Consider the following 72,089-nt stretch of genomic DNA (forward strand, 5'->3'; position numbering starts at 1 on the left):
TTCAGTTCAGATCATTAATCCCAAAATGCAGCCAGGAGTTAAAGTCCAGATTTTTTATTTTGTCCTTCAAAATCCTGAATCTTTTCCTGGGGCCGGGTTAGCTTTAGTAGAGGCCTATCTCTCTTCTTGGCTCCCCAGAGCTCCGAGAGCTTCCTACTTATATGTTGTCCACTGAGTATACACCAATCATTTCATCACTAGGAAACCATTACTTGTTGTAGGATTAAATCAATGCTAAATTAGATTTAATCATTGTCTCCTCAATTCCACTCAGTACCTTGTTTCAAGTTCTGACCCATAATATCTCCTTGTAGGGTCAGATCAATCATACTGAATTAGATAATTATATCCATTCCAGTGATTTAGCATCTTGTAAGAATCCTAACAGGGTAGCACAATGCACAGAGTGCTAACAAGGGAGTCAAGAAAGTTTGAGACCAAATCCTGCCTCCATACTTACTGAGTAAACTTGTGGGAAGTCACTTAAACATTGCCTGCCTTGCTTTCGTCATTTATAAAATAAAGATAATAACAGCACTTACTTTCCCATGGCTGTTATGAAGATCAAGTGAACTATTACTTTGCAAATTTAAATGAGCTATATAAATGCTAATTATTATTATTTGAAGTCAGGTCTTTTGATTCCTGAACCAATGTTCTGAAGATAGGTCTTATTATTGTCCCATTTTGCAGATGAGGAAACTGAAGTAAGCAGAATTTAAAACACTACTTCCCAAAGTTATTATGAAGGTCCAAAGAGATAAAATTTGCAAAATGCTTTGCAACCTTTAAAGTGGTCTATATATACTATCAGGCCAGCTAGATGGTATAGTAGATAAAGTGGCTGTGAGTTCAAATTCAGCCCCAGACATTTATTAGCTTTGTGACTCTGGGAACCTTATTTGCCTCAATTTCCCCATCTGTAAAATGAAATGCAGAAGGAAATGGCAAACTACTTCAATATCTTTCCCAAGAAAACCTCAAATGGGGTCATGAAGAGTTAGACATGACTAAAACAACTGAAGAACTATAATCATTCTGTGAAGACAGTCCTTTGACACCAGAAACCTTTCTTTCACTCCCACAATCCCAAGTTTTCTTGACCCTAATAAGAGAAGATCATTTTAGGCTAAGATTAACTTCTTTTCCTAGCCATAACTAGAAATGAGTCAGAATTTTTGATAGGTATAAAAGTCCTCCAATTCTTCTTTCTTTGCTATCTGATTATTTTCTGTTTCTCTTATAAGGCACTAAAATCTTTATGAGATTTAGATTTAGAAGGAATAGATCATGTCCTCAATACTATCTCTTTGGAGATGAGGAAACCAAGGAGAGAAAAGATATCAAACATATAGTGAATTAGTGGTTTGAACCCAGATCCTTGGAATTCAAATTTAACTCTTTCCACTATACAATGTTGCCTTCTCAAGTGTGCTGAGTGTTACATGCTCCTAAAGAATGATATCATATTTGTTTGGCAGTAGTTATGATTCATTAGTTTACCATTACCAAGGTATGGTCTAAGTATTAATAACTATCTAACCTTTTGTTCCTGATACATTTGTCAGCTTTATTGTTATTTTTTGTTTGTACTTAATAGTATTTTATTTTTTCCAATTACAAGGTAAACATAAATTTTAAAATTAGATTTTGAGTTCCAAATTTTTCATCCTTTCTCTCTTTCTATCTCTCCCCAAGACAGCAAGCAATCAAATATAGCTTATGTATGTATAATCATATTATTCATATTTCCACATTAGTCATGCCATGAAAGAGGAATAAGAACAAAAAGGAAAAATAACAAAAAATAAAAAACAACCACAAAGAGAAAATAATCTGCATGCAGACTCCATAGTTCTTTCACTTAGTTTGGCCAGCATTTCTCATTATGAATCTTTTGGAATGGTCTTGAATCATTGTATTGCTTCTGAAAAGAGCTGAGTCTATCATGGTTGATCATCAAATAATGTATTAACTTTAGTATTTCAGGAATGCAGATGGAGTAAAGCCAACAGCTATTGACATTTTTAGCAGAGAAATAGCCTTGGGTTTGTTTACTTTTTTTGAAATAATACAATTTAATCTTTACCTCAGACTTAGTCCTCTGAGTCTATGATGAACATAGAGGGTTTTATATTTTTAATGTTATGAAATCCAGATATACATCACCAAAATAAACTCAATAAGCTTATTAGGTGATCATTCACTTTACAAAAATATTTAAGTAGTTTATCATCATAGAATGTATCAATTTTAATATTACAAGAATGAGGCTGGGACAAAGCCAACAGTTATTGACATTTTTAATAGAGAAATAGCCTTCGGTTTATTTACTCTTTTGAGATAAGATAATTCAATCTTTACTTCAGATTTAATGCTGTAAGCAACTGATAATCATAGAGGGCTTTTATTTTTAAAGTTATGCAATCTAGAGATACAATAGCTATAATAAACCATATATTTATAAGCTGATCAAATACAAAATAATACTTAAATAGAAATGAATATTTTTTAAAATTTATTTTATTTAACTAGATGGGTATTATGGGAGATACTTACAATCCCCTGGAGATGGTGAGATTGATGAATCATTTAAATTCAAATTGCCACTAAGTTCAGCACTAGTTGAATACCCCACCACTACCCAACTAAGAGAACCAAGCTTACAGAAGAAGTAAACCCACTAGAGAGTGGAAACAGTAGAAGCCAAAGTTACGTGTTAATTTAAAATAGGGTTGGGACATGAGTGGCAGCTGCCCATATATCCTAAGTAAAATATCAAGCGTCAATCTACCTTTCACCACTCCCCCCCACCAAAAGAATTCTTCTGTGAACTCATTTTGAATGCATTTAAATTAAGGCTTTGACTTGTACATTTTAATTTACATGGTTTAAGTATTTATTTCTTGTACACCAGCCTTGAGTTATCATGATCAAATGGGAACTATATGCTTTAGATAACCTATTTCAATATTCATAAAGCATAGGCCCTAGTTCTTCCCATGCTCAGTTTAGAATGGAGAGATAGCTGAAAGGGAGAGGCAATATTGCTTCATTTCATTCATTCTTTCTGTTTACCAGATATCTGCCAAGTGTCAACCCTGTATTCTAAACTTAAAATAAACTAAAATACAAAGGGGAGATCTAGCTTCTGTTCTATAGAAACTTTAAGCCTACAAGGAGGGAGAAGAAAGTACATAAATCACTTATGTTATCTAGTAAGGGGGGAAAAAAAGCCTGTACCAAAGAAGTACAAAAAGCTGTTAGGAAAATTCAGGGGTAGATTTTTTTAGAAATTACTTTAAAGGCTGGGGCATGGAAGACAGCTGTATCTACAAAAGAATGCTTCCCATTCACATATCACAGATAAGCTGGTGCCCTCAATGAGTTTTTGGACCAGATTGGGCATAACAATGTAGGGGCAAATGTCATTTGGGGTCTTTAAATGAACCTTCTCCCTTCAGGGTCTTTGGAAAACTTCGTATTACTTTTCATAAATCAATGAGAGGAATTGTCAGTAAGTCAGTCAACAAACATTTATTAAATACTTATTATATATTGGGGACTATGCTAAATGTTATCCATAAACATTCATTAAGGATTTACTATGTTCCAGGCACTATGCTAGACAGCACTTCTGATGCAAAAACAAAACTGAAGCAATCTCTGCATTTAAGGAGTTTATATACTAATGGGAAACAGGTAAGGGTATGCTAATAAATGTTTAACAACCAGCTCCTGGAGGGGAGGATGTCTAACTAATATACTTTTTTAATAATAACTTACTTTTTTCAAAATACATACAGAGATAGATGTTGAAAACATTCACCCTTGCAAAACCTTATGTTCCATATTTTCTACCTCCCTCCTCTTTTCTCTTCCCCTAGACAGCAAATGATCCAATATAGGTCAAATATGTGTAATTCTTCTAAACGGATTTGCATATTTATCATGCTGCAGAAGAAAAATCAGATCAAAAAGAGAAAAAATGACAAGTAAGCTAACAATGACAACAAAGTATGAATATACTATGTTGTGATCTACCTTCAATCCTCATAGTCCTGTCTCTGGATGCAGATGGCTCTCTCTATCACAAGTCTATTGGAATTGGCCTGAATCACCTTGTTGGTGAAAAGAGCTATGTCTAGCAGAATTGATCATCATATAATTTTGTTGTTGCTATATACTGTTAGGATTCTTACAAGGTGCTAAGTCACTGGAAATGATAGAAACAATAATTATCTAATTTAGCATGGTTCAGTATGATTGATCTGACCCTACAAGGAGATATTATAGGTCAGAACTTGAAGCAAGGTACTGAGTAGAATTGAGGAGACAATGGTTAAATCTAGTTTAGCATTGATTTAATCCTACAACAAATAATGGTTTCCTAGTGATATAATGATTAGTGTGTACTCAGTGTACAGCATATAAGCAAGAAGCTCTCAGGGCCAGATACACAAGCCCACTAGAAGCTCTCGGAAGAGGAAACAGATTCATTCCATTTTCCACTTTTGTTCTGGCTGGAGACATTCAGAGGGAGCTAGAGGCAGAAGTTGGCAGAGGCAAAGGACTAGCCAAAGGAACCAAGGCGAGAAATAGGCCTCTAAGAAAGCTAACTAAACCCAAGGAAGGAGACAAGACTTTGAAGGAGACCATAAAGGATTTGAACTTTAACTCCTGGCTGCATTTGGGGTGATTACACTGAACTGAAACAAAGGTTGCTCCCAGAAGCCCCCCCAAAACCTGCTCCCAGAGAACAATATATTTTAGAGAAGAATATTACAATATACAATGTTCTTTTTTCTACTCAGCGTCAGTTCATGTACATTTCTCCAGGCCTTTCTGAAATCATCTTGCTAATCATTTTTTATAGAACAATAATATTCCATTATATTCATATATATTATTCAGCCATTTCCTAACTAAAGGGCATCCACTCTAACTAATATACTTTTAAGTTTAATCTGCACTACTAAAATTTTTTCCATTACTTTCCTAGATTCCAACAATCAACAGAATCCTAAATTAAGTCCTGACTTTGTAACATTTGTTGATTTCCAAGATGTAAATTCTCAGTCAGAAATTTAACAACTAGCTTTAAAGAATCTGACTTGACACAGGAAATGTGAAGAGAACCTAGGAAGCTGTGGTATACTTGTAGGTCCCTCTGTAGAACAGCCTCTAATATGCCCAGATTCATACAGATTCTCTGCCAATGATTCTGATTATATCCTTCTGGAATTTCATAAGTATCTTAGTACTGCTTATTGACCAACAAATATTTATTGAATACCTACTCTCTAACAGGCACTGTGCTAAATTTGTTGGAGACATAATGAAAGCTTCTCAAGTAATCCATCATCAACTGAAGAATGCCTTGGCTCCATTAACTGTATAGGGCAAGGTCCTAAGAGAATAAGAGGTTATTCTTGAAGAAAAAAGGCTCCTTCAGTTCAACATGTCTCAAAGTCCCAAATTAATGAATTTATGGGAAGTTTAGAGATAATCCATAAATGGAAAGAAATAACCTGATATCTATACAAGCCATATCAGATCTAAATGGCCATCTTCCATTTGTTGTCTTCAGCATCTGAGAGAGTGTGTATTCTCTCCACCCTAAGGATCCAATACAGTTTTTATCACCACCCTTGCCAACAGTTCCATCAAGCCAGATAAGGTGTGTTATGGGAAGGGTGGGAAAAGCTGAGACTACATTAGATAGAAGAGTTATATAATTCCCTTCTCTTCTTGACTTACAAAATGAATTGGGTCTCCTGTGAAGTAGAGGGCCAGGTAAATGTCTTTTTCCTGGTTTCCTTCAAATCTCAACTCAGATTCTACATTCTTCAAGAGCTCTTTCCCAGTCTCCTATCACATATTCACATTTACACCCATTACACCTTTAGATGCTGCAGCTTTCTCTCTGGGGTCATCTCCCATTTACTCTAAGTATAAATCGTGTATGTGTGTATTTATTTGTATCTTAGCCATTTGAAATGTTTCTTTCTTGAGAGCAGGAAATTGTTTCCAAGCCTTACTTTGTGTCCCCAGTTTAACTCAAAGCCTGACACAATGTTTGATAAATGTTGATAGATTGTTCTGGAAAAAATCCTCTGGACCTTCTTTAATGAGTAAACCAACTAGTTTGGATATGGGCTAATTATACAATTCTACACCTACAATGGGACAACTTCTCTTACTGAATTGTTCTACAGATGTGAAGTTCTGGATTGGAAGGAACTATGCCTAGCGCACCATTTGCCTTTTCCAGACAATGCTCCTAGAAGGAACATCTCAGTTATTATTCGGCCATTTTGCAGTCATGTTTGACCCTTTATGACCTCTTTTGGGGCTTTTTTTTTTGGTTTGCCATTTCCTTCCACAGCTCATTTTACAGATGAGGAAACTAAGGTAAAAGGATGAAATGACTTGCCCAGGGTCACACACACACAGCAAATAAGTGCCTGGAGTCAGATTTGAACTCATGAAGAGGAGTCTTCCTGACTCCAGATCCTAACTCTAAGTACTGAACTACTTATCTGCCCTAACACAGAATGTGCACTTAAATGTTTTTTACTAATTGCTTGAAATTAAAACTAATCCAGTTTTTAAAATGGTTCAATTTAAAGCCTTAATAATTCATTAGCTTTCATGTAACATGAGTGGAACAACTCCTAATATATCATTGGTGCCTGTGTGAATTGATCAAAACAATCTCAAAAACATTTTGGAATTGGACCCTGACATTCTACTGCTAGATATATACCTCCAGGAAGTCAAAGGCAGAAAGAAATATTGCATATAGAGTAAAATATCTGAAGATGCATTTTTGTCAGGTGGCAAAGACTTGAAACAAAATAGAAAAGGCACATTATCTGGGGATGTCAAAAAAAGTTGCTCTCAATATAATGGAATATTACTCCACCATGAGAAAATATGATTATGATAAATACAGAGAATGATGAATGGATATAAAATGAAGTAAATGGAATCATGACTGCCTTATACACAATGACTGCAACAATGCAAATGGAAAGTATAGCAATAATGTAACTGAATAACATAGAATTACAACGACCAAGAAAGAAAAGGAAGAGAAGATGGATCTTCCTTCCTTATTTTCAAAGGTGACAGTCTATCAGTGTGATACAAATATAGTCATACTCAGTATAATGATTAGCTTTGTCCAATTGTTTTTTTCTTTCTCTTTGTTATTCCTTGTTACAAAGAGTGACCCTCTTGGGAAGGGCAAAAGAACAAAAATATTTAAAATAAATTTCTTTAAAAATGATAGATGATATTTACAAATAAATGTGTTATCAATAAAAGATGAATCAATTAATTTCCATTTTTATAAATAAGAAAAGAAACCACACAAATCATTACTTTTCATCTCTTCAAATTTAAATTCTCTTTTATTCAATCACTTGAAATTCTCAAACTGTAATCATAGGATCACAGTTTTGCTTCTGGAAGAGACCTCAATATCATGCAGTTCTATCTTTTTTTTTTTCAAGCCAAATCAGTCAATAAACATTTATTATAATCATTCTCTTTGCCAGTCACTGTACTAAGGGCTGGGGATAGGAAAAGGGACAAAAGATAGCTGCTATTCTTAAGATGTTTACAGTCTAATAAAGGAAAGAACATGTAAAAATCTATGTACAACTAAATTATTTTCAAGATAAATTAGAAATGATCAACAGAGTGAAGACACTAGAATTAAGGGGGATCAAGAAATTAAGGGGGATCTTGGAGAAGAATGGATTTTTTCTGAGACTTATAGGAAACCAAGGAAGTAAAGTAGCAGAGGTAGTGAGGGAAAGTATTTTGGGCATGAAGAACAATCAGATAACATGTCCAGAGTCAGAAGATGAATTTGTCTTGTAGATGGAAAGGAGGTATAAGGTATTTAGAAAATCAGAAAGGTAGAAAGGGATCAATTTGAAAAGGCCTTCAAAAAGCCAAACAGAGTATCTTATTTTTGATCCTGCAAGTAGGAGCCACTGACATTTATTGGACAGTGAGATTATTTTGATATTTAGATAGCTAAGTAGAGAGAGATTGGTGGGTGGGAAGGCCAGCCCAGGAAGCTTTTTTTCAATAGTCCTTACACACCAGAGTAGAAAAAAAGTATTAGAGATGTTACAGATATAAAAATCGAAAGAACTTGGTAACATATTGTATATGGGGGCAGAGGAAGAATTGAGTGAGGAATGACACCTTTGTTTTGAGAATGAGCGACTAAGCGGCTGAATCATGCTGATTTTGTTACTGGATTATTAGTAACGTTTATAGTGGCTAAGCAATGTGAAAACTTCATTGTAAATAGATGTCACAAATCTTTCCAAAAATGAATACATGAGAAGAGAGCTTTTTCAGATCAAGTCATGACTTAGTTGCCTGAAGGAGTTGGCAATACTGGAGGTAGTAAATCCATTAGTTAACAATTTTAGGCTTAATGTGTGGTGGCAAAGATCTCGTACAGCTTCTAAGTAACCATTCCATATTGTCCAATAAGAGATTGGTTGGGCCTATTTTGTGTGGGGATGGATGATCCAGAAAAATACTTGTCCCATTTGATATGCCAACCCATCACTAGATGGGCATCATACTCAATGCCTTCTCATCATTCATTCAGTCATTAATTCAACAAACATTTATTAAAATCCTATTCTGTGCTATGCACTAAGAATAAAAAGAAAAAAAATCATCCTGCCCTCGAGAAGCAAAGCAATATATACACATATCTAGAAAATTAAGTTCTAAGTACAAAAGTAATTGGGGGAAAGCATTAGCGATAAAGAGAGTGGGAACAGTCTTACCATAAGAGTCTTAGCATTTAGCTAAAATTTGGAGAAAACTAAGGATTCTATGAGCTGGAAATGAGGAGAAAGGTATCTATGGGAGAGGATGCCAGGAATTGAGCAACACTGGAAAAACACTGCAGGAGGAAAAGATAGCTGGTCACTAGTTTGCTTCATGCAAGATATACATGCTCTCTTCCACTCAGCTTACATAGCTAACATAATTCTGAGCTGAGCAGATATACCTAAAAATTTTAGTCAGATTTTTAAAAGCATTGATTAACAGGCTTAAATGTTCTGTCTGGATAAATCTTTCAAAGATTTTTATGAAACCATAACTCACTAACCTCTCATTTAAAGTCTATGCTATTCATCTCTACCATCTAATCAATATCACATTAGCTGTTGCCTACCATACCTCCAAGTTACCTCCCTTCCTTCCTTAATGAAGTTGGTACCTGGATCACCATATTTCTCTTCATCTCAACTTCTGCTTTCATACCAGGGAGACTTCAACATACATATTAACTCTCCCACAAACACTCTGCCCACTCAGTTTCTCAACTTGCTCATTTTTCATGATTTATTTCTCCACCTCACTTCAGCCACACCCAAAGATGGCTGTACTCTTAATTCTGCCATCACAAATGCACTACCTCTATTTTTAAGAATTCTGAAATCCCTTGATCTGACCATAATCAACTGGTTTTTCATCTCTCCTTTTGCTTTTCCTTATGAAACCCTAATCTTCATCCACATTGTGTCTTCCACCTCAGTTCTATTTTGGATGATCTTCCCCACCCCCATATAGAGACCCCTTAGTCATATAATTCAGCTCTACACTTTCTTTTCTTAAATCTCTTAGCCTCTCACCATTTTGTGGATTGTGTCCTGGCAAGTATTCATCCTACCATCTACTGCCTTCACTCCTACTCATGTAATAGTACCTTGAATAAAAATGGAAAAAATCATGTCAATGTTCTCATGGGGTCTGTTACAAATTTATATTATATAACCTCAAGTAGGTATTCATCACTGCTAGGCAATCCTAGCATTTACCTCCCTCATCAACTCATTATCCTACTTTCCATCTCAGCTCTTCCAATTTCCTCAATTTCCCACCGTTCCCATTCTTAGTCCTCATATTTTATAAGGGGGAAAATGACCTCTACTTCCTTCTTCTTCATCTCATATCACTCATATACTTTCTGCTAATATTTCCTCCATCACACTAATTTTTTTTTTGCTAAGGCAATTGGGGTTAAGTTACTTGTCCAGGGTCACACACAGCTAGGAAGTGTTAAGTGTCTGAGAATAGATTTGAACTCAAGTCCTAATGACTTCAGGGCTAGTGCTCTATCCACTGCATCACCTAGCTGCCTCCCATTGCACTTATTTCAAATGAAGGAATTTACAATCTAATTAAATTATTTCACATTATCATCATAATCCTGGATAAATTTTTTACCCTGAGGCTGCATGGCTGTATAGAGGCACCTAAGGGTTCTTGAAAATTACACTAGAAAAGCAGGAGCCCTAAGCATAAAAAGCTTTAAGGTTAGTCCTAGCAACAATCTGTGCCTGCTGTCCAAGGACCAGTTTAGCTAAGGATGCCTGCCATATGATAAGTTCTCTTTGATAACTTCCTTCTTCCTATGTGCCTCCTTCTACTTCGATATAGATAATGATAGAATGATGATAATGTGATGCTAGAGTGATGATTAATTATAAAAATTAATTAGATTCTTGGTAGGAAATTTGGACAGTGATCAAGGAATTGACATACTCATTGGAGGAATTAGGCAGCTAGATAGAACAATGGATGGAACTGACTGTAGAGAAAGGAAAGAAAACACACTCAAATCCTGCCTCAGATACTTCCTAGTTTGGACAAGTCACTTTACCCTTGTCTGCCTCAGTTTCCTCATCTGTAAAATAAATAATAATAATAATAATAATAATAATAATAATAATAGCACTTACCACTAATAGTTGAAATATCAATTAGATAACATTTGTAAAGTGTTTTGGAACCTTATAGAGCTCTCTAAAGGCTATTATTATTAGGATTATTTGAACTCAATTCCTTTTATTCCATTTCTTGATCTTAGACCAAGAATAATTCCCTTTCCTTTGGAAACTAGACATTCTTAGCCATGGGTGTCTGAATTTTTCTAGTACCTAGGGTCCTTTAATTCTTCTGTTCTCCTTGCCATGTATTCATGGTATGATTCCTTTCCAATGTATCATAGTTACAGATATATGAGAGGCCACAAAATCACAGATTTAGAACCCAGAATGAATCACAGATCTTCCAATTATGTAATTTTACAAAAGAGGAAATAAAAGCCCAGAAAGTTTTACCACTAGTAGGTGACACATGTAAAAAGTAATCAATTTGAGGTATGAACTTAAGTCCTTGGAATTCAAATCTATCTCTCATTCTGGGCATGCTAAATGTTTTGAAAATACTAATTTTTATTTGGTAGTACCTATGACTCCTTAGAGCATTGGCCTGGAATCAGGAAGACTTGAGTTCAAATCCACTCTCAAATATGCACAAACATGTGATCCTGAGTAATCTTTGCCAAGAAAATCCCATATAGGGTCATAAAGAGTCAGATATGATTGAATGACAGCACTAAGAACATGAATCCTTAATTTTCCCCAAAATTAGCTATAACTGAGTATCAATAACTGTCTAACATACTCTTGTCTCTACTTTCAATTGACAGCCTCAGTTTTCTTTATTTTTAAAAATATTTTATTTTACCAAATACATGCAAAGGTAGTTTTCAACATTCATCTCTGTGAAATTTTGTGTTTCAAGTTTTTCTCCTTTCCTCCTCCTCTTCCCTCTCCCCAAGACAGCAAACAATCTGATATAGGTTAAAAATGTGCATTTCCTCTAAACATATTTCCACATTTGTCATGCTATTCAAGAAAAAAAAAAATCAGATCAAAAGAAAAAAAAAAAGGTTAGAAAGAAAAGAAAAATAACAAACAACAACAAAAAGCGAAAATACTCTGCTTTGATCCACATTCAGTCTCCACAATTCTCTTTCTGGATGCAGATGGCACTTTCTATCCCAAATCTATTGGAATTGCCTTGAATCATCTTATTGTTTAAAAGAAGCTCAATTTTATGAGAATGGGACAAAGCTAGCATTTTTTAAAAGAGAAGCAACTCTGGGCTTGTTTATTTTTTAAAAAGTATGTGATATAATCTTCACCTCAGACTTGATCCTCTTAGTAACAGTAATTGCAGAGAGTTTTATATTTTTAAACTTATGTAATCCAGGCCACTTAAATAAATTCAATAAATTATAAAGTTATCATTCATTTTACCAAAAAATATGTTTAAATACAATTGTTTAGTTGAGCATAAGAAATAGAATTTTTGCTACTTGGAAGACTGAGTCTAAGGAATCCCTTGAGTTCAGAACTACAGTAAACCTAGAGTCAATCTGTTAAGTTCAGAATCAAAATGGTGAACCTCTGTGATAAAGGGGTCAAAGCTTAAGGAGATATGAACCAACACAACCTGTAAATAAAGACAGCTAAAGTTTCTGGACTGATCAAAAATGAGGTTAGATCATGAATTGTGGCTGCACATCCAACCTAGGTGAGAAATCAAGACACAATTTCAAATTAAAAAAAAAAAAAAGATTCCCTAGTGACCTTATCTCCAACAATTTAACATAAGTCTGTGACTTATAAAATTTCCATTTGTGTGCAATTTCAATAGCACAATTATTATATAAAAACATCATATGTATATATTTTTGTTTCTTGCACACTAGCCTTGAATTATCAATTTTGAAAAGAAACTGGGCATCTTGGGTAACTAATTACAACATTCATGAAGTTCAGGTCTTATCCATGCCTATCCTCATTTTAGAATGGGTAGATAATTTGGAGAGATAATCTAAATTACTTCTTTTTACTTTCCTTCATTCAACAGACATCTGCTATGTGCCTATCTGTGTTCCAAAGGCAACCCAAGGTAAGACACAAAGATTAAACAGTGATTGCTTATTAGTTGTGTAGCCTTAGGCAATTCCCTTATCCCCACATTCTCAGCCTTAATTTCCTCATCTGTAAAATGACAGGGATTAGATTAGATGACCTGTGATGTTCCTTGTAACTCATGATCCCATGAATTCGACAGACTTTTTGATATATAATTCAATTCAACAAGCATTTATTAGGTTCTTACTATGTGTAAACTGTGATAAATTATATATACATATATATATATGTGTGTGTGTGTGTGTGTGTGTGTACATATATACATATATATACAGTTATTAGAATGTTTAGTATCAAAGTGGACATAAGAGAGCACTACAAAAATGTTAGCAAACTTGCCGGCCAAGATGGCGGCGTGGAGGCAGACAGCTGCTTGAGCTCCTCGTTTTCTCTCAGAACTTACTTCTTGACAAGCCTCTGACTTAATGCTTGACCCAGAAAGAAATCCACAAATTATCACCAAGAGAAGACATCCTTGAAAGTCGCCAGAAAAGGTCTGTGTTTGTTCGGGGGAGGGTCAATCAGACTGGGCGCAGACTGAGGGCAGACAGCCAGAGCAAGACAGGCAGCTCACACAGCTCAGACCGGAGGGGGAGGGGTGTGATCTCTGTCGTTTTTGTGAAAGGGCTTTTGCCCCAGTGTGGATGCTCCGTCTTGGCAGCAAGCCAGGAGCGGTGGAGAGGGTGTAAACACTGGAGGTGAAGATTAAAACCCCAGAAAGCCAGCGTCTCTCAGAGCCCGGCCACCCCCAACCCCCACCTGGACTGACTCGGTGCGTTCTCGGAGCCTCAGAGCGCAGACTCAGTACAGTCATTGCTGTTCTGTTAGTGGCTCTCTGCTGCCCTACCCCCAGTCTGTAGAGGAAGCCCATTAATACCATCCAGCCCTATCCCCCGCAAAACAGACCAATTGTTTCTCTTGTCAGTTTGTTTTCTTTGATTCCTACTCTGACAAAATGAACAAAAAATTCAAAAGGGCTCTAACCATTGACAGCTTCTGTGTGGAGAGGGAGCAGACTTCAAATGCTGAAGAGACTAGGAACAGAATGTCCCCAGATGTATCCCCTGGGAGGGATATAAGCTGCTCCTCAATACAAAAGAACCTCATAGAGGAAATCAAAAAGGCTCTCACAAGAGAGCTGGAAGAGAAATGGGAAAAGGAAAGGGAAGCTTGGCAAGAGAGCCTGGAGAAGTCATCCCATGCATTCAAAGACAGAATGGATAAAGAAATCAAATCATTGAGAAACAAGATTAGTGAGCTGGAAAAGGTAAACAACTCCAAGGAAAACAGGATTAGAGAGTTGGAAAAAGAAATCAGCTCTCTAAAAAATACAATGGAAAAAAATTCCATAGAAGATAAAAACTCAATTGGACAATTACAAAGAGATATAAAAAAAGTGAGTGAAGAAAATACATCATTGAAAATTAGACTGGAACAAGTAGAAATGAATGACTCAAGGAGAAACCAAGAGGGAGTCAAGCAAAACCAGAGAAATGAAACAATTGAAAAGACTGTCAAGTACCTTACCAGAAAGACAACAGACCTGGAAAACAGATCCAGGAGAGACAATTTGAGAATAATTGGACTCCCTGAAAAATGGGAGGAAAAAAAGAGCTTGGACACCATTTTCGAGGAAATTATCAAAGAGAACTGCCCAGACGTTTTGGAAACAGAGGGTAAAATAGACATTGAGAAAATTCATCGATCACCTACTGAAAGGGACCCTAAAATCAAAACGCCAAGAAATATAGTGGCCAAGTTCAAGAACCATCAGACAAAGGAAAAGATATTGGAAGCTGCTAGAAAAAAACAATTCAGATATGGAGGATCCACAATAAGGATAACACAGGATCTAGCAGCGTCCACATTAAAAGAACGCAGGGCCTGGAACATGATATTCCGAAAGGCTAAGGAACTTGGTATGCAGCCAAGAGTGACTTACCCAGCAAGAATGAGCATCATTTTCCAGGGAAGAAGATGGACATTTAACGAAATAAATGAATTCCATCTATTTTTGATGAAAAAACCAGACCTACATAAAAGGTTTGATCTTCAAATACAGAACTCAAGAGACTTCTAAAAAAGGTAAAAAGAAATCTTGAGAACTATACTTCTGTCAAAAAAATATGTAAAGAACATATGTACAATTTGTCTTAGAAACTAGAGGTGGAAAGGAGATTATATCATAAAAAAGTATAAAGTGGTGGTACTACATCTCATGAAGAGGCAAAGGTAACCTATTATATCTGAGAGAAAGAAAGGAGGGAGATGAACATAGCGTGTATCAATAGACATATTCGATTTATGGTGAAACTTCTTCCACTTCATTGAAAAGTGAAAGGGAAGGAGTAAGCTAAGGGGAAGGGAATACAGTAATTTCGAGGAAAAGGGATAAAATAAGGGGAGGATCTTTAAGGTGGGGGAGGGATCCTAAAAAGGGAGGGCTGTGAAAAGCAAGTGGTGTTTACCAGTTTAATACTGGATAGGAGGGTAAAAGGGAAGGAAAGGGGAAAAGCATAAGCAGGGGTTAATAGGATGGCAAGCAATATAGAATTAGTCCTTCTAACCATAAATGTGAATGGGGCAAACTGCCTCATAAAGAGGAAGCAGTTAGCAGACTGGATTAAAAGTCAGAATCCTACTATATGTTGTTTACAGGAAACACACCTGAAACAGGATGAGACATTCAAACTAAAAGTAAAAGGGTGGAGCAGAATCTATTATGCTTCAGGCAAAACCAAAAAAGCAGGAGTAGCCATCCTCATCTCAGATCAAGCAAAAACAAAAATTGATCTAATTAAAAGAGATAAGGAAGGGCATTATATCCTGCTAAAGGGAAGCATCAATAGTGAAGCCGTATCAATATTAAACATGTATGCACCAAGTGGTGCAGCATCTAAATTCTTAAAAGAGAAATTAAGAGAGCTGCAAGAGGAAATAGATAGCAAAACTATAATAGCGGGAGATCTCAACCTTGCACTATCAGAATTAGATAAATCAAACCACAAAATAAATAAGAAAGAAGTCAAAGAGGTAAATAGAATACTAGAAAAGTTTGATATGATAGATCTTTGGCGAAAGCTAAATGAAGACAGAAAGGAGTATACTTTCTTCTCAGCAGTTCATGGAACCTACACAAAAATTGATCATATACTAGGACATAAAAACCTCAAAATCAAATGCAGTAAGGCAGAAATAGTAAATGCATCCTTTTCAGACCATAATGCAATCAAAATAACATTTAATAAAAAGCCAGGGGAAAATAGACCAAAAAATAATTGGAAACTAAATAATCTTATACTAAAGAATGATTGGGTAAAACAGCAAATCATAGACATAATTAATAACTTCACCCAAGAAAATGACAATAATGAGACATCATACCAAAATGTGTGGGATACAGCCAAAGCAGTAATTAGGGGAAGTTTTATATCTCTACAGGCCTACTTGCATAAAATAGAGAAAGAGAGGGCCAACGAATTGGGTTTACAACTAAAATTGCTAGAAAAGGAACAAATTAAAAACCCCCAGACAAACACAAAACTTGAAATTCAAAAAATAAAAGGTGAGATTAATAAAATTGAAAGTAAAAAAACTATTGAATTAATTAATAAAACTAAGAGTTGGTTTTATGAAAAAACCAACAAAATAGACAAACCCTTAGTAAACCTGATTAAAAAAAGGAAAGAGAAAAAGCAAATTGATAGTCTTGAAAATGAAAAGGGTGAACTCACCACTAATGAAGAGGAAATTAGAACAATAGTTAGGAGCTACTTTGCTCAACTTTATGCCGATAAATTTGATAACTTAAATGAAATGGAAGAATACCTTCAAAAATATAGCTTGCCCAGATTAACAGAGGAAGAAGTAAGTAGTCTAAATAGTCCCATCTCAGAAAAAGAAATAGACCAAGCTATTAACCAACTTCCTAAGAAAAAGTCCCCAGGACCAGATGGATTTACAGGTGAATTCTACCAAACATTTAAAGAACAACTAACTCCAATGCTATGTAAACTATTTGAAAAAATAGGGATTGAAGGAGTCCTACCAAATTCCTTCTATGACACAGACATGGTACTGATACTTAAACCAGGTAGATCGAAAACTGAGAAAGAAAACTATAGACCAATTTCCTTAATGAATATTGATGCTAAAATCTTAAATAAGATATTAGCAAATAGACTTCAGAAAATCATCCCCAGAATAATACACTATGACCAAGTGGGATTTATACCAGGAATGCAGGGCTGGTTTAATATTAGGAAAACTATTAGTATAATTGACCATATTAATAATCAAATTAATAAAAACCATATGATCATCTCAATAGATGCAGAAAAGGCATTTGATAAAATCCAACATCCATTCCTACTAAAAACGCTTGAGAGTATAGGAATAAATGGACTATTCCTTAAAATAATAAGGAGCATATATTTAAAACCTTCAGTAAACATCATATGTAATGGTGATAAACTAGAACCTTTCCCTGTTAGATCAGGAGTGAAACAAGGTTGCCCACTATCACCATTACTATTCAATATAGTACTAGAAACTCTAGCCTTGGCAATAAGAGCCGAGAAAGAGATCCAAGGAATTAGAGTAGGAAATGAAGAAATCAAATTGTCACTTTTCGCAGATGACATGATGGTATACTTAGAGAACCCCAAAGACTCTGCTAAAAAGCTATTAGAAATAATCCAGAATTTTAGCAAAGTCGCAGGATACAAAATAAATCCACATAAATCCTCAGGATTTTTATACATTACCAACACAATCCAACAGCAAGAGATACAAAGAGAAATTCCATTCAAAATAACAGTCGATAGTATCAAATATTTGGGAATATATCTACCAAAGGAGAGTCAGGAATTATATGAGCAAAATTACAAAACACTTGCCACAAAAATAAAGTCAGATTTAAATAATTGGAAAGACATTCAATGTTCTTGGATAGGCCGAGCGAATATAATAAAGATGACAATACTCCCCAAACTAATCTATTTATTTAGTGCTATACCAATCAGACTCCCAAGAAACTATTTTAATGACCTAGAAAAAATAACAACAAAATTCATATGGAAGAATAAAAGGTCGAGAATTGCAAGGGAACTAATGAAAAAAAAGTCAGAGGAAGGTGGTCTAAGTGTACCTGATTTAAAGCTATATTATAAAGCAACAGTCACCAAAACCATTTGGTATTGGCTAAGAAATAGACTAGTTGATCAGTGGCATAGGTTAGGTTCACAGGACAAGATAGTGAATAAAAATAGCAATCTAATCTTTGACAAACCCAAAGATCCCAAATTTTGGGATAAGAATTCATTATTTGACAAAAACTGCTGGGAAAACTGGAAATTAGTATGGCAGAAACTAGGCATGGACCCACATTTAACACCACATACTAAGATTAGATCAAAATGGGTCCAAGATTTAGGCATAAAGAACGAAATCATAAATAAATTGGAGGAACATGGGATGGTTTACCTCTCAGACTTGTGGAGGAGGAAGGAGTTTGTGTCCAAGGGAGAACTAGAGACCATTATTGATCACAAAATAGAACATTTTGATTACACCAAATTAAAAAGTTTCTGCACAAACAAAACTAATGCAAATAAGATTAGAAGGGAAGTAACAAATTGGGAAAAAATTTTTACAGTTAAAGGTTCTGATAAAGGCCTCATCTCCAAAATATACAGAGAATTGACTTTAATCTATAAGAAATCAAGCCATTTTCCAATTGATAAATGGTCAAAGGATATGAACAGACAATTTTCAGATGATGAAATTAAAACTATTTCCACTCATATGAAAGAGTGTTCCAAATCACTATTGATCAGAGAAATGCAAATTAAGACAACTCTGAGGTATCATTACACACCTGTCAGATTGGCTAAGATGACAGGAACAAATAACGATGAATGTTGGAGGGGCTGTGGGAAAACTGGGACACTGATGCATTGTTGGTGGAGTTGTGAAAGAATCCAACCATTCTGGAGAGCAATCTGGAATTATGCCCAAAAAGTTATCAAAATGTGCATACCCTTTGACCCAGCCATACTACTACTGGGCTTATACCCCAAGGAACTACTAGAGAAGGGAAAGGGTCCTGTATGTGCCAAAATGTTTGTGGCAGCCCTTTTCATAGTGGCTAGAAGCTGGAAGATGAATGGATGTCCATCAATTGGAGAATGGTTGGGTAAACTATGGTATATGAATGTTATGGAATATTATTGTTCTATAAGAAATGACCAACAGGAGAAATATAGAGAGGCTTGGAGAGACTTACATCAACTGATGCTGAGTGAAACGAGCAGAACCAGAAGATCATTATACACTTCAACAATGATACTGTACGAGGATGTATGCTGATGGAAGTGGATTTCTTCAACATAGAGAAGAGCTAATCCAATTCCAATTGATTAATGATGGAAAGAACCAGCTACATCCAGAAAAGGAACAATGGGAAATGAATGTAAACTGTTATTTTTACCTTCTGAATCCAATTCTTCCTGTGCAACAAAAAATTCGGTTCTACACACATATATTGTATCTAAATTATACTGTAATATATTTAACATATATAAGACTGCTTGCCATCTGGGGGAGGGGTTTGGGGGAGGAAGGGAAAAAATCTGAATAGAAGTAAGTGCAAGGGATAATGTTGTAAAAAATTACCCATGCATATGTACTGTCAAAAAATGTTATAATTATAAAATAAAATAAAAATAAATTTAAAAAAAAAAAAAAAAAAGAAAAAAAAAAAAAAATGTTAGCAAACTTGACTTGAGAATGAAAAAGGAAGTGAAGGAAAACCTTGTAGATTACTCTGAAGTTTCATGATTTTAAATCACAAATGCTATAATAAAAATGACAATTCTATTTAAATTGATCTATTTGTTCAATGCCACACCACTCTAACTGCCAAAAAATTATTTTGTAGAGTTAGAAAAAATAATGGCAAAATTCATTTGAAAGAACGAAAATCAAGAATATCCAAAGAATTAGTGGGGGGGGGGGGGAAATACAAAGGATGGTAGCCTACCAGTATCAGACCTAAAACTATATTATAAAGCAGTAGTCATTAAAACTATTTGGTACTAGATAAGAAATAGATTGGTGGATCAGTGGAATAGGTTAGATATGACACAATAATCAATGACTATAGTAATCTAGTATTTGATAAATCCTCACAACTCCAACCATTCTGGAAGAGCAATTTGGAACTATTCCCAAAGTTTTATAAAACTGTGCATACCCTTTGATTTAGCAGTACTACTACAGAGTATGTATCCCAAGGAAATCATAAATGAAGGGAAAGGACCCACATATGCAAAAAATCTTTGTAGCATCTCTTTTTGTTGTGGCAAAGAATTGGAAAGTGAATAGATTGATGCCCATCAATTGGGGAATGGCTGAATGAAAGTAATGGAATATTACTGTTCTATAAAAAATGTTGAACAAGCTGATTTTAGAAAGATCTGGAAAGATTTACATGAACTGATGCTGAGCAAAACAAGAAGAACCAGAAATACAGTGTACGTAGTAACAGCAAAATTCACTATAAAAGACTTGGCTCTTCTCAGTAATTATCCATATCCACAGAACTATGGGTAATAAATGTAAATCAATACATGCTATATTCACTTTTTTTTTTCTCTCTTGTGGTTTTTCCCTTTTGTTCTAATTTTTCTCTCCCAATAGGATTCATAAAGAAATGTTGATTTTTAAAAATTAAGAAAAATAAAGAAAACAATTTTTAAAAAATCACAAATGCTTTGTTCTTAGTCATGGTGAGCCACATATAATGCCACAAAAATGAAATTGACTCTATCTTCCCAGGAAATGACTGGTAACCAATGTGGGCGTAATTTCTGAGTCAGCTATCTTTGTACAAAATAATTGACAAAGATCAAAAGGAATATCAAATAAGAAGAAAGGGTAGAGACGAAAAGATTTTGTGTGAAATCAGAACAGTTCAAACCTGATCTATTCAAGGTTAATGAGGCCAAAAAATGTGGAATGGATAAAGGAAAAGATGAAGAATTTTTAATTATAATTTTTCATTAATTTTTGAAATAACCCTTACAAAACCCTATGTTCTGATTTTTCCTTCCCTTCCCTTCCCTCCTCCAGTTGGCAAGTGATCCAATATAGATGTTAAATGTGCAATTCCTCAATACATATTTCTACAAATATCATGATGCATAAGAAAAATCAGATCAAAAAGAAAAAAAAATGAGAAAGAAAACAAAATTCAAGCAAACAACAAAAAGAGTGAAAATGCTATGTTGTGGTCCACTATGTTGTGGTTCCCACTATACTCTCTCTTCAACACAAGATCATTAGAACTGACTCACTTCCTTGTTGACAAGAGCCATGTCCATCAGAACTGATCATCATATAATCTTGCTGTTGCCATATATAATGATGTGCATTTCACTTAGCATCAGTTCATGTAAGTCTCTCCAAGCCTCTCTGATATCATCCTGCTTATCATTTACAATAATAATATTCTATAACATTCATATTCTATAACTTGTTCAGTCATTCTCCAATTGATGGGAATCCACTCAGTTTCCAATTTCCTAACACTATAAAAAGGGTTACCACAAACATTTTTTGCACATGTGGGACCCTTTCTCTCCATTATGATCTCTTTGGGATACAAGCCCAATAGAAACACTTCTGGATCAAAGGGTATGCACAGTTTGATAGCCCTTCAGGCATAGTTCCAAATTGCTCTCTCTTCTCTAAAATGTAATCATTCTCTGGGAGCAGGTTTCTTGGGGAGCTTCTAGAGGCAGCCTTAGTTTCAGTTCAGTTCAATAATCACTCCAAATGCAGCCAGGAGTTAAAGTTCAGATCCTTTAATTTCTCCTTTAAAGTCTTGTCTCTTTTCCTGGGGCACGGTTAGTTTTAGTAGAGGCCTATCTTTCTCCTTGGTTCCCGAGAGCTCTTGTAGCTAATCCTTTGTCTCTGCCAGCTTCAGCCTCTTGTCCTCTCAATGTCTCTAGCCAGCACAAAGGTGGAAGTTGGAATGAATCTTGACTCCTACTCCCAGTGAGTGGGCTTGTGGGTTTCTGACTTGTGAAGCTCCCGGAAGTCAATCCTAGTTGTGAATCTCCTGGAAGTCCCCAGTCTATATATGCTCTCCAAAGGTGTGAACTCCAATGTGTGAACTCCTTTAAAGGTGTGAACTAAGCACCTTGTTTCAAATTCTGGCCCATAACATCTCCCTCTTTCTTTTGATTTACTGAATGGGCTCAATTTTAAAACAGGTATACATAAATCCATCAATATGGGAGGTATTACACATAATTACATTAATTATATAAGCACATAGCAATATAACATAGGCTAGAAGTGATGTAACAAATAACATGAATCAACATGAGGAATTATACATAACCATAAGTCCTAGAAATAGTCCAAAAGGAATCTATTGTCCATCATTTCATGTGCCAGGAATCCAATAAATCCTGCAAGCTTTGAAGTCCTGCAATAGTCTCATCTTGTGTTAGGGTTTTCAAGTCCTGCAACAGTCTCATTATCAGCCATGATCTTTCAGTGTCAGAGGTTTTTTAGAGCTCTCCAGAATGGTTGAATCAGTTCACAACTTCAACAACAATGTACTAGTGTGCCAGTTTGCCCACATCCCCTCCAATGTTCATCACAATTTTTTCCATTTTTGCCAAAATGAGAGGTGTTTAGTGGTACCTCAGAGTTCTCTTAATTTGCATTTTTGATCAATAATCATTTAGAGCACTTTTTTATATGACTAGAAATGATTTTACTTTCTTCATCTGAAAATTGCATGTTCATATCCTTTGATTTATCAATTGGAGAATGGCTTGAGTTGTTATAAATTTGAGTTAATTTTCTCTATATTTTAGAAATGAGCACTTTATCAGAATCCTTGAATGTAAATTTTTTCCCAGTTTATTGCTTCCCTTATAATTTTGTCTGCATTGGTTTTGTTTCTGCAAAAACTTTTTCACTTAATTATTCATTTTGCATTCAATAATGTACTCAAGTTCTTCTTTGACCACAAATTTCTTCCTTCTTCACAGATCTGAGAGATAAACTATCCTTTGTTCTTCTAATTTGCTTATGATATCAACACTTTATGTCAAAATCATGAATCCATTTCAATCTTATCTTGTTATAAGACACAGATTCTTATCACTACTTCCTCCTACACCTTAAAAATGATAAAATAACCACCAAATCAAGGTCAAACAAGCCCATGCATCACCTCAGCCAACAAAAAGTTGATGTTGCTGCAGAGAAAGACTCAGAAACTGAAGGTAAAACTTTGATTTGGAATATAAACAATTCATTAAATGTTTATGGAATGGAATGGTGGAAATGGTGGAATGTTGTGGGCAATATCACCTCATTAGACAATAAAGTAACAGAGGTAAAACTATCCTGCAGATGGTTGAAAAGAAGATAGATGCTGTGGAAAGAGACTTGGGTTTGAAAGTGTAGACCTAGGTACCAATGTGAGCTTTGACATTTTATACCTGGCTAGCTTTGGGAAAATCACTTAACTTCCCAGGACCACATTTTCTTCACCATTGTAATGAAGAAATTGGTTTAGATGATCTATGATATCCTATTCAGCACTAAAACTCTGATCTCAGAAAATTTAACTTGAAAATCATTTAAATCAGATTATCTTAAGAGCATTTTGAGTTTGAAGGAACTGGACAAATAGCAAGTAATTGACTCAAAGAGGGAATAACATGTACACTCAATTGGATATAGAAATATATCTTATCCTGCAGGAAAGTAGGAAGGGAAGGAGTAAAGAAAACTGGGGAACATTTATAGAAAGGAGGACAGATTTGGGGAGGTCAGAAGCAAAATACTTTGGGGAATGGACAGGGTGAAAGGAAAGAGGATGGGAAAGAGGATGTTGCACTAATGGGGATTATAGAATGGAGGAAAAAATTTCCATAAATTTCTCTAATAAAGACTTCATTTCTCAAATATTTAGAAAACTGAGTTATTCCCATCAAATGATAAATGACCAAAGGATATGAATAGACAGTTTTCAGATGAAGTAATCAAAGCTATGTCATATGAAAAAATGCTCTCAGTCATTATTGATTAGAGAAATGCAAATTAAAATAATCATGAGCTACTACCCTACACTGGTCAGATTGGCTACACAGCAGAAAAGTAAAATGACAAATGTTGGAGTGGATGGGAAAACTGAGAGACTAATGTTTTGTTGATGAAGTTGTATATTGATTCAACTATTCTGTAATTTTTAACTATGCCCAAATCGGTATAAAATCAAGCATACCCTTTTACCAAGCAATACCACTACTAACGCTGTATTCCAAAGAGAGAAAAAAAAAGGAACTATATGTACAAAAATTATTTATACAGATCTTTTAAAGGTAGAAAAAAGTTAGAAATTGAGGAAATGCCCCACAATTGGGGAATGGCTTAACAAGTTATGGTATATGATTGTGACAGAATACTATTTTCTTATAAGAAATAACAAGCAGGATGACTTCAGAAAAACTTGGAAAGACTTACATGAATTTATGCAAAGTGAAATGAACAGAGAATCAGGACAACATTCTGTTTAGTATCAACAATATTATACAATGATCAAGTATTTTTGGCAATACAATGATCCAAGTCTGAAGGGTTTATAATGAAAAGTGCTATCCATCTCTAAAGAAAGAACTGATGGAGTCTGAATGCCAATCAAAGATTAATTTTTTCTTTACTTTCTTTCTGGAGAGAGTATTTTTGTCCATTTTCTTTCACAAAATGACTAACACAAAAATATGTTTTGCATGAAAACACATGAATAACCTGTATCAAATTACTTGCTTTTTCAATGGAAGGCGGGAAGAAGAGAGGGAAGAAAAGAATTTAGAATTCTAAAAATTTTTAAATGAATGTTAAAAATTTGTTTTTACATGTAATTGGGGAAAATAAAATATTAAATTAAAAAGAATAGCAAGTAGACAATACAACAGTAGATGATTAATATTTTTAGTGATTTCTTTATTTTAGCATCTATGACATTGGTATCACCACATTTAGACTTTGTTTTTAAACAATTTCAGTTAATAAAAATCTATTTTCCCTTTATTGAAAAAATGTAAAAACTATGCATAGCCAAGCAAAACAGATTTACATACTGATCATGTGTGAAAAATACATCTTAATCTGTACCCTGAATTCATCACCTCTCTGTCAGGAGGTAAATACCATATTTTATCTTGGGTCCTCTGTAATAGTGATGGTCATTGTGATGATTAGAGCTAAGTCTTTCAAAGTTGTTAGTCTTTATAACTGTATAAATGGTACTGGAGCTCTGCTCATTTCACTGTACATTGGTTCATGCAATCCTTCCCAAGGTCCTTTGAAATTATCCCCTATTCATTTCTTTTAGCACAACCCATATATACTATTATTTTCATAGACCATAATTTATTCATCTATTCCCCAAGTGATAAGCCATTTCCTTAATTTCCAGTTCTTTGTCACTACAAAAGAATTTCTAAAAACATTTTTACACCTAAGGCCCCTTTTTCTTTGAGCTCTTATATATATATATATAGTTTTGCAAACTTTAAAATGCTGTATAAATGCTAGCTATTATTATTAATTTTGTAATAATCATCATCATCATGCTTAGTAATAGTATTTACTGAATCACATTTGGACATTAGTACATAGTTCATAGTGAATTAAATCCTCAGTTTGGAAAAGGAACTTTTGAAAATTGAAGTTGAAAAGAAGAGCTGGGATAGACCAAATATACATAAAAGAAATCTGTTTTAAAAGTGACACAATTTTATGGATAGACTTGCATGAAATAATGAAGAAGTAAATGAGAAGAATCAAGAGAATGTTGTATACAATAACAGCATTTCTAGGGCAGGAGAAGGGAAGGGAAGAAAAAGGTGGAGGAAGTTAAATTATAACTTTGTTAGCAAAGGAATAGCAAATTATAATTTGCTATTTTGCAACTTTATGTGCAATCATCTTTTTATTATGCTATGTTTTATATTATGTTATGTTATGTTGTTCTATTCCAAAAATTAAAAATAAAGTTAATTAATATTTTAAGAGAAAGTTTTTTATTCAATAGTATTTTATTTTTCCAATTACATATAAATATAATTTTCAACATTCATTTTTTGTAAGATTTTGAATTCCAAATTTTTTCCCTTTTGACCTTTTCTCCCCCCTCTCCAAAACAGCAAGCAATCTGATATAACCACATTTGTTATATTGTGAAGAAAAATCAGAAAAAAAGAGGGTAAAAATAAGAAAAAAGAAATTTTTAAAAAAGGTGAAAATACTATGCTCCAAACCTTATTCAGTCTCCATAGTTCTCCCCTTAGGTCAGGTGGCATTTTCCATCCCAAGTCTATTGAAATTGTCTTGGATCACCACATTGTTGAAAAGAATGAAGTCTATCATAGTTGATCATCATATAATCTTGCTGTTTAAAGTGAAACCGCTTTTTAAAAGTTGTAGGACTTATTTTCAAAATACCCCAAAGAGGGGAAGGTACTAAATAACTAGAAAAATAATTGTTTATATCATTACTCTCCTGCCCTATCCTGTCCCCCAAAGAATGGAGAGGACTTTAATAGATAATAATTCAAATGATTACATTCCTGTTTCTATAAATCTTAACACATACACTGTATATACTATACATGTCAATAATATGAAAAGGAAACATTTTCAAAAAGGATTTTCTGTACCATGCAACATCTTCATAGTCAAACAAATAATTGAAATGTATGAAAAATATAAGATTTCGTTATGGTTCTTTTCAGCTTTATATACCTACCCTCTTCCAACAGGCATATCTCTTAATGATATGTTAAGCATCAGAAGCATATGTTAAGATCAGAAAAGAAACTTTGGTAGCTACAGCCACAGAGATAATTTTGTTCAAGAATTCTTAGGTTATCAACATTGAGTGGAGGCGTAAAACAGAGAGCTATATCATTGCCAAGGGTGTTGGCCACTGCCATCAAAAAATATACTAGATGAACTGATGCAGAATGAAAGAACAATGAAAAACCATGAGAACAATCTACACTATGTCCATGATAATATAAAGGAAAGCAATGTGGAAAGATTTCAGAACTCTAATCAATTTAGTAACTAATCATTACTTTAGAGGACTGATGATGAAACATATTACCCACCCCTGGCAGGTAGGGAATGGACTAAAAATACAGGTGAGACATTTTCTGATGTGACCAATGTGTCCATTTGTTTTGCTCAACTATACTTATTAGTTACAAGGGAAAATATTTTTTAGGAGAGGGGGAAGTGGTAAAATTATGTTATGATGGAAACACACCAAAAAAGGGAAAAAAAGGAATCAATAAAACATTTACAAACACACGTGAAAACAAAAAGATGTTCGGAAAGGGACATAAACAGAACAATTCTATTACAATTCTTCATTCATCTCCAGATTGTATAATTGACTCATTTCTTCAGGACTTTCTTTACCATACCAGAGAAGCCTATTCAACCTGAAATTTCATTCTATTCCTGAATAACTTTAAAAAAGCAAAAAAAAAAAACAAAAAACCTAGGGTCTTCTTAATTAGATTTATTGATCAAGTAAATAATCTACAAAAGAAATCTCAAATATATGAAAAATACTTATTCCCAAAACTGTTACATACAAAATGATGCTGAAGTCATTGGATTAGTATAGTATTTGGTACTTAGTTTAAGAGTTGCTATGGCCTGGTTGAGAAAGGATGATCTCACTGTTGGGAAGACCTAGGGTTAAGTCCTGTTTCTGACATATAATAACTATGTGATCCTGGGAAAGTCACTTACTTCCCAATACTTCAGGTAAATTTTAAAGACTATAAATTAAGAAACAGAGCCAAAATGGCAGAGCAGTAGAAAAAAGTAGAGTCAAGTTCTACCTACAGCTCCTATAAACAGATCAAGAAAGCAAGACTGATTGTTAAGTCCAAGAAAAAGTTATAGTCATTTTTCTAGGCTCAGTCTACATAAGGAGACAAAAAGCTCTACAGAAACTAGGAATGGGGTCTAGGTAGGGATGGCCATGTGGAGCATTCCAGTTCAGGGAGGGGCTGCATACCAGAATAAGAAGAGATCTCAGATCCATCATATAGAGCCCTGAACTTGAGCAGATAAAAGGAATACTTGCCAATTGGCAGCTTTTTTTTTTTTTTTTTTTTTTTTCCCCACTGCATAATTCTAGGTCATAGATTCAGGGCAGACTGAGAAGGGAAACTGTGCCTAAGGTGACAAGTATCACAAGATAAGAGTGACAAGTATCACAGACATTAGACTTTGTACCAAAGAAAGAGCAAGTTCAAAGGCAAGGTGAAATAACCTGGTTCCAAATCCAGGAGCAAAGCTGTCTCAGGTGAATCTCATCTATAAGCAAAACCTCAAGGAAAAACACAACTTGGTTACAAATTCAACTAGAATTCCTAGGACAAATGAAGCAAGAGGTTTTTGTTTAACATCTAAAATATTTTTGTAGATTAAATGATCCATCATTTCCACCATCCATATCTCTGTAGCCTGAATCTCTGCCACTCATGCTAGATTCTCATGCAAAACTGCTGTAGCACTTTTAAAGCCTATACAGCCTTCTCAACAATAGTTTATGATGGATAAATTCATCACACTGTGGATTTAAGTTATAGTCTCCTGGGAAATATAGTACAAAAAATGAGGGAGATTTGAACATGTTGGAAAATGGAGTCCCTGAACATGATTCAATATTCAGTTTGAACTTAAATTCTTATACAAGCAAATCCTTTGTTATTGTTCATTAAGAAATGACATTAAATTGGGTCACTGGTTGATTGTTTTATAACAAAATCAGTGACTCTGTAGATTCAGGCATAACAAAGATCAAACTCAGGACTTGGGGGAAGAGGGAGCCAAGACGCAGAGATGACACACATTTCTCTCTGACCTTCTCTACAACCCTCAGGCTAATTAGCAAATCCAGCCTCTGAATTAGCTCAGCACCTGCAGAACACACAAATATTTGGAGTGCAACAAATTATAAGCATAAGATAATTTCAAAGATCACCATAAAAGGTCTGTTTCAGTTGGAAGTGGAGGGAGGCAGCTAAGTACAAGGCTGAGCTTGTGCTCAGACGCATCAGCACAGACAGAACAGAGTCCCAGGGCAGTGTGGACTCTTCAGGTGGTATAGATTCTGTGGGGCAGTGTGAACTTTGCATGGTGGAGAATCTACAGGGAAAAATCTACAGAAATCTAGAGCAGTGTTGGCCACTCTGCCCTGGTTGCAAGCCAGTAAATCAGCAGAGAAATTATAAAACATCTAACATAAACACAAAGGATCAATGGTGAATCCCAAAATACTAAAATCTCATAAGACCTGGCCATGCCTACCCAGCATCAGGAGTGAATCAGCACTGACCCAGCGAAGCCCACCACTCCTACCTCTCCTACCCAAAAAACAGACCTTAACTTAAAAAAAAAAAAAAGAATAAAAAAGTAAAGAGAACTTTGATGATAGACAGCTTCTGTGGTGACAAGAATAGATTTCAAACCCTGAGGGAACTAAAGGCACATTGCTCCAAATGAAGCCCCAAAAGGTAATATAACCTGGTCCCCATCACATAAGGCTCTCCTAGAAGAAATTAAAAAGGATCTTAAAAGAGAGCTAGAATAAAAATGGGGAAAGGAAATCAAAACTTTGCAAAAGAGTTTGGAAAAGGCATATAACTCATTAAAAGATAAATTTGATAAAGTGGAAAAAGAAAGCAACTTCCAGAAAAATAGAACTTGTGAAACAAAAAAAGAAAATAACTCCTTAAAAAACAGAATTTGAGAAATGGGAAAAAATTCCATAGAACAAAATAATTCATTTAAAAATTCAATTGGACAAATACAAAAAGAAGTAAAAAAAATAAATGAAGAAGATAATTCACTAAAATTCAGAACTAAGCAAATGGAAATGAATGACTCAAGGAGACAACAGGAATTAGTCAAGCAAAACCAAAAAAGTGAAAAATAGAAAAAATGTAAAATACCTTATTGGGAAAACAACCAACCTGGAAGATAGATCTAGGAGAAACAATCTACTATTGAGCTCCCTGGAAAAAAAAAGAGCCTAGACACCATCTTTCAGGAAATCATCAAAGAAAACTTCCCAGATATTATAGAATCAGAAGGGAGAATGATCATTGAAAGAATTAACCAAACACTTCCTGAAAGAGACCTCAAAATTAAGACCCCAAGAAATATTGTGGCTAAATTTCAGAACTATCGTTCCAAAGAAAAAATATTACAAGCAGCCGGAAAGAAACAATTCAAATACTGAAGAGCCACAATAACTATTACTCAGGGCCTAGCAGCTTCCATGTTAAAAGATCGAAGGACTTGAAAAGTGATATTCCCAAAGGTGAAGGAACTTGGAATGCAGCCAAGAGTAAATTACCCTTCTAAACTGAGCATTTTCTTTCAGAAAAGGATATGGTCATTCAATGAAATTGATGAATTCCATTTATTTTTTGATGAAAAGACCAGAGCTAAAAAAAAAAAATTGACCTCCAAATATAAAACTCAAGAGAAGCATAAAAATGTAAAAAGAAAAAAAAAATCTCTTGAGAACTGTATTTCTGTTATGGGTATACATGAGTACATGTATAATCTGATTTTACTGTTATAAACAGAAACTAGAGATGGAAAGGGATTTATAACAGAAAAAACAGAGAAAGTAGAGGTAAAATGAGGAAAATTACATCTCAGGAAGAGGCCAAAGTGGTAATTAGGAGAAATTTTATATCTCTGGATGCTTACTTGCATAAAATAGAGAAATAGAAAATCAATAAATTGGGTTTACAACTAAAAAAGCTAGAAAAAGAACAAATTTTTAAAAAGCAATCAAATACCAAACTTGAAATTCTAAAAATAAAAGGAGAGATCGATAAAATTGAAACTAAAAAATTATTGAATTAATAAATAAAACTAAGAGTTGGTTTTATGAAAAAACTAACAAAATAGATAAACCTTTAGTTAATTTGATTAGAAAAAGGAAAGAGGAAAATCAAATTGTTAGTCTCAAAAATGAAAAGGGAGTACTATATACCAAGGAAAAGGAAACTAAAGAGCCCATTTAAGAACCCAGGGGTCTCTGCAAAACATTTTGTGAAATGATCTATTTATAAACAGCAAGCAAATGCATGCCTGAAGCAGATAAAAATACCTGGTGTTCCTCAACCACTGTCACCACTGTCACCACTGTAATCTGAAAATCACAGTGACAAATAGAAGGGCTATTAGAGACCATCCATTCCACCTCAGTTTACAGAAAATGAGGATCAAAATATCAAGTGACTTGATTATGGTCACATAACTCATATGCCAAATCTCCTTCTCTCAGCATCTCTTCCTGGTTTAGATTTTGGCAATAGATATTTTTGAGGGTTTTTTCCTCCTTTAAGGAGAAATTATCACATCAAGATTAAGTTGCAATGTGGAACTTAAAAGAATCAGTCCAAGTTGTCTATTCCTCTGCCTCCCAGAAGAATAGTAATCGAAACATTACTATCTGTTTAAAAATTCTTCCTGTTTTATCTCTGTAACTCATCACACAGGAAATTTTACAATCTTCCTCCCTATTTGCCAATGTCCAATAACCCTGCTATCTAACTGAATCCCCTTTCCTAAGCCAAATGCCTCAATTTGTACAATGTTCCTCCCAGAATGATTTGATAATTCTGCAAATGAATTGTTGCTGTGGTTCAGTTGTTTCAGTTATATATGACTCTTTAAGACACTACTTGGAGTTTTCTTGGCAAAGATTTTGCAGTGATTGGCCATTACCTTCTCCAGGTCATTTTACAGGTGAGAAAACTGAAGAAGACAGAGTTAATGACTTGCCTAGGCTTACATATCTAATAAGTATTTGAGGTCAGATTTAAACTCAGGGAGATCAGTCTGGCACTCTATCCACTGCACCACCTAGCTGCCTATAAGTGAATTAGTTATCTTTTAAAAAATAATTGTTTCTCTTAAAAGCTCACAACAATGTAACTGGAAAACAACTGCAATCACAAGACCATTGAAAACTGAATGTCCCAAAGTATAAACAATATTCTTGACCCTAAAGCAGAGTTATGAGAAGACACATCCTCCTGACTCCTTGGCATATATAGGACTTTCATAAGTGTGGAAACTTGTAATACTTTTTTTTTGATGTGTTGATCATTTCTGCAACTTTAAAAACATGCTTTGCTATAAGGGATGGCTCCCCTGAAAGGGATAGAGGAATGGAGTGAATCTAGTCAACATAAAAACAAAAGATACTAATAAAAATATATTAATTTAAAAATAGTTCTTTGGGGTTGCTGACATGATCCAAACATCAAGACACATGAAATTTAGCTAATAGTGTGAACCTCATTTTGCAAGCTGGGAAACTGAGGCTAGGAGGATCAGTTTCATGCCATTCTCAGGACTCTCTGCCTTTTATGGAACTCTAACCACACTAGAGGAGTTGTACAGAGTATAGAATTAGACACTGGGCTGCAGCCCAATGTAACCATTCAATATCAGAGTGAGTCAGTGGTGGAGCCAAGAATGGAAAGCACTGATCTTGACTCAGGCCAGTACCCTGCCCACAGGGCAACTCCTTTTTCCTACAGAGAATAGGAATCTAGGGACACTGGGACAAAGCCCAAGGTGGCTGGAATGACTTTTGAAGAAGACAGAAGAATATCTTCGGGAAGAAAATGAGAAGTATTTTACCTATTTTCCCAAATTTTCTTTAACTCTATGATTGTTTGCTATAGATGCCTCTCCTGCTTCTGGCCTGTCTCTTTCTGCTTATTCCTGGTGAGGAGAGAAAAAATAGTTTGGGCTATAGCTGTAAGATTCTCAAAGTTTGGGAAGATAGTAGCATGGCTGTATTGTTCCTTAGCCTTCCTGCTTCCCTTTGGGAGTTTTCTCTTCATTCAAAAGTCAGTATTTTGAACAAGGGTGAGATCAGGCTGGCTGTGTGATCAACTTATTAGTTTTCTTCCTAGTTGTAGAGGACCCTGTCCTAAACCCAAAGCACATTCTGCCTTACATTTATCCCTTTCTTAGTTTGAGGTCCATAAGCTCGGTTTTTAAATCTTTTGATAACTCTGTTTCATTGTATTTACATCCCTCTGTAATTCTATGTATTTCATTTTATGCATTTAAAGACATTTTTCTGAGAAGAGATCCACAGGTTTTGCCAAATTGCTAAAGAGATCCAGGGCACAAAAAAAAAGTTAAGAAGCTCTGTTCTAGAGACTGCAGATATAGGAATTTTTAACAGAGACTTAACTAAGCTGCTTACAATTGATTCCCTCAACAATGAAATTGCTGAATGGAGTGCCAAGTAAAGCCAAAAAATCTAGTGGGGATGTGGGCTGACAGCTGGAATTGGAGTCAGAAGACCTGAACTTGAATTCTAGTTGACTTCTTGCATGAGTAAATTCACTGAACTGCTTTGTGACTCAGTTTCCTTATCTGTAAAATGAAGGATTAGGACTAAATGAATCCTAAGATCTTTTCCATCTGTATCTGTGATGCAGTGGGATCCTAGTGGGAAAAGTATGTGTGGTGTGTGTGTGTGTGTGTGTGTGTATGTTGAAAGGGGCTGGCATGAGTAAATCTGAGTTCAAATTCTAGCCTTTGGCCTTTGGTCAAATCAAGTCAAGTCATTAATCACTTATTAAGCTTATTATGTGCCAGGCACAGAGCTAACTTCTGAGGATACAAAGGAAAGCATTTCCTGTTCTCAAGAAGCTCAGAATCTAATGGTGGAAGACAATATGCAAACAAAGTGGATAGAGGGCTGAGACTGGAATTGAGAAAAACTGAGTTTAAACCTGGCTTCAGATCCTTCCTGGCTGTGTGGCTCTAGGGAGGCCACTTAAACTCTGCCTCAGTTTCCTCATCTGTAAAATAAGCATCATAATAGCACCTACTCCTAAGATTTTGTAAGGATCAAATGAAATAGTATTTGTAAAGCACTTTTGAATCTTAAAGCACCATATAAATATTAGCTAATATTATTGCTACTTTGTACAAAGAATATGTGTGTGAGTATATATATACTTACATATATATGGAGATATATATATATATATATATATATACACACATACATATGCATATATGTATTGTATGCATATATATTGCATGTAGATACCCACATATAAAAATACATGTACATATGTGTATATATAAAGATATAGATATATACATATATTTTTATGATGATTTCAGAGGGAAAGCAATAGAATTAAGGAAGCTGGGAAAAATCTTGCAGAAAGTGAAATTTTAGGTAGGACTTGAGGGAAGTCAGAGAAAGAACATTCTAGACATAGATAACAACTCATGAAAATGGCTACTGCAGGGGTCCAGGTGAGAAGTGATGCTCCTTGGTCAAAGTGGCTAATTAGCAAAGTGACTAATATTTGTTTGGCAAAGCAATCCTCATCTATGATCACATTTGCTCCTTACAAGAGCCCTGCTGTGATGATTTTGCTTTTACTAATAAAGAAACTGAGGCTGAATAAGGTTGTAACTTCCTCAGAGTCTCATAACTATAAGAGGCAGGATAAATGATTCAATTTTTTTGAACTCCAAGCCCAGAACTCACAAACAAAGTCACCTACTACTATCTAACTCACAGGCTCATAGGAGGTTGAAATGAGACAATTTGTGAGTTTATCAGTGTTTTGTAAACCACAGAGTGATAGGTCCAAGGGTCAGCTATTGTTATAATGATTTCTGAGGTTTCTTCTAGGTCTAATCTCTGAATTCTTAGGCAAAGCTGGAGTGACTCAATTGAGGTGATCTGAAAAGTTATAGGAATGCCTTTCTAACTGCTTCCCCCAGGTCTGATATTTTTAAGTATATAACTGAAATTCTTCATTTATTTTGGAAGGGGCAACTGGGTGGGCCAGTGAATAGAGTATAGGACTTGGAATCAGGGATACCTGAGTTTAAACCCAGCCTCAGCTACTTCCTAGCAAGTCACAACTTTATTTGCCACAATTTCTTCATCTAAAATGAACTGGAGAAGAAAATGGCAAACTACTCCATTATCTTTGGCAAGAAAACCCTAAATGGGGTCCCAAAGACTTGGACATGACTGAAAAATGACTAATGACTTCCTCAATCCTCATCAGCTCTTTTGTATCCTTACCTATAAAGTCAAGGGGTTGGACTAGGCTACAGAGTTTCTATGATACCTCCCAGCTCTGCTTCTCTATTATCTGTGTTTCTTCTTCTCTTCTTCCTTCCTTATTTTGAAACATGCAGCTGAGAGAAGAGGTAATTACTGCATTATCAATCAATACTTTCTTATTAGAAATAGTTAACTAACTTGCAGAGAATTGTGAAATGCTTAGGTACATTTTTAGCTGCCAACTATGTTGATTTTTTTTAATATCAGAGGATCATGGGATTTAAAACTGAAATGCATCTTAGGAGGTAACATGCAACCCTTAGAAATTCATATGGAAGCACAGAGATTCTTGGATTCATTTTATCCTATCTCATTGATTGAGTTGAAATTTAACATGAAGCTGGGCTCCTCACCATCTTTTGGACATTCAACATTTGTATCTTCTGTTCTCCTCTCCCAAAATATTCTGGTGGGATAAAGAAGAAACATTGGGGGAGGGGGACCCACAAATCTAACATATAATAAGTGTGTATCAATGAGATGCTCTAAAGGTTCAGAGAAGAGCATTAAGATGTCCATAGCTGCTTGGCTGAGGACTGAAGGCACAGCTTCCATTTGACTTTTAAAAGGCTTTCATAACCAGTCCCTTTCCTACTTTCCCAGTTTTCCTATAGCTTCCTCCATCTTCTCTGTTCTGTGACCTACAGGAACATTTGCAGACAGATATTTTTCTTTTTATTAATTCTATTTATTTGAGACAAAGAAGGATTTATGGAAGGAGTCTGGAGATGTGGGGAAATTTGAAGTTAGTTTAAAAGATAATCCTTAAAAGTAAAGGAAGAATATTAATAATCCAAAAAAAATTAAAGAGCAAAATATATAAACTGGAAGGTATATCAGAGATTCTCTAGTTCTACCATCATTTTACAAGTGAGCAAACTGAGGCATAAAGAAGCCTGTATGGTAGAATGTAAAGAACAAGGCCTAGAGTCAAGAAGACTTGTCTTCCTGCATTCAAATGTGACCTTAGTAGTTATGAGAACCTGGACAAGTCACTTAACCCTGATTGCTTCAGTTTCTTTTTCTATAAAATGACATGGAAAAGGAAATGGCAAAGCATTACAATATCTTTGCCAAGAAAACCCCAAATGGGGTCAACATAACTGAACAACAACAAAAAACTTTAGAACAGCTGAATTATACTTCTCTGACAATTGACAAATCATGTGGTCTTGGTCAAGTCATTTCCCTCTTCTGAAGCTGTTTCCTCCTTGGCAATAGTAAGAGCAGGTGAATAACAGATGGGATTCACTCTCAAATATTGTAATTGCTTATCCAGAGAGTTGTCCCTGCCATGATGTTCCAACACTTAGGCTGGAAGGGCCAGCAATCACAGATGGATTGCAATGGGAGTTAGACCTCAAAGAATGGGGGAAATCCATGTGAATGGAGAGGTAGAAGGTGGGGAAAAGCATGAAAAGGAAAATTGGGGGGGGGCATTAAATAATAAGGAGAAAAAGCTAAAAGAGACCAGGGAAGATGTTTGTGAATTGGAGATGCCCTTCAAAACCTCATTATCCAGAATCAAAGCCTGATTATGCATCAAGACATTTGCTGGAACTCTTTACCAGGCTTTTCACTACTAGGAGGTAACTGAAGCTAAATGGATTACTTTTTTTTTTTTTTGTCTTCAGGCAAGAGTTGTTGGAGGTGGGAGCGGTGGTGGGAGTATAGCAAAACTTGTTTCCTAGAAAACTCCACCCAAACTTCCGCTATTGTGCTTTGCCTTTTCCTTTGAGCCATTGTGAATGATTTTATGATTATCAGTAGATGGAACTCGTATTGTAAAATGTATGAAAAAGGGGGAGGTGTTTCCTGGATGCCCTTGGGGCCCTGGGCAGCCAGGCTGGGGCCAGACTCCTCAGAGGAAAGACTTTAGCCTCCAAATGGCACGTTCACTCTGAGAAGTGCCAAGTCCCTCTGTAGGGCAAAAGAGGAGAGGGGTGTGGAAGAAATGCCCATGCTGAAACAAGAAATGGACTTTTCTATTTCTATGACTCACCTGGGATGGAAACTCTATTTCTAATGGTTCCCCGTGGGAACCCTTGGTTTGCCATATTTATGTATACTCAGAGAAGAATCTGGTGTCATTTGGTAGAAAGAACACTTGAGTGGGAGTCAGGAGATCCAGGTTCAAATTCAGACTCTGGCACATTTGTCACTGACTGGAAAGTCATTTTATCTCCCTAATCATCACCTGGAATCAGAACGACCTGAATTCAAAACTAGCCTCAGCTGCTTGTAATTGTATTACTTCAGTCAAGTCAAACTTTTCCTAGGCTTAGTTTCTTCACCTGGAAAAGGGGGTAGTAATACCATCTACCTCTTATGGTTATTGCAAGGATCAGATGAGACAATGTATCCTTCAAAAACCTTAAATTGTTACATAAATGTCAATTGCTGCTGTTACTACTATTACTAGCAATAACATAACTTTTATATATATTTTTAACAATAACTGACATTTATAGTGTCATTATCAATGGACTATAGAATGTTAGTAGCATCCAGGTATTGTAGAAAGACACATCTTCCTCAGTTCAAATTCAGTCTCAGATACTCACTAGTTGGGTGAACTTGAGCAAGTCTTTAACTCTGTTGCCTCATTTTCCTCATCTGTAAAATGAGCTGGAGAAGGAAATGGCCAACTCCAGTATTTTTGCCAAGAAAACTCCCAATGGGATCATGAAGAGTCGGACATAACTGAAAATGACTGAATAATTAGCAAAATAGAATATTAAAGCTGAAAGGATTTTTTAGACTATCTAGTCATACTCATCTTTTTTAAATAAGGAAAAGGATTCTTTAAAAATGAAGTTAACTGCTTCATGGTGACATAAATTGTAAATCACAGAGCCAGAGGGCAAATCCAGTTGTCTCTAACTCCAGAATAGGTACTTTTCCCCACTCTGTTATGTTGTAAGTCCTGTTGGAGTTTGCTCTTTCCACTGTGATAGTGACCCTAGGTTTTCCAAAGTGATACCTAGAGAGAACAAGCTCTATCAGGTCTCGTCAAGCTGCAAAGTCTTCAGTTACACTCCTAGCAACAAACCATGTGACTGTCATCCAAAAATCAGCTTAAATAGGGTGAAATTTGTTCATCACCAGGTTAACAGCTGGGCAATGGTCTTTTTTCTTTTCTTTTCTTTTCTTTTTTTTTTGAAGCAACTCAAAAAACCATGTCCTATAGCATGGGAAGACTTATGATTTATGTTGGTAGAGAGAGCTGCCATACTGGATCTTCCTAAATAAAGATAGGCAATGAATGAAAAAGCACTTGATAAGCACCAACTGTGTCAAGCCCTGTTCAAAGTGCTAGAAAGACAAATTGAAAAAACTAGATACTCCCTATTATCTAGTTAGGGGAGATTTTACATATGTATGTGTATTCATATATGTATGTGTACATATGAAGTTTCACCTGAAGGGTGGATGGAAAGGCCAGGAAATCTTAAGGATATCTCTGGAAGGAACTTGGAAAAGAGGTCTTTAGAGTACATCATCAAATCAGATGCCTAGGAGTTTAGGGAGTATGATAGTAGGGCAGATGGGAAGGCCTGGAGGAAGGAAACAAACACTTATTAAGTACCTATAAAGTGCCAGGTACTGTGCTGAAACTCTGAGAAGTAATGCTTTTAATATCCCTATTTTCAATTAGAAAAAGACAGAGGGTAAGTGGTTTTTTCAGGGTCACACAGCTGGTATTACCGGAGACTGAATTTGAATTCAGGTCTTGCTGACTTTAAGATTACCTAGATGCCTGTGGAGGATGCACATCAGGTCAAATTAGCAGGGCCTATTGGTCTTTCATCTTCCCAAAAGGACTCTAATTGCTAACTCCTAGGTTACCCAATTTATGATTCAGGATTACAGTTCTTGGCTCACATGGTCTTTGTATACAGGCTTTAATCTTAAAGGCTTTATCCTGGAGCTTAGTCCCCATCACCATCTCTTAGAACAAGCCCACAATTTTCTCAATTTCTATAGTAGCAAGTTTGGGCTAGAATGACTCTAAATTCACTTCAATAACTATTGCTTCTGCTCATGCCAGCTTCAGTTTTTGTGCAACTTGGAAGCATCTTCTTATCTGGAAACTACCAGGTGGGAGGTCACTCAGTGAAGGTAAAAGTACTAAGGCATCTATTTGTCTATCTGATAACAACAGTGGAGAGGTCTGTTATCTTCCTGAGGCATAAATATGAGACTTATCAAAATAGATGATAATTATCCACTTCTGGTGATTGACACAACCAGAAATGTCCTAAAAGGCATTATCAAATAATTATTAAGCCTAGACAAGAAAGTGGACACCATGAGGTTACATATCCTATCTATCCTTCAGGTATCTTTGCTGTTGATTAAGGGATGGATACAGTGGCATGCTGGCAAATTTTTAACAACTGGCTCTTCAGGGGAGCAGAAAAATACTCATAGGACCCCTCAAGCTTAATCTGAATTATTAATATTTTCTCTATCACTTTCTTAAGACTAGGCCAGCAACAAAACAATCACTTAAACTCTGATTTGTATATTTGCCCATTTCTAAGGTATAAATACACAAAAGAGTAAGCAGATGGCTTTCTTGAGCATATTCAGTCTGTTTCCAGAAGACTTTTTTCCTGTCACTAGACTTCAGAAGAGTCTGGAAGAGAAAATGAGATTGATGACTTTATAAAACTGCCTCACTTAAAGCCAACTCATTAGCAAGTCAAAATATCACTCCATGATGTCCTTGGTCTTCTTAGAAAATGAAGGATGAACAACAACAACAACAAAAACATACCCTGGATATAGAAGAGAAATAAGAAAGTTGGCAAATGAACATCTGGTTTTTGGGAAGGTGGTGGCAGAGAATGGGATTTGGATTTCTGGACCAGAATTTCAGGGATAGTAGATTCCTGACCAGGGACAAAGTAAAATTAACAATGGTTAATAAGGATGTTTTTGCCAGATGTCTTATAAGTCTAGTCAAAAGGATTTTAAACTATGGGGATAGATAGAAATAGAGATAGAGATAGAGATAGAGATACACACCTGCATATATATATATATATATATATGTGTGTGTGTGTGTGTGTGTGTGTGTGTATGTGTATATATATATATGTACATATAATCAATATCTAAATAGCTTAAGTTAGTATAGAAAGTCGCTACAAAGAAGGACAAATAGCATGTGAGAAACCCATAAGATAGACAAAAAAATAAAAAAGAAGCCTGTACCAAAATCTATATTTCAGATGTATGTCTACAAAAGTCTAGTGGTTTAGGCAGCAAATCAGAAGCATTTGAGCTCCTAACTCAAGGAAGAAAATTTTACTTCTAAGTATCACTGAGCTTTGCTATATAACAAATGACTGGACCGTGGCTCTAAATGTGTGTACCTTTGTTTCAAAAGAAACAGGTTAGGCTAAATAAATTTTTAAAACAATTTTTTTGGTAGGGACAGCTAGGTTCCATAGTAGATAAGTAGATAAGAATACCAGCCCTGAAATCAGGAGGCCTGAGTTCAAATTTGACCTCAGACACTTAATACGTATTACCTGTGTGTCCCTGGGCAACCCACTTAACCCCAATTGCCTCACCAAAAAATAAATAAACAAGGTAGGTATAATATTCTGGTTAGCTTTCTAGAGGTCTCAGGACCAGCCTTGGTTTTAGCAGAACAATCACCACGAAAATAGTCAGGAATAGAGTCCAAAGTCTTTATTATCTCCTTCACAGTCTGTCTCCTTCGCCTAGGGCCGGACTAGCTTTCTGGGAGATCTTCTGATGGGCCTTGGTCTCAATGGAGAAGTGAAGGACAAGCCAGCTACCATGAAAGTATCTTCAAGTGTCTTCCAGTCCTCTTCTAGGTCTGACTCTGACCACTTAAAATACTCTATTACGATTAAATCCATTCATCATACTGAATATTAGCCAATCATTATATCACTAGGGAACCATTATTTCTTGTAAGATTAAATCAGTCATACTGAACTAGAGAACTATTACATCACTGTGCTAAGTATTAAGTATATATAAACTAGATAACCATTGTCTCATCAATTCCTCTGAGTTAACACCTTGTTTCAAGTATACTTCTCCAGAATTCTGGCTCTCTATAGGTAAGGAGGAGAGAAGGGGAAGAAGAGGAAAGATACAATGTAAGGAGAGACAATTATGTCTTAAAAATCTGAATTAAGAAAAGGAAGCACAGTGCAAAGTATCTGAGTTAAGTTGAATGGAAGGAGAAAAAAAGTGATTTTTGTCCTTGCAGTAGACTAAAGATCACTTGGACAAAATAAGTAAAAAGATGAGTTTGGGGAAAAGATCAAAAGTATGGTGCAGGATAGATCAGTGATGGGAGAACTGCTTTGAGCCCAGCTTTCACAGCCAACATTTAGAGAGAAGGAATCAGCCATCCTTATAATTGCCAACCAACTGCCATTCATAGAGCAAACAAGTTGAAATAGCAGGACGCCCTGAGGACGAGGTGGAAGGTACATGAGCCAGGGAGATTAAGTAACCACCACTACCTTCTTGACCATCATCTTCCCTCAAATCCTGATGGAAATAGCCCAGGAGCCTACACCCAGGAGTCTCATTCCCTGAACCACCAGACATGCTTCCATCCCAGCCACACAGCCATCAACAAAGAGAGAAATCATTTTGGAGAGGAGACCCACTTTCATCACTACCAACAACAGCTGCTGACCAAGTGCCACCAACAGGCAGATAAGTAAAAGCCCTGAGCATGGCAGCACTCCCAGACCACTGCTCTTGCTTCCAGATCAGTTCTTCCATCTATCATCCAGAGAAGCAGCTCTTGTGGAAAGGGAACGAGATGCCAAGGGCTAACCAACTGCCACTCAAAGGGCAGGCAAGCTATCCCAACTAAGCAACAAGGTAAAAAATAGAAAGAAGCATGTGCCAGGCTGGTCAACCACCATCATCTCTCCTCAAACCCAGAGACAGCCTAGAACCTGAAACCAAGAATCTTTGGAGTAGCAATGCTTCTATCCTAGTGTCCCATCCAGTATCATCCTGGGAAGCAACACCTGCTGAGATATAGCTTGGCAACTGTTCCTGGAGGAGCCATAATTGTATCTACTGAAGACTCAGAAAAGAAAGTTGTAACCCAAATCCTGGGCAATGTCAAATAGTTCAGCATGAGAAACATATGATAGTTATCAGTGGAAATGGAGTTAAGAAGAAGCATTGCCATCTGCTTTGGGACCCTAAGAACTACGGGACCTTTCTCTCCGATTTGTAGCTGAAACCTTCTATATGTGTTTTTTCTTGCATTAGCTCCTTGAGGAAAGGGACTGTCTTTCTCTTCAATTGGGATCCATGGCATTTGTCATAGCACTTTGCACATAATAAGTGTTTAACTAATGCTTCATTCATTCATTATTCAAACTCTTGCCAGCATTGTTTCTCTACCAAAAGCAGAGCAGAAAATAATTTCTTGAATTGCCTTAGTGATGACTTTATCCTTAAAAAAATGAAAAAACAAACAAAAAAGAACTTTCTGGATTTGGATTCTCGGTATTAAGGAGGAACTAGTTTCTAGGATGGAAATGATGGGAACTCTGAGCAAAAAAAAAAAAAAAAAAAAATGAACACATTCCTGGAATTTGAGAGAAGAGGAAATCCAGGTCCAATATGACATGCACCCTGGATTTGGGGAAAGTAGATTTCAAAAGATTAATAGGAAAGACAGGCAGGATTCTGTCGATTAAAATGCAACAAGAAGTTATTGATTCAATGTCAAAATGGTAAGAGGCAAAATACCCAGGGATCTGTGATTGTCTCCGTGCTGCTAACTAGTAGATGAGAAGTCCAGACACAGGCATAGATAATAACCTAATCAAATTTACAGATGACATAAACCTACTTATATGTGTGTGATTACATGTGTATATCACACTTTCTTTTCAGTCCCTTAAAAATGGTAAGGGTTCTGCTCCTGAAGTTTATAAATAATGAAAATGGTTGCATATTCTAGAGCAGCATATACTGGACATTGGAAAGGCTTGGTTATTTAATGACGAGTGAGTATCAACAGCAGCTCATCTAATCCTGTTCAGCAAAGCAAAAAATCTGTGTCATGGGGAGTCCCACATTCACACTGGCAGTTTGCATTGCCCAGATGGGCAGAAATGCTGAGTAAATGCCAAGCAGTCTATGGTTTTAATCGAGTCAGCAAACTTCTATCCGTCATCTCTACCTCCTCTCTAGGCAGCAATTCTTTGTCAAGAGGCATGTGTGTGCATTTGTGGATCTATCCCATCAGACTTCAGTGCTCAAACTCTCATCTACTAGTGAATTTTACCACCTTTTTTGAATTTTCTTTATTTTAGTGAACCTCTGTTTGTATGAACCTGGTTTAGAGTTTATTTTTCACAGAAGTAATCAACAGCAATAAACATGGCTAATATTTATTTAAGGCATGCAAAACACTTTCACAAATACTATTTCCTCATAACAAACATAGGAGGTTAAAAACTATTTTTATCCCCATTTTTCAGATCAGAAAATTGAGGCAGACAGATGTTAAGTGATTTGAATTCAGGTCTTCCTGAATTCTTCTAGTTCTCTATCCATTGAGCCACTTAGCTGCCCACAGCATTAATTAAGCACCTACTATATGACAGAATACTATAGATTCAAAGAAGAGAACCAAACACTCCTTACTTCAACAGAGGAAATAATTCCTATATATATATATAAACAGATTCAAAAACTTGGGGTCTGTATATAACGGTTTTTCTTACCATAGACTCAATAAGCAAATGGCATACATATATAGCAGGGAAACAATTTTTGTAGCTGAATCCTTTCCAGTTGTGTCCAACTCTTCATGACTCCATTCGAAGTTTTCTTGGCAAAGATATTAGAGTGGTTTGCCATTTCATTTTCCAGCTTATCTTACAGATGAGGAAACTGAGGCAAATAGGATTAAGTGACTCGATCAAGGTAATATTAAACTACAAGCCCACCACTCTTGTTAACTCCAGAAGTTCCACCTCACCCTGACAAAAGAGAAACCCAAACTTAGTCTGCAAGCTATTTCTGTTTACCCTTTATACTATCCCTCCTTCATTGTTCTTTTGTAAATTGTAATTTTGGGCTTCCTCATGCCCAGAATGCACTTCTCTTTTTGGATGATCATCTCAGATCTTCAGAGGGTGTCATGCTTCCTGACTTCTAGTCATATAATAATACCAGTAAAATTCTGGTACTTAGAAATTAAGTTGACAACGAGGTGACACAGTGGATAAAAAGATGTGCTGAATTCAAGTCCAGTCTCAGATACTTGGGGGATAGGATTGTTATTTGTCTTTCTTAAAACATTTAAGTCCATAGAAATGATGGAAAAAATTTTACAGAGATATATGGAAAACTTAAATATGATCACACTTTTGATAGTGTAGGCAAACTAACCAGATAGGTAGCTGTACTATCAAGGTTGTCTTCATATCATCATGATACCTTCTAAACAGTAGTCTAGGTTATAAATAAGCAAAGTATAAGTTTTGGATTGACAAGCTGCAGAGCTGTATGGAAGATGTAAGTAGTACTCTTCTATTTCCTCTTCACCTTCTTCAAAAAAATTCACACCAACTTCCTCAGTTCCCGCATCAATAAAATGGGATAATAATAGGACCTATTTCCCAGAATTGTCGTGAGGTTAAAATGATGTAATATTTGTAAAGCCTTGGATATATTAAAGTACTTCATAAATACTGGCTATTATTCATTATTCAGAGAGAAGCTGGGGGGTCATTTTTCCAAAGACCAACCCAGTCTGCTTATTTCTATATGTCCTAGTTGGGATCCAATTCATTTTCTATTTGCAATGTTAGTCTAAGACATTCATATACTGATGATAAAAGCTTTCAAGATTGCTCATCTAACCATGTATCATGGTTTGGATAAAAGACATTCTTCATACACTTGATTGGTTTTTCCTTTGAAGATAGTTAAGCCACGTGCTTATGTGTGATTATGGATTGAATTTAGGGGGCTCTGCAGCATTGCAGACTTGATGCAGTCAGCACAATACTATCCACAAATAGGAACATCTGAGGGTCTTCACCATCTCTAATAAATCTTTCCAATTTAGACCCTGGTCTGGATTTCCTCCATGACAGACATGAATACCTTTGGTGAGCATATTTCCCTGTTTCATGTGTCTCTTCATAGAACTAACCAGATGATTATATAAAAGGGCTATTTCTGCTGCTTATCTTTCAAGGAATATCATGGATTTTTTTGTTCTAATATTTTTTTTATTTCCCCAGTTATATGTAAAATGATTTTTTACATTTGTTTTTAAAACTTTGAGTTCCTGACCCTAATTTATAAGAAATCAAACCATTCTCCAATTGATAAATGGTCAAAGGATATGAACAGACAATTCTCAGATGATGAAATTGAAATTATATCCACTCATATGAAAGAGTGTTCCAAATCATTACTGATCAGAGAAATGCAAATTAAGACAACTCTGAGATACCACTACACACCTGTCAGATTGGCTAAGATGACAGGAACAAATAATGATGAATGTTGGAGGGGATGTGGGAAAACTGGGACACTGATACATTATTGGTGGAGTTGTGAAAGAATCCAGCCATTCTGGAGAGCAATCTGGAATTATGCCCCAAAATTATCAAACTGTGCATACCCTTTGATCCAGCATTGCTGCTAGGGCTTATATCCCAAAGAAATACTGAGGAGGGGAAAGGGACCTGTATGTGCCAAAATGTTTGTGGCAGCTCTTTTTGTTGTAGCTAGAAACTGGAAGTTGAATGGATGCCCATCAATTGGAGAATGGTTGGGTAAATTATGGTATATGAAGGTTATGGAATATTATTGCATAAGAAATGACCAGCAGGAGGAATACAGAGAGGCTTGGAAAGACTTATATCAACTGATGCTGAGTGAAATGAATAGAACCAGAAGATCACTGTACACTTCAATGTTGTATGAAGATATATTCTGATGGAAATGGATATCTTCAACATAAAGAAGATCCAACTCACTTCCAGTTGATCAATGATGGACAGAAACAACTACAACCAGAGAAGGAACACTGGGAAGTGAATGTAAATTGTTAGCACTACTGTCTATCTACCCAGCTTACTTACACCTTCAGAATCTAATACTTAATGTGCAACAAGAAAATGGTATTTGCACACATATTTTGTATCTGGTTATATTGTAAAATATGTAAAATGTATGGGATTGCCTGTCATCTAGGGGAGGGAGTAGAGGGAGGGAGGGGATAATTTGGAAAAATGAATACAAGGGATAATGTTATTAAAAAATTACTCATGCATATATACTGTCAAAAAAAATTATAATTAAATAAAAAAATAATTATAGCATCTCTGAAAAAAAAAACTTTGAGTTCCAGATTCTCTTCCTTCCCACCCCCTAATTGAGAAAGCATATGTGAAATTATGCAAAATATTTCCATAAAAGTTATGTTGCAAAAGAAAACATAGATCTCCCTCCCTAACAAAAAGTCCCCAAGGGGAAAGAAAGGTTTTTTAAAGTATGCTTCAGGCTGTATTTAGACACAATCAGTTTTTTCTCTGGATATGGATAGCATTTTTCATCATAAGTCCTTCAGAGTAGTCTTGGATCATTGGATTGGTGAAAATAGAAAAGTCATTCACAACTGATCATCTCACAACATTTTTATTACTTTGTACACAGAGCATTTCATTTTGCTTGAGCTCATGGAGGACTTTTAAGTTTTTCTGAGAGCATCCTGCTCATCATTTCTTAATAGAACAATAATATTCTGTCATAATCCCATGCCACAATTAATTCAGCCATTTCCCAATTGATGGATATCCCATCAATTTCCAGTTCTTTGACCTGAGAAAAGAGCTGCTAAAAATATTTTTGTACATATAAGGCTTTTTCCTTCTCTTTTATCTCTTTGGGATTAATGCCTAGTTGTACATCTTATTAAGTCAAAGGATATGCATAATTTTATAGCCCTTTGGGAATACTTCATACCTTTTGATCATTTATTAATTGGGGAATGGCTCTTATTTTTTATAAATTTGACTCCATTTTTTTGAATGAATAGCATATGTTAAAGGAGAGTCTTTAAGGTATTTTGCCATCAATTTTTTATAATTATTCTCTATATCTTTTAATCATTTGTCAAGATAAAAATCTGATAATGATAACTAATATTTACATAGTACTTTAAGATTTGCAAAATATTTTGCATATATTATTTCCTTGATAACGAAACTGAGGTAGAGGTTATAAGTGACTTACCCAGGGATATACAACTCATGTTTGAAACAAAATTTGAACTCAGATCTTCCTGGCTCCAATAGTAGCATTGTAGCAATTATATCATGATGTCTTCTTCTATTTGTTAAAGAATATTGCTTACAAAAGCCTACTGTTCCTTTCTAATATCTCCATCATAGATATCCTCCATAGTGTAGTACAGATAACTCATACAAATTTTACATAGTTGAGAAAATAGATGTGATGGTCATTATTGTCATATTTCAACCTATGTTTAGGTGTGTCAAGAAGGGGCTTTAAGATTTGAAGTGCATTTGGGGATTATCAGGAATTTTTTTTTCTCAGTGGTTCGTAGAACTTTAGACTTAGAGTCAAGAAGACTTGAGTGCAAATCTTACTTCAAAAATTTACTAACGATGTGACCTTGGGAAAATTATTTAATGTGTCTCAAATTTTGTATAATGGATATAATGATGACATGTAACCCATGGGATTGTTATGAAGATCAAATAACATTCTAGCTCTTTACAAATGCTAGCCACTATTATTATCCAAATCCCTATCATGTGAATATGATCATACTAAAAATCTGTTTTAAAAAACCCTCCAATTTCACTTTCTCAGTAATCAAGAGTGACTTTCTTAGCACATCTCTGATTTAGGGGTGTCTTAACTGTCTTTCTATATTGTCTCCCACTCAGGAAGCTTGCTTGAGATCTTATAAAATCTTTTATAGCTTTTCTGTGGCTAATGAAAATGAATAGCTCTTTATGTGTGTTCTGATTCCCTATAATGAAATGTCTATGGCAAATCACCTAATATAGATGAACTTGTTCTTTCTTCTATAAAATAGTTAGAGTTGTGGGGGGGTAGGTAGACAGAGACTTTATTAATGCTTATTATGTATTTATAATCATATAATAATTTATACATATCAGTACATAGTACTAGGAGATAAATCAAGCAGGCAGTCCCTGTCCTTAAGAGATTTACATTGTAATGGGAGAAATAAGTAGAACTAAGATTTCTGGAAATATGAGGCAGAAGTTCTGCTATAGGAGCCAAAGATGGGAGTCCAAGGGTTTAGTGGGGAGAAGATAGAGATAATAGTCCAAGCTGAGATTGAGAATAGCTGTAGCACGTACATCACAGGATTGTTGTGAGCAAAAATGTTCTGTAAACTTTAAAGGTTTTCCAAAATGTGACCTAATATGATGATGGAATGATGATGATGATGATGATGATGATGATGATGATGATGATGATGATGATGATGATGACAAAGTCTGAAACCAACCTTCAGAAATCATCTGATAAATACTAAAAAGCTGGATGTATCATCTCTTCCAGGAGGATTTATATTTTAACAAATGGCAAAAGGACCAGGGTAGAGTTCCACAGTTTCAGATGTTTGTGAGTCAGGTGAGTGAGTCAGAGAGGAGGGGGTTTCTGAGGCTTTGGAAAGCACCTCATAAAGACAACTACCTACTTTCAACCATTTGTTGAACAAGGGGAATGTAAAGTATCTGGAATTGAGGGGGGTAATGTGGGGAGGGAGAAGACACTATGAGTTGGAAGGATCAGGAATGATATCATATAGAAAGTGATACCTGAGTCTTTGTCAAATGTCCTATCCCAAATGTTTGAAGGAGCCCTAGTTCCAAATCTAATTCCCTTATTGTTCCGTCTATTATTAATTCAGTTATTTTCAGTAATGTCCTACTCTTTATGGCCCCATTTGGGGTTTTCATGGCAAAGATACTGGAGTAATTTGTCATTTCTTTTTCTGGCTCATTTTACAGATGAAGAAACTGAGGTAAACAAGGTGAAGTGGCTTGGCAACAGTCATGCAGTGAGTGAGTGTCTATGGCCACATTTAAACTTGTGTCCTCCTGACTGCAGGCAAAGTGCTCTATCTACTGTGTCATCCAGCTGCCCGCTACACTCCCCAGGTACCTAGAATTCTACCAATAACACTACTAGTCTCCTTTAGTGTATTGTCTCCAATTTAAATGTATGTGTTTATTTTGAGAGGGGTTATACTTTATTACCTATTAACAGCTGATTAAGGTTCTATTAATCAAGCTGAGGGAGTTATAGATGAGCAGGGTTAAAGTAGGAATGGGCCTTAAAAACCATATAATCCAATCTTTGCATTTAACAGATGAAGAAATTGAAGTCTAGAGAAATAAAGTGACCCCCCCCAAGGTTATACAGTTAGCAAGTGGCAGAACCAGGGTTTGAATCCAGATCTTCTGGCTTAAAATTCAGTCCACTCCATCCTGTACCATGCTGAATATCAAGGGGAATAGATTGGAAGAGATTATGAAATTCAGCTTACTTCAACCATGTCATCTATCAATCAACAAGCATTTATTAGGGACCTACTGTATGCCAAGCATTTAAAGAACTATAAAAAGAAAGTTGATTTCCTCATGGAGTTCCAGTAAATACAGGGATAGAACACAAAGTAAATACAAATATGCAATACTATATTATATACAAATGCAAAAATAAATATATATATATACACAAACATGTACAATATATATATATATATGTATTATAAAATCAAAATACTTTGATGGAGGTGGGCATTAAACATTGAGAAAAGGCCTCTTCAATAGTGCCAAGAATTCCAAAGGATAGTGGTCATCAAGGAGAACCCTCCTGGCCTGGGGAACAGAAGGTCTGGCTGCAGAGAAGATGAATTGTGAAGAGTATTAAGGATCAGACATGTTTGCAATTTGTCCTAAAGGCAATAGGGACCACTGAAACTTCTTGAGGAGGGAAATGACATAATCAGGTCTCCACTTTTGGAATATCAACTTGGCACCTGAACAGAGGATGGATTAGAAAAGGAAGAGACTTGATGGAAACCAAAGAGAAGACTATTTTAAAAAAAAGAAGTGATAAGGACACAAGCAAAGGTAGACAGATAAATATGTGGGGGAACTGATTAGATGTGGTGGGAGGGAGTGAATGAGAGAAAAGGGTCAAGGATGACTTCTAGGTTGTCGATCTCAGTAGACTGTATTGTCCTCAACAGGATTAAGGAAGGTAAGAAGTAAGGTAAAATTTAGCAGGAAAGATTATGAGTTCTGTGGAGGATATGTTCCTGAGATAACTATGGGGTAGATAAGGTGATACACTTTAATAGAGCACTAGGTCTGGAGAGAGGAAATCTGGGTTCAAGTCACTGTAAAATAGAGGCAATAATAACATTGTGGTAAGGGGCAATAGATTGTTGTAAAGATCAAATGAATTAATATTTAGCTGATGTCTGCCACATAGTAAGTACTATGTAAACACTTATTTCCCTTCTATCTATGGAACCTTCTTGACATGGAGCCATTAGGAAATGTAGAACTGGAGCTCAAAAGAAAGATGTGGGCTGGATATGAAGATCTGGTAGGCAAATCACTGGGCAAGGCACTGGCAATAGGAAAACAAAAATAAAGCATTACCTGTCCTCAAGAAGCTCATGTTCTATTTGGTAGGGAAGGGGGAGTGTTACCTACCGCATTGGAAGATGTCAAAAGCACTGCGCATATATGTCAATTCCTGTTACATAAATACCAAGGCAGGCTTCACAAAGGAATTGACAACCTAAGCTGGGTCCTGGAGGAAAACAAGGATCCTGAAATATGGGGAAGAGAAAGAAATCCATTCTGGGTTTAGAGGATGCTCTGGAAACATGTGGCTGATGGAATGTGGGGTTTAGAGCTAAGAGGTCACTTTGCCTGGAACAGAGTTTATGAAATGTTAATCAAAAATATGTAATAAGACTGGAAAGGTAAGTTCCCAGACTTTCCCATTTCACATGTCCTTCAGTCACTCCTTTCAGCTGGAAAAGCTGCATTTTCCAACAGCCCTCTGAAAAGGCTCCCGGGGTATCAGCAATTACTTACACTGAGTACTGTGGAGTAGGTGTTGGAGGTGATATTATCTTCTGTTGTTTGTCCTTCATTCTTGAAGAGGACCATAACATCAGGGAAGTGATGCCATGACCTGAAGGTGAATTGCATTGAAGTGAGGGAGGGCTATGCAAGGTCACCTGCCTCACTTTTCTCTCCAGAGCCATCCGGGTCCAGTGACCAGATATAGATCAGGATGACTGGAGATGGGATGAGACTTTGGTCTTTTTAAGGTAAGGTCTTCAAAGGTCTCAGTTTGACTGAGGTTGCACCCATTCAATAATTAAAGCTAAGTAAAAGTTGAAGAATCTTCCCTTTCACCTAGTTCTCTTTCACCTATTCTCTACTCAGACCATCATCCCCATCTTCTTGGACTCTTGGCCCTGGCAATGATAGGTGATCTTATTGTCCCCCACTCTTATTAGATATTATGGAGGTCTTAAACGCTAGGTTGAGAGGTTTGCATTTCATCCTAGAAGCAATACGGAAGCTCTAGCTTTGATCAAATTGATGACAGATTCAAAACTGTGCTTTAAGAAAATGATTTTGGCATTGTGGAGAAAGAAAAGATTGGAATCAGGGAAACCAATCAGGAGGCTAATACAATACTAAGAGAGAGGTATGGTAAGGGTCTGAGCTAGTGTAATGATCATGTAATGGGAGAAGAGGAGAGGGAAGAAATGTAGAGATAAAATTGATAAGACTTGACATTATGGTGATTAAAGGAGGAGGAATAGGCAAGGATGTAAACTTGAATGTCAGGTTGAATGACCAAAACGTTTAAGGAAGTTTAGAGGTAGAATTAGTTGTGCTGAAAGATGATGGTTCATTTTGGACATAGTCTGAGATTTCTCTTGGCATCCATCAGATATCTAGCCATGATGAGGTAAGCATTAAGAGAGAGATCAGAGCTGAATGTATTATATTTGTGTGTATATATCAATGATATATGTTTACATATTTACATGTGTTATGCTGTTGTTCAGGCCCAGTTTTGCGGGGGGGCCCTATATTGGGATTTCTTGGCAAAATTCTACAGCATTTTGCCATTTCCTTCTCCAGCTCATTTTACAGATGAAGAAACTGGGAAAACAGGGGTCATTGTAGTTCTCTAAGGTAAGAAAAGAGCTTCATTCTGTAAAGAGATTTAAAGAGAAAAGTTCCTGTGTAAACTCATTGAAAATCAGGAAGGTTAGGTGCCTGGGCAAATGTGCTATGGCAGCCTGGTCCCTATTTTTAGGCTCTGAGGTCCATTCTGAATGAGAGTGGCCCAGTATGAATGAAAGTGAAACTGCAGCTTGAGCAGCTGATATGCTGAGAAGCAGGTAGACACAGGACTCCCAGCCAGGCCCAGACTAATGGACAAGAGCTTGGATGTTCTGCTGCCTCTTAGCACCGTCCTGAGCTATTTTCATGTCTGTAATCACAACTGTGGTCTCTAGGGTCCAGAACTTCCTGTGGGTAAGGGACTGGCTGGGAAAGGGGCCCTTGGCTTTGGCCTCAGGAAATGCCTGACCACAGGGTCATTGGCGTTACAGATTACAGATCCTGCCTCTCTCTCTGTGGCTCTGTTCCTCCTCTCAGTGCCCATCTGCAGGCTGCACAACTCCTGGAAGTCGGAGGCTGGAATATGCTTCCTCCCCATCCCCCCAATGCTCCCCAAAAAGCGTCTCGAATACTCAGAGAACAACAGCGGTACAGAAAGGTATATGGAAAGCAGGCAGGGAGATGAAGTTAATAAAGTGGATCACCTAGCACAGGATCCTGCAGACTCTTCCTTCAAAATCCCTCTTGCAATAGTTGGGAAAGGAGCCATTCCCTTTCTTCCACCATAGCCCAGGCCCTCATGGCTTCTCCCTTGGAAAAGATCCTGAATGATTTCTTCCTATTCACTCCATGCTACGTAACAAATTAATCTTCCTAAAACATTTTTCCTCTTCATTCCCAATTTCAAAAACTGCCAGAGGTTCTCTGCTGTCAAAACTTTTGATAAAATCCAAACTCTTGCTTCACATTCCAGGGTTTTCACAAACAAAATGAGTCCAACTCTCCAATGCAGTTATTTCAGTTAGTTCCAACTCTTCATGACCACATTTGGGGTTTTCTTGGCAAAGCTACTAATCTAGTTGCTATTTCCTTCTCCAGCTCTTTTTACAGAAGAGGAAACTGAGATAAACAGAGTTAAGTGATTTGCTCAGGGTCACTGATCTAAGTATCTGAAGTTGGATTTGAAATCAGGACCAAGGTCTCCTCTCCTTATTATCTACTCTAGCCTTTGAATCACACTCCCTCTTACTTTCTTTCCTACTGACCCCCTTTTGTTCCTGTCACACTTTTTCCATGGCCCTTTCCTTTTCTCTTTCCTTATTTAAGTAAATCCTTTGGAAAAGACCTTCAATGTTACCTAATCAATCCTCTCATTTTACAGATGAGGAAATGGAGGTCCAAAGAAGCTGGCCCAGAGATAGCAAGTGGCAGAGCTGGGGCCCTAATGCAGGTCCTCTGGCTCCAGACTCAGTATTCTTTCCTTTACACGATGTCCACTCCCCTCCATGGGCTCCCTACACTTAGGTTATTCAAGGCACCTGGAATTTATTCTCTTCTGAATTTCTGTCTGTCTTGACTGGGAGACATCATCTTTTTGAGTCTGTTACTGCCTTTACCACATACCTTTTTATTCCCTTAGAATCTGATATGACAATCCCAAGCTACACAACATGAAAATGGGATGATATAGATTTTAAGGTCAGGGTAAACCCAGGCTGAACTATGCCTGATGATTTCTAAACTGTCAGCTAAGATGAATCTTGAGCTAGACTCCTTCCAATTCTGTTCCAAAACTATGTTATAATGGTGGAAGTATTTTGGAGAATTCTGACTTTTAATTTTATGTTAGCTAATTTATAGGAAAATCTTTTCTTATACTTTCCAAAGGTATGGTTTGTGAGGTCAGACTAGTTATTACAATGGAAAATAAAGGAATTAAGACTGAATTAGAAGAATGGAATATTATATTCACATTGCATATTTCAGTCATGGTTACCAAATGCCAGTAAGTTCCTTGAGGGCAGGAACAGTCTTCTTTTGGGGAGTTCCTTCCAAGACCAAGGCTATGCACATAGTAGGTGAAGAATCAACCTGTCATTAGAAATGAGCTTATGCAATTCTGGGAACCAAAGAAAACCATCATGGGGAAAAATATTGCTGAAATTTTCATCTAGGAAACACAAGGATTCGTATGATTTGGGGTGTGTAAAAGAGGAGAAAAAGCAGATGAGGGTGAAGAAGAAAGGGCTTGCCGTGGCTTCCTTTTATTCTCTGCAATTCTGTCTAAGTTGGATCTTAGGAATTTTGGAAATGTATAAAATTCCATTTTAGAAGTAACTGTGCCCTAGGGATTAAGTTTGAGCTTGTAGTCTTCTAAAAGAGGGACAGGCAGGAAGGCAGGGTGGATGACAGCGGAGGAGGGAGCCCTAAAGGTCGAGGCAGCCTTGCTCACCAAAAATCTTTTTAAGAAGAAGGAAAATTAGAACTGAAAGATTACTGGGACAAATGTTCTATTTTAAGCTCAGCCAAGACCCAACTATCTGAGAAAACTGTGGGGTGGACCAAGGGTTAGTCTGACATTTGAGTTGAAAATAATAGTGAGGATTAGGAATAGGTTTGAGTATTAGAATCAGGTGACTGAATTAGAATTAGAATTCTCATAAAAGATGCAATCATGTTACATCAATTTCCATATGAGTCATGGTGTGAAAGAAGAATCAGAACAAAAGGGAAAAGCTACAAGGAAGAAAAAACAAAAAACTAATTTTTAAAAAGTGAAAAGGTATCTCCATTCAGACTCTATAGTTCTTTCTCTGGATGTGAATGACATTTTCCATCACAAGTCTATTGGAACTGTCTTGAATCTCTGTATTGCTAAGAAGAGCTAAGTCTGTCATATAATTTTGCTATAACTATGTACATTATTCTTCTGGTTCTACTCACTTTACTCAGCATCAGTTCATGGTTTTTCTGAAATCTGCCTGCTCTTCATTTCTTATGGAACAATAGTATTCCATATATGTGTGTGTGTGTGCATGTATGTATATTATATGTCTGCATATAATACAACTTGTTCAGCAATTCCAATTGATAGGATCCTATCAATTTGCAATCCTTTGCCCCCACAAAAAGAGCCACTATAAATATTTTGCATATGTGGTCTTTTCCCTTTTTAATGATCTTGGAATACAGACCTAGCAGTAGTAGCAAAGGGCATGTACAGTTTTATGTATGAAAAGGAACAGTTCCAAATTGTTCTCCAGAATGGTTGGGTCAGTCCACAACTCCATCAACAATACATTAGTGTCCCAGTTTTTTCATATCCTCAGCAACATTTATCATTTTGTTTTTCTGTCATATTAATCAATCTGTAGGTGTGAAGTGCTACCTTAGAGTTGTTTTAATTTGCATTTCTCTAATCAATAGTGGGTAAGGGTGTTTGTTTCATAGGACTATAAATAGCTTTAATTTCTTCATCTGAAAACTGTCTATTTATATCATTTGATCATTTATCAACTGGGGGATAACTTGTATTCTTATAAATTTGAATCAGTTCTCTATATATTTTAGAAATGAGGCCTTTATCAGAATGCTGGTTGTAAATTAAGTGCTATTTCAAAACAGTGAAAGGACAAAGGCCACTGAAAGAGGATTACAAAGTCATCAATTTGCCTTTTTCCTAATAGACTCCCAGGTTGTTAACAACTTTACCCACTCCCCCTAGATTCTCCTCAGTAGCTCACCCTTTACCTTCTCTGTCCCTGAGAAATGACTCTTAGGACAGATTTGCAATAGGAAAATAATTTACATGTGTGGATACAATAACTGTCAGTATTGTGGGGAGAATAGAGACACTGTGAGACCTGGAAATAGAGAAGAACAGGAAACTCAGTATACTAGACATGTGAGAATGTTCCTGCCACACTGGGGCTATTGAGAATAGCTGAAGTCAACAATACCTGATTTCATCAGCATCCTCTCCCAAGGTATTTAGGGAAGTTAAAAATTGGGAAAGAGCCTGATATATCTTATATTGAATCTATTTATATAAGGTAATGCACAGAGCATATGATGAGGGCAAATGGAATGAGAGTAGAGGGGAAAGATTTCTATAGATGCCAGGAGATATATTGTTTGATGCTGAGTATGTATGTCTCCCTTTGTATCATCGTTGTGAAATGTGGAGCTATCAATTTAGGGATATAGCTTCTATTGCTTCAGAGCCCCCACCCAAAGTGCACCAGTGTTGGAGTAAGCAATGATGAAAGCTGTGGTCCAGTCTAGCCTAATCTTGCCCATCTGAATTATACCAGCCAAGCTCCCTTCCTGGAGCAAGGTACCCAACATTGGACACGAGTACTTAACAGTAAGAGAAAATTCTCACCAAGAGAGCCAGAGAAGTCCTGCAAAGATATCCCATTTTGAGATAGAGGATTCCCAGAGCTAATTATCTTTGGAGATCAGGCTCTCATTGCCCTAAAAAGCTAGAAAGCTTTTTTTGTTGTTGTTGTTGATTAGGATATGATAGAATAAAGGCAGGAACTCGTCCAACCTCTCCTCCAAGCTGTTCCAAATTCCTTTAAATAATGACTCTAAACAAATTTTAGTGTCAGAATACCCAAAAATTAAGAGGAGAACGTGTTTCTAGCTGAAGGCAACTTAGAAGGTCAGCAGAAAAGATCTATGATACCAAAGTGGGAATCCAGTATACGGATCTGATGCTCTTGTAGCCCCAGCTCCAGCCCCAGCCCCACCTCTGGCCCCATGCCAGCAAAGCAGGAATGGGTCTAGAGACCTTTGAATCAGTAGCAGAACTGGTGGTTTCTAGACCTCTCAGCCCAGAGACACCAAAGAGGACTTGAAAGGTCAGCAGAAAAAGTCTGTGGAACCAGGAATCTAGCATGCAATCCCAGTGCAAGCCACACCAGCATAGCCCAGCCCCTGTGCTAGCAAAGCAGGATTCTGTTGCTTTAGCACACTAGATCTTACAACTGTAAAGGAATAGGGTCCCTTCTAACAGGTTTATGTTTTAAAAAAACCACTCAGAAAAAGATAACAAAGTCAAAGCTCCTATATCCAAAATCTCCAAGAAAAATAAGAACTGGACTCAAACCATGGAAGAGTTGAAAAGGAATTTTGAAAGTCAAGTAAAAGAGAAAGAGGAAAATTAGAAAAAGAATTGAAAGTGGTACAAAAAGAAATACAAAAAGTTAATGAATGAGAAGAAGAATATCAAACAAAATTGACCAACTGGAGAAAGAGGTACAAAAGCTCACTGAGGAAAATAATCCTTAAAAATTAGAATTTAGCAAATGGAAGCCACTGACTTTAGGTGAAATCAAGACATAATAAAGCAAAACCAAAAAAGATGAAAAAATAGAAAAAATGTGAAATATCTCATTGGAAAAAGCTAGAGAACTTTTGCAGATAGGCCCTATGAGGGATCATTTAGTTATTGGATAAGAATTAACCTAACTTATTTACACACATATATTGTATCTAGGTTTTATTGTAACACATGTAAAATGTATGGGATTGCCTGTCATCAGGGGGAGGGAGTGGAGGGAGGGGGGGATAATTTGGAAAAATGAATACAAGGGATAATATTATAAAAAAAAATTACTCATGCATATATACTGTGAAAAAAAAAAATCTAAATAAATAAATAAATAAAAGAATTAACCTAACTAAGCTTGGTCATAATATAATGAATTTTTGGTCAAATCAATTCTCAAAGAGCATCTACTATGCTAAAGCAGGATTATCTCTGTTAATGGAAGGAATACCACATGGATAAAATTACATATTGTTGAAATAGAGGGGGGAGGAGAAGAATGAGGAGAAAAAAGGAAGACAAAGAAGAGTCATTTTGTGATACCCTGGGCATACTGCTTAATCTTTCAGTTTAATATCACATCTATTAAGAGGCCATAATGGACAAGGCATTGTTCTAGATATTGGTCAACAGCTCACCCACCATAAAAGAGGAGTAATAATATGGGTACTACCTGCATTACGGAGGTGTAATGGAGCCCAAGTCTGATAATGATTGAACACTTGAATTGAATTGAATTGAATTGAATTGAATTGATGGAGTTTTTCAAGTGAATAAACATTAAGTTCCTACTTTTTGCAAAGCACTGTGTTAAGTGCTGGGAAAATAAAGATAAAAAAAAATTGATAGAGTTCCACTCTCAGAGAGCTTATAATCAAATGGGCACAATACACACAAATTACTATACTACAAGATAAAATATAAGATAAGATATGACATGAGAAAATACAAAAAATATATGACAAACAACCCACACAAAGAGATCTATCACTTTTATCTGAAAGGAACATGAAAGTATGCATGGAAGAGATCATACCAAAGCATAATCTTAAAACAAAAGAAAGATTTCAACAAGTAGAAAAGAGGATAGAAAACATTCCAGGAATGAGAGACATTTTTGGGCATATAAGTAGAAGAGTTCAGGATGAATTGTGAAAGATCTTTATGTTTGAAAGCACTTCGTAAGTGTCTGCTTAGTGTCAGTCTATGAGCTATGCACTAAGAATATAGGTATAAAGAATGAAAATTCCCACCACCAGTGGGCTCAGAGTCAAATGTAGTCATAAAGATGGTAAGTGAATCAATAGGACAGCTTCATTGAAATGCTATAAGTGCCAGGAAGTGTATAATTATAATTATTGTATATACATTGAAAAATACTTTGATATTTTTAATTAAATTAAATTTTAAAATTAAAAAATTTAGTGGTTTATTTTTAATGATGTGAGTGTTGTTGGGCAGCTAGGTGGCTCAATGGACCTGAGATCAAGAAGACTCATCTTCCTGAGTTCAAATCTGCCCTTTTCACTCACTAACTACGTGACTCTGGAGAAGTTAATCGTGTTTAACTTCACCCTAAATGCCACAGGAATTATTGTAGTTGCATTTTATCTTTTACATAATAGGAGACCATTGGAAGTTTGGAAAGTAACATGGTAAGACATGCTGGAAGAATCTGGGTAATTGTATAAAAGGTGGACTAGAGAGAGTACAGAATGAACATGGGGAAGGAGTCAAGGAAGTAATAACAAAGTATCAGGTGTAGCAATTGTTCCAATGTGAGATAATGGGAAAGTATACTAGTTCTGCAGGCAGAAGATAGACATTTGAGTAGTAGCCACATCACTAACTACAAGGGGAAGGAGAAACAAAACTTAGAAACAGGCTCTCCTTCCCAGATAATAAAGATTTTAGGTTTACCTAGCTGCCCTCCAGTCTGCCTTCTGAAAGTAGAAAGGAAGTTTTAGAGCAGTTCCTATTATGCACCAGAGGGTAAGAGCTCTTTCCTTCAATATGGTTTCAGTTCCTGAGTCTCAGGCAATTAATCATCTTGCATTTTCTGTGACTTATCAACAAGACACCAACGGGTATGCTTATGCTTCATGGGGTGACAACACTCAGAAGCAAACCTATAATCTCACCAAGTTGATTTGGGAGCTCATCAGATGTATCCAGCAAGAGATTGTCCCCACCTTCCCTTTACATACATAGAGGAGGAATGATGATAATATTTGCATTTACCAACTTAGCAGGGTTATTCTGAGCAAAGTTCTTTGTAAAAGAGGATGTGTATTACTAGAGTATGGCTGAGAATATCTCCTCTCTATGAAGGCAGTTGGTACTTGTGATGATATCCTGGGTAGCTATCTGGATTTTTTTTCCTTTGTTCTTTTTTTTTTTTTTTTTTTTTTTTGTCTTTTGATTTGTGTGTAAATTGGATTTAAGGAGGTAGTTACACAAACTCATTAACCTCAGTCTCTCTTCTAGAATCATAATTGTCCAGTGGCAAGACTAAGTCAAGACAACTGGTAAATACTAGAGATGCAGTGGATGACCCTGGCATCTTTGATATCTAACCAATCTCTAAGTGATCCACAACACCTGCTTCACCTGCCTTGATTGCCAATGAAACAAATTGTCTCATCTGCCCATTCCACCAGAGGCAGTCTTTTCATGCTTGGGGTAGACACCCCCTTAACTCACTGTAAGGTTTGAAATCTCTTGGTACTCCAAACCTGATTTTCCCATATGTCAAAATGGTTTCCCAGGGCATGGCCATTGTACATACTGCAGCTTTTTGGAGCCACTGGTGAGAGTTAGGTGGATCAAGTGGACACAAAAGAAGGAAAGCAGCCCTGTAAAGTGCTTGGCAGCCACACTTTACACCCCTAGTCCATGAGGCAAGCAAGAAGCACTGAGAGGATCATTTTGGTTTTAAGGGGGGGCTTTATTACAACCTTACCCCAAAAGGAGATCTCTGGTAGAATCCTTAGCTGAATCCATTGCATTGATAAAACCATTATAATTCCACAGTTACTGTATCAAATCAGAAAGCCAAATTATATCAAACTCCCAAGGTTATATTTCCCCTATTAAAGATATATTCATACTGTAAGTCCCTGTTAACTGTTTTTAGGGTGCTAAATCCCTTTTAGGAATAGACTGCCAGTCAATGGCACAATCCCCCTCCCTTGCTTTCCCCTATTTGGATTACTCCATTAAAACCCCTTTCCTTGCTAAAAACCCTTATGGATTTAGCCCACTCTTAGGAACATAATAAAATATTTGCCCTTGATTTGGAAGATGTCTAAATTTACAGATTCTTTTGACCTGTGAAACTCCAATACTCTTTTGGGGTCTCATCCCAAACTCCATAATTTTGATGGGTAACCTCATTATTTTAGTGGCCCTGGTACAGGGAAAGTCTGACTGTACCCCATAATTTCAACATTTGGGAGGAAGGAATTGGGGTTGTTGTTGATGTCTAATTGTTTCAGTCATGTATTTTGGAGTTTTCTTGGCAAATGCAGCAGTTTGCTATTAGTTTCTCCAAATCATTTTACTGATTTGGAGTAATCCTCTAAATTACTGAGGCAAAAAGATAGTCATCCAGCTATCAAGTGTTTGAGGCTATTTGAACTATTTGAACACAAGTCTTCCTGACTCCAGGCCTGGCACTCTCTATTGTTCCATTTAGAGATCCTGAATTGGGGCACACCAAATACAAATTTCACTGACTTTTCCATTTATGCCTTTGAGTACTGAGTTTACCTAGTGGTTCATTTCTGCAGAAAGAAGCTTCCTGGAGATCAGATCATGAGATCTGTAGGATCAGAATTTTCCATATATTTGGGGAACAGAAAAGAGTATAAAGGAAGAGATACTGATATGAAGTTCCTATAGGGCTATTCTGGATTCCACTTCTATTAAGAATCCATGAAGACCAGTAAAAATTCCCATGGGTATCAGCATTGCTTGCCTTGCCTAACCCAGACACCAAAAAGCAGGTAATCTGGATTCATGGAGCAAAGGAGGAAGGAAAAACCTGCCCTTCCTGTCAAGCTGCTGGGTGGGCCTTCTTCTCTACAATTTTAAAAATGCAGCTGAGGATTTAAAGTAGTCACCTAGGGGGAGAGGGGTAGTGTCAAAGTAGATTAATAAGGCTGGGTACTGGCCCTCCTTACCTTCTCCAGAAGGGATTCCAACCTAGTAGCCATTGCTTGAGAATAGGGGAATCAAGGAAGCTCTCTTAGAGGAAATGGATTTATTTGGTATTAGAAAAAAAAATAAGATGACTCTTCCTAACATTTTTTGCTGGGGGCAAGGGAAGGGACAGAATTTAAACTCTTTCTCTTCTTGCTATGTACTTCTGCTATAAACTATTATTAACTGGCTTTAAAAATTTTGAGGTAGAAGAAAGCATAAGGGAAAAAGTACACATAGATAGAAATTTATCTACCTTGGGCTTTGTCCTAGACTATTTCAAATAGAACTCTATCAAAAATGGTGAAAGCAAGGTAATGATGGTAGTGGGATGAGGTATACAAAGCACCTCATATATACTATTTATATGTATACATGTGTGTTTATATATACATATATGTAAATGTGTACATATATGGATATATTTGGGGGGGTAATTGTATTTGATTCTCATAACAATTTTTTGAGTATGTATTATTTTGTTGTTCAATTGTGTCTAACTCTTCATGACCCCATTTGAGGGTTTTATTGCCAAAAGATACTAGAGTGACTTGCCATTTCCTTCTCAAGCCCATTTTATATATTAGGAAATTGAGGTTAATTGGACTAGGTCATTTGTTCAGAGTTACAAACCTAGTCAGTATCTGACACTAGATTTCAATTCGGGAAGATGAATCTTCCATGATATGGGGAAGGTTTAAGAGAAGTTAAATGATATGCCCAGGTTCATACAGCTAAGTGAGATTCTAACATAGGTTAGAATCTCTGTTTCTAGTGTTTTATCTAAACTCTACTGCGTACTTTGACCTATGCTATCATGGAGAAAGTCCCCATGCCAGTGAAACAGTCCACTAACAGACATAATCAAGCTGAAATGATATGGGACTGACTAAATTCTGTTCAGAAAGTTTAAATATGCCCAAAGGACTTTAAGACCATGTATATACTCTTTGATCTAGCAATACCACTGTTAAATCTATATCTCAAAGAAAATTTTTTTAAGAGGGCAATAGAACCTATTTGTACAAAAACATTTATAGTAGCTCTTTGTGGTAGAAATGTGTGTATGGAAATTGAGGAAATGCCCACCAATAGGAGAATAGCTGAAGAAGCTATAGGATAGTGATGGAATGACCGTGCTATAAGAAATGATAAGCAGGATGATTTCAGAAAAATTTGGAAAGATTTACATGAACTGATGCAAAATGAAGAAAGCAGAAGCAGGAAAACATTGTACTTAGTAACAGCAATAGTCTATGGTGATCAACTGTGAATCTTGACTATTCTTAGCAATATAATGTTCTAAGACAATTCCAAAGTTCTCATGATGAAACATACTATCTGCCTCCAGAACTGCTGTTGTCTGAATAAAAACTGAACATTCCGTTTCATTTTTTCATTTTTGTTGTTTTTGTCCAAGTCTATAAAATATTAATATGGTGATATTTTACATGATTGTACACATACATGTTTTATCTCTTGTGAAGGATAATTGTGCCCATATGACAAATAAAACAACCAAAGGATACAAGATAACACAAATTAATGGAAAGGCTAAGTCTAGAACTTGAGCTTCCTGAATCCAGTGTTCTTTCTATGCTTCTCCTAGTCATTAAATTCAACAAAATTTATTAAGTGCCCATCAAGCACAAGATGATTTTGTTTTTGCTTTTCATGGTTATCTAGTCCAATCCTGGTACTGTATCAATGTTCATTGATTGATTTAAAACCACCTAGGGAGTCTTAAGGTCCATGATCTTCAGAATTCTTTAGCATTCCTCCCCTTCTCCCCTACTCGACAATCTGGTATATACAGGTAATAAAAACCCTTAAGTATGGCTGGCTCCCTCCAGAGATAATAATAAAAATGCCCTGAAACAAATTTCCTTATTAACAGGGATTACTTCATCTGTAGAAACATGGAAACCTGTGCAAATACAAATCTTAAATTTAATAGGAGCTGGGATGAGAGCAGGAGAAGTATAAAATGTATTGGTTGGTAGGAAAGAATAGAGATAGGTGCAAAATATAGGGAAAAGAGGGAAGAAGGCAAAGAAATATAAATAAGAAATGTGCCATAATTCTAGAGAGGAATACTAGAGACTCTACCTAAATACTTTCTTTCTTGACCTGAAAGATCACCCAAGTTTTTCTTATGTCCAAGTTTACCTAATAACTTCAAGGTTAGACTTTGAGAAAATCTTTGACTTGTTACAAGAAACAACATGGTACAGTGATCAAGCATTTAGGATATAATCAAAAATTATCTGGGTGTGAATCCCATTCTTGATGCTTCCTCTTTATGTAACTTCTCTGAGTCATAGCTTCTAAATTGGAGATGATAATACCTAGAGTGCCTCACAACAATATTGTTATGAGGATTAAATTAAATAATCTACATAAAAATCTGTGAACCTTAAAATGCAAGATTCCACCCAAGAAGCTGTGTGTCTTTTTACAAGGGGTCTGATCCTTAATAGTTGGTAGGTAGAAATAGCCATCTCATTTGATGACTCAAGACTCTTATTAAGCAAACATACCTCTGGAGATGAAATAAATAGTATGTCTTATATTTCTATATTTCTCATCTGTCTCAACCCCATATTTCTAAATTGTGATTTCAATGGTTTAGGAAACTCCTGGTTCAGAAATTCCCTTCACTGGTGAAAATTAGAAATTCAACTATAACATGTAATAATAATAATAACTGGCATTTGATTAATGCTTTAAAGTTTGCAAAAATACTTTACAGATGCTTTTCTTGCTTTATTGGGGGTGTTGTTGTTGTTTTTCCATTTTTCCCTTGTCAGAAATCAGTCAAATTCAAGTGCCAATGGAAAGAGACTGAGGGAGAAGTGACATAGTTCTGAGCTGGTGGAAACTTGAACTTCAAGTCAGAAATGTGGACAGAATGTTGGCAGATTCTCCTTGCTGCTTTCTTCTTATGACTTCATTCCTTTTGCTGTAGAAGTAATGAATTAGACTTGGTAGGAAGCATTTAAGGGTCCCTGTCAGTGACAGTCATTAAATGGAAAAGAGCTACCCTCAGGAACTGGCAAGACACAGATAGTATTCTGACATCATGGACTAGTGCTTCTGAGGAAGCAACGACTAAATCTAGAGTGTCATTGGCTAAAGCTGGGAAGATTGACTAATTTTACACTGGAAAAATTTCGTTGACTTTAAACCTGCAGATAGATGCCAACTATCTGGAATGGCTAGCTGAACCTAAACACCTTGAAATATATACCAAAATTCTTGGATCTGGATGATGCCTAAAGGCTAATTAGGGAAGGCTTGGATCTAGAAGAAACTTCTGGCACATAGATATATTCAGTGGATATTCTATTGCTTTGTTTTATTCCTTTTTTTGATTCCTTGAAAAGAATAAAAACTTCACTTGATAAATCTATTTACTTATGGAAACAACTAACTCTACTATGCTAACCATATACATAATTATTATGGTAACCAGTAATGACCAGAAATACGCTCAACAAAATTTCCATCTGATGGGTTTGGGAATGTTGAGTGGATGATTCAAAGACTGAGCTCTCATTGATCAGTCCCTGTTATTCAGATTTCCTACTCTAAGTACAGAAAATATGACAATCTATTTATTGAGTCTACATTGCTCTAACTCAATGTTGTTGTTTTTTTTCCCCATAAAACAGTATTTTTAAAAAATAAAATAATTGTAGTATGTATCTGAGGTTAGATTTGAACTCAAGTCTTCCTCATTTGATGCTTAATGCCCTATCTATTGGTTGTTCATCAAATATCTGTAGCATCTCAGATTAGTTTTCTTTACCCTCCCAATGCCCCACATTTTCCTTCCTCCATATCATTGCCTCTGTGTTACTTCTCTGACAACCCACCCTCCATCCTCACCTATTGATATCCTGTCCATCCTTCAAATTTCAATTTTATCATTACCTATTCTTTGAATCTTCCCTGGCTCCCATTGCTTTCCCCTACTCTCCCAGATGGAAATGATTTTTCTTCTTATCTGATCTTATAATATTATTTTTACTTCTTGAAGGATCTGTGATTTTCCTGGGATAGAGGCTGTTCTTGCCAACAACTCAGATGATCATATCCAAACAGACTGTCTTAGAAAGTTGTTACAGCTAAAAAATTCATCACCTGTAACCCTCCTGGTGATAAGTCTTTCTGAACATAGCTAGGCTGGTACTGGGATAATAGACAAATAGTCAACTAAGGCTTGATCTCAAAGTCTTTCCACAATTTGCCAGAGAGTGTTATTCATTGTTATAGTCTTTTAGTATCCAGAGTCGTTGTCACTCAGTCAAAATGAATTTGAATTTATCTGTTTTAATTGTCATAGAGTAATTTAATTTGCATATGTATCTGTTGTTTACACATCCTATTACTTCTCCTACAATAGATTACATATCTATAGCCCTTAAAGTTTGCCAAATTGTTTTTCTTACAATAATCTGTAAGATAGGAAATGCAAATATTGTCATTTCTACTTTGCATATAAGAAACTGAGGTTCTGAACTGTGGAATGACTTGCCTTTGATAATACAGATAAGAAATGTTTCAGGTGAGACTTAAATCCAGGTGGATTTCTCTCCTCTGAGGACACTTGTTCAACTCCCATTCAAATTTCCATGCTAGGGGGTTCCCAAAATGGGTGAGTACTATTTATTCACTGTAGGTTCTAAAGATAATCCATATGGGGAGAGCAATTTGGAATTATGCCCAAAGGGCATATGTGCCTATCTTTTGATCTAGCAGTGTTTCTGCTGGGTTTATCTCCCAGAGAGATCTTAACAGAGGGAAAGGGACCCACATGTGCAAAAATGTTAGGATAGAACTTACTTTAGGTAGTAAGATTATTTTTATTATATTAGCATAGCCTACCCATTATTCAATTAATTTTAGTTACTTCTTCATAGTTTGTTAAGTAGACCATCATGTAATTTGCAAAAGAGCAATTGCTTCCCTTCCCTTACTTTCTTTTTCTTTTCTTATTGCTATAGCTATCTTTTCTAATAGTGATAAGAGTAGTTATCTCTGCTTTTACTTATGATTTATTGGAAAAGTCACCAGTTTTTCACATTACATAAATTTGGAGATAGATATTATTTTCCACAACAAGGGAAAGTCTATATTTCTATGCTTTTTAGGTTGGTTTTTTTTTTTTTCAAAAGAAGTGGGTGCTATAATTTATCAAAAAGCCTTTTCAGAATTTTTTGATATAATCTTCTATTTTTATTGTTTTTGCTAATAATGTGGTTTATCATGTTCACAGTTTTCCTTTAATTAAACCAACCCTACATATCTAGTAAAAATCCAAACTGATGATGTTGTATATTTTTAAAGAAGTTGTTGTAAGCATGTTAGCTAATATTTTATTTAATATTTTTATATCAATGTGCACTAGAAATATTAGATCTAAAGTTTTCCTTCTCTGATTTAAATATCAAGAACATATTCACATCATAAAAAGAGATTCAAAAGATCATATCTTTTCCTATTTTTGTAAAACAGTTTAAGTTATACTGAAATTAATTGTTCCTTGAATATTTGATAGATTTCACTTATAAATCCATCTGATCATAGGGCTTATGTTATTTATTTTTTGCTTTTAGAGTTCATTTATGCCTTATCAAATTTCTTTTCATGAAAATCCAGTTATACAAATAAGTTCTGTTCATATTGGTATTTTTTTGGCAAATATTTATCCATTTCATCTAAGTTATCAGTTTTGTTGACATATAATGAGCAGAATAGATTCTGATTATTTCCTTTATTTCATCTTCAATTGTAAATTCACATATGTGTATGTATATACACACATGTGAATATAAACATACATGTGTAACATATATACACATGTGTGTGCATGTGCACACACATATACACACAACTTGGTTTGCCTCCTTTTTTTTTTGGCTGAGGCATTTGGGGTTAATTGACTTGCCAGGGTCACACAGGTAGGAAATGTGAAGTGTTAAGTGTCTGAGGTTAGATTTGAACTCAGGTCTTCCTAAGGACTGGGCTGCACCACTGCACCACCTAGCTGCCCTGGTTCCCCTCTTTAAAAAAAAAATCAGATAGGATAGGATAGGATTTTCTAGTATTATCACTCATGAGCCCTCACCAGTTTGCTCTCCACTCACTATCAGAAGGTAGCTTTAATTAGCTGTCAGAAAAAAGATTTTCTCAGAAAATATTGCAAGGTACAAAAACATTTCTCCAAAATTGGGAGAGCAGTCTCTCCTAGCTCAAAAAAAAATTGTGGGAGAGTGGTTTCAAACTTAAAGTACAATGTTAATGAGTCACATGTGTAAATAGTACCTATGGCCAAGGATAACTCACACATACTGGTTATCAGAGTCATTTTTTCCCTTATGAACTTCCCCTTAGGTATCACTTTCTATTAGGTTATGAAGAATGATGCTTTTCAAGTTCATAGTTAGCACTTCTCCCTGTTGTGAGAGGTCTTATTCCCTATAACTATCCTTGAATTACTGTCTTCCCACATCCATCTACAGATGCTTCCTTTGCTGTCAAGCACTACGCATGTCATGTCCACTATCATTGTCTCTGGTAGTCTTGGCTAGCAACTTTACGTGCCAGTAGGATTTCTGATGAGTTATGATCACCTGGTTACTTCCATCTTGGAGGATTACTAATTTACTTAAGATCAAGAAAAAATGTGTATGTGTGTATTTGTGTGTGTGTGTGTGTGTGTGTGTGTGTGTGTGTGTGTGTGTGTGTGTGTAAGAAAGAGAGAGAGAGAGACAGAGAGAGAGAGAGAGACAGAGAGAGAGAGAGAGAGAGAGAGAGAGAGAGAGAGAGCGCAACCACCTCACTGTCAGTTAAGGAAAAGATAGTGAAACATTGGTGTTTTAGTTCTAATGCAGCCTCTCTTGAATCATTGATTCTTCTGGCTAAGGGGCCAGTTAGAAGATTTCATTATCACACATATCAGCGTCTTAGCCTGTGATGACCAGAAATATGCTCAATTAAATTTCTATATGATGGGTTTTGGAATGGTCAGAGAATGCTTCAAGGACTGAGCTTTCATTGGCCAGTCCATATTATGGAGATTTCCTCACTCTAAATACAGTAAATATCACAATCTATCCACTGAGTCTAGATTGCTCTAGATCAATGGTTCTCAATGTTGGTGTTGGTGTTGTTTTTTTTTTTCCATGCAACAGATTCATAAATACATATACAATTCCAAATCTAAGTTTCATACAATTCAAGCCATAACTAATTTAAACAAAGGGTTGGTATCTTTGAGAACCATAGCTCTAGCTTATAAACACCTTGAGGGCCTAGTTATTGGGATGATAAACAAGTTAAAGTGAAAATATCATCATTTTGGCAAGTTTAATTTTTAAAATAACAATAATGAAAAGACATTGTGTCTTTCTTTTAAGTTCTTACTAAGTTCTTACCTAATAACCAAGGTCTTTGAGTTTATGAAAACACTACAGTACTGTTTTTATATGATTTTATATGTGAACTTAATCTTTTCTACTGATCAAACTTTCTATTTTTTAGCCAGCAACAAATTATTTTGATGATCATTGCTCTTGTAGGTATAATTGAGATATGGTATTGATAAACCCTCTTCTTTTCCACTTTTTTTCTTTATTTTCCTTCAGATTCCTGACCTAAGTTCTTCCAGATGAATTTTGTTGTAATTCTTTGTAGCTCTATAGAATAATCCTTTGGTAGTTTAATTGGTAAAGCACTAAATAAGTAACTTACTTTAAGTGGTACTATCATTTTTATTATATTGGCATAGCCTACCCATTATTCAATTACTTTTTAGTTCTTCATAGTTTGCTAAATAAACCATCATATAATTTACAAAAGAGCAATTGCTTCCTTCCCTTACTTTCTTTTTCTTTTCTTACTGCTATAGCTATAATTTCTAATAGTAGTAAGCAGGGTTATCTTTGCTTTTACTTTATGATTTATTGGAAAGGTCACCAATCTTTCACATTATATAAATTTGGAGATAGATATTATTTTCCATAACAAGGGAAAGTCTATATTTCTATGCTTTTTAGGTTTTTTTTCCCAAAAGAAATGGAATTTCTTAATATAATTTTCTGTTTTTGCTAATAATGTGATTTATGTTCACAGTTTTCCTTTAATTAAACCAACCCTACATTTCTAGTAAAAAATCCAACCTGATCATGGTATATATATTTTAAAAGTTATTATTGCAAGCATCTTAGCTAATATTTTATTTAATATTTTATATCAATATGCACTAGAGATAGATATTAGATCTAAAGTTTTCCTTCTCTGATCTAAGTATCAATAACATATTTACATCATAAAAAGATATCGAAAAGATCATATCTTTTCCTGTTTTTGTAAAACAATTTAAATTATATTGAAATTAATTATTCTTTGAATATTTGATAGATTTCACTTACAAGTCCATCTGATCATAGTGTTTATTTTATTTAGCTTTTGCTTTTAGAGTTCATTGATGCCTTGTTAAATTTTTTTTCTTGAAAATCCAGTTATGCAAATAATTTCTTCTTCTATTCATATTGGTATTTTTTTGGTAAATATTTATCCATTTCATTTTATTCGCATATAATGAGCAAAATAGATTCTGATTATTTTCTTTATTTCATTTTCAATTGTAAATTCATATATGTGTATATATATATGTATATATATATGTATATATATATATGTATATATATATATGTACATATATATATATACATATATATATATATATATACATATGTTATACATATAAGCAATTTGATTTGTCTCTCTTTTTTTTCTGAGGCAATTGGGGTTAATTGGCTTGCCCAGAATCATACAGCTAGAAAGTGTTAAGTATTAAGTGTCTGAGGTGACATTTGAACTCAGGTCTTCCTGACTTCAGGGTTGGTGCTCTATCCACTGCGCCACCTAGTTGCCTGGGTTTGCCTATTTTATAAAAAATCAGATTACTTGTTAACACTGCTAGTATCTTCATCAGAACATTCCTCTTCCTCTGCTCCCCCAACTCCTATATAGACACCAATTTAATGGGGTTATTTTTATTTCCAATTCTGTTAATCTATTTTTTGATTTCTAGCAATTTTAGGGTTTTAATAGGTTTTTTTTTTTATTTCTTGCTTTTCTAGTTTTTTTTAGTTGAATGCCCAAACAATTGGTATATTTGTTTCTCTTTTGTTTATAAAAGCATTTAGAAATATAAAATGTCTTTAGGACATTTAATTGTACCACATATGTTTTGGTATGTTATTTCATCATTTTCTTCAATTAATTTTTAATCATTTCCACAACTTGATTTGAAAAATTAATTATTTAAGATTAAATGATTTAGCCTCCAATTAATTTTTATATGTTCTTCATGGTTTTTTGCTGAATGTAATTTTAACGTATTATGGCCAATAAAGGATATGTTTGATATCTTATCTCCTTTTTTATTTATTTTTTACTGTTGCTTTATCTATCTCTCTCAAAGAAAAAAGAATACTAGAAACAGCCAAAAAGAAAGAGTTCAAGTACCAAGAAGCAACAGTCAGAATTTTAAAAAACACTTGGCAGCTGCCACTGTCAAAGAGAAAAGAGGCAGGACTATAGTATTTTATAAGGTAAAAGATAAAGATATATCCCATTTGCCAAAACTAAGTATGAAGCTACAGGGGAGAAAATAGATCTTTAATAAAATGGAGGACTTCCAAACTTTCTTATTGAAAAGTCCAGTACTGACCAGAATCTTTGAAATGAAAGTACAGAAGTCAAAAGAAAAACAGAAAGGTTAATAGAGAGACTAAATGATGAGAATTGTTTACATTATAATTCTAATAGTTCTTGTGACCAGACTCTTCTTTTAGCTGAGATTTGATTTATTCTTTTTTCTGGCTTTATATTCCAGAATATTTTTTCATTGTGTTTGACATTTTCTTCTGTTTATTCATATTTACAGCCTCTTTCTAGATGGAAACTTTATTTCTTAAATAAACTTAATTGCTTTTAATACTTTTGAATGGTTTAGACAGACCTTGTTTACTTACTGAATAAGATGACTAAGATAGGACCTTCTGTAGGAATCAGTGTGTTTTAGCTATTTCTCAGTGACTTAGCTTAGGTTTTGGACTTATCCTCTGCCTCCTTTTTTTTTTTTTTTTTTTTTTTTTTTTGGCATAGTTTGAAACAGGATTTGATTCTGTCCC

General features: G+C 35.7%; 1 long non-coding RNA gene across 1 annotated transcript; it reads left to right on the forward strand.

Annotated features, from left to right (window-relative positions):
* The first annotated feature begins 32,478 nt into the window (after window positions 1-32,478).
* LOC141553239 (uncharacterized) lies at window positions 32,479-49,755 on the forward strand. Its single transcript, XR_012485337.1, has 3 exons — window positions 32,479-32,621; window positions 48,569-48,801; window positions 49,182-49,755. It is a non-coding gene; the product is annotated as an uncharacterized LOC141553239 (long non-coding RNA).
* The last annotated feature ends 22,334 nt before the right edge of the window (window positions 49,756-72,089 follow it).

Source organism: Sminthopsis crassicaudata, chromosome 2 (assembly GCF_048593235.1).
Source record: "Sminthopsis crassicaudata isolate SCR6 chromosome 2, ASM4859323v1, whole genome shotgun sequence".
NCBI lineage: Eukaryota > Metazoa > Chordata > Mammalia > Dasyuromorphia > Dasyuridae > Sminthopsis > Sminthopsis crassicaudata.